This window comes from Lathyrus oleraceus, chromosome 3 (genome assembly GCF_024323335.1).
Source record: "Lathyrus oleraceus cultivar Zhongwan6 chromosome 3, CAAS_Psat_ZW6_1.0, whole genome shotgun sequence".
Classification (NCBI taxonomy): Eukaryota; Viridiplantae; Streptophyta; class Magnoliopsida; order Fabales; family Fabaceae; genus Lathyrus; species Lathyrus oleraceus.
The window spans coordinates 509,260,218-509,322,868 of record NC_066581.1 but is presented as its reverse complement, the minus strand read 5'-3'; the positions used below and the strand labels follow the sequence as shown (position 1 = coordinate 509,322,868).

General features: G+C 34.4%; 4 protein-coding genes across 4 annotated transcripts; 1 reads left to right on the top strand and 3 right to left on the bottom strand.

Annotated features, from left to right (window-relative positions):
* The first annotated feature begins 3,579 nt into the window (after positions 1-3,579).
* LOC127128469 (protein NRT1/ PTR FAMILY 7.1) lies at positions 3,580-6,289 on the top strand. Its single transcript, XM_051057814.1, has 5 exons — positions 3,580-3,846; positions 3,939-4,086; positions 4,178-4,395; positions 4,669-5,228; positions 5,329-6,289. The coding sequence occupies exons 2-5, from the start codon at positions 3,939-3,941 to the stop codon at positions 6,176-6,178; spliced, it is 1,776 nt and encodes a 591-aa protein (XP_050913771.1). The 5' UTR covers positions 3,580-3,846; the 3' UTR covers positions 6,179-6,289.
* LOC127128468 (putative E3 ubiquitin-protein ligase LIN) lies at positions 6,161-11,450 on the bottom strand. The gene is made up of 8 exons (XM_051057813.1): positions 11,330-11,450; positions 9,266-10,544; positions 8,846-9,173; positions 8,135-8,750; positions 7,703-7,847; positions 7,304-7,567; positions 6,571-6,880; positions 6,161-6,462 (listed from the first exon to the last, which is right to left on the bottom strand). The coding sequence occupies exons 2-8, from the start codon at positions 10,499-10,501 to the stop codon at positions 6,356-6,358; spliced, it is 3,006 nt and encodes a 1,001-aa protein (XP_050913770.1). The 5' UTR covers positions 10,502-10,544; positions 11,330-11,450; the 3' UTR covers positions 6,161-6,355.
* A 4,420-nt stretch (positions 11,451-15,870) lies between these two features.
* On the bottom strand, positions 15,871-40,140 carry LOC127128467 (callose synthase 3). Its single transcript, XM_051057812.1, has 43 exons — positions 39,957-40,140; positions 39,650-39,865; positions 39,423-39,523; positions 38,634-38,758; positions 38,458-38,551; positions 38,193-38,303; positions 37,988-38,104; positions 37,750-37,842; positions 36,353-36,444; positions 35,384-35,510; positions 33,855-33,992; positions 33,670-33,746; positions 33,495-33,591; positions 32,517-32,639; positions 32,292-32,409; positions 28,668-29,002; positions 28,495-28,547; positions 28,341-28,401; positions 27,994-28,075; positions 27,861-27,910; positions 27,697-27,783; positions 27,041-27,178; positions 26,864-26,958; positions 26,678-26,762; positions 26,431-26,591; positions 26,051-26,174; positions 25,852-25,958; positions 25,636-25,774; positions 25,406-25,557; positions 24,729-24,838; positions 24,496-24,627; positions 24,236-24,304; positions 23,910-24,096; positions 23,650-23,800; positions 19,289-19,408; positions 19,087-19,205; positions 18,926-19,009; positions 18,427-18,539; positions 18,117-18,346; positions 17,069-17,869; positions 16,928-16,978; positions 16,492-16,677; positions 15,871-16,377 (listed from the first exon to the last, which is right to left on the bottom strand). Exons 2-43 carry the CDS (start codon positions 39,840-39,842, stop codon positions 16,129-16,131), a joined length of 5,877 nt encoding a protein of 1,958 aa, XP_050913769.1. The 5' UTR covers positions 39,843-39,865; positions 39,957-40,140; the 3' UTR covers positions 15,871-16,128.
* Positions 40,141-51,471: 11,331 nt separating this feature from the next.
* Positions 51,472-54,025, bottom strand: LOC127128466 (transcription initiation factor TFIID subunit 10). The gene is made up of 7 exons (XM_051057811.1): positions 53,859-54,025; positions 53,595-53,714; positions 53,437-53,501; positions 53,266-53,328; positions 52,695-52,752; positions 52,554-52,604; positions 51,472-51,851 (listed from the first exon to the last, which is right to left on the bottom strand). The coding sequence occupies exons 2-7, from the start codon at positions 53,694-53,696 to the stop codon at positions 51,771-51,773; spliced, it is 420 nt and encodes a 139-aa protein (XP_050913768.1). The 5' UTR covers positions 53,697-53,714; positions 53,859-54,025; the 3' UTR covers positions 51,472-51,770.
* Positions 54,026-62,651: the final 8,626 nt, after the last annotated feature.

The window sequence follows — 62,651 nt, the reverse complement described above, 5'->3', positions numbered from 1 at the left end:
TACTTAAAATCCCTTGTTCGAGTCTTTGAACCGGTGGAGGAGTTAGAAACTCCAAAAAATCATCCAAAATGATCTTTACTCGATCCTACCAAAGATTTTCTTTGGAGAAGAAAATTACTCTTTTTCTTTGTTGGAAATTAATCTCCAGAATTCATAGAACACGATCTGATTCTTCAGTCTGAAATCACAACACAATCTTTAGGAAGAAAACATTAGAATCCTCAATGTACCTTACACTACCAACTCACATTCACACTTTGACTTGATTAACCACAAAAATGAACTTTTTTGGTTGAAGGTTAAAGATAAAGGTTATACAGATGAATCACACACAAAACTTACTTAGAACTCACGAAATCAAGATTTAAGAAGTTTTTCTTCAAGTTTAAATTGAGAGAGAAGTCTTTTGGATTGAAAGAACACTATTTGTTTTTCAAGGATCGTGACAAATTGAACAATCACTCATGAGTTACAATGAGTTACAATGAGTTACTTCTTGAGAGATAAAGAAAAGTAATTTATATATGTCCTGGAGATTAGGCGCAAAATAGGTGAATAACAAACAAATCGATTTGAGTCAAAACCAAACCAATGAGTTGAATCAAATGAGAGAATGACTCGGATAAAAATGATAAAAATTGGGATTTAGGCAATGTTTGATTTGAGCCATGATTTGGATCATGTGATTCAAGTCACATAATAAAAATTGAATTCCAATTCTACGTGGTCATTCATGATATAAATTAGGAAATATTATGATTTGAATTAACAAGGTCACTGCACCCAATTTCTTGGTGTACAACTCAATAATTTACACAATAATTCCCTAATTACTTAGGCTAATTCAGAGTTAAACTATGTGTTTTAAGTGCAATAATTCAAAAGCCACAACTTTTAATTACATATTCCTATTTAATTTCAAAGTTGAATGCCCTAGATCAGATCAGTAAACTTACGATCAATAATTCCTACTCATCTGATATCGATTTATGATTCGTCAATACATAAAAAACAATAAATCAAGAAATATTAAATAATAACAATAACATAAAATAATTTATTTAATCTCAAACAACCCTATGATCCAACGAGGTACAAACATGTGTGTCTCAAAAGACCTAATTTAAGTAATCTAACTACTCATAGTACATCTAACCATTACCATGAGTACATGAAATTCAAGGAAGATAAATTTATTCAATGGCTTCAAAAATCCTCAAAGTCCTTGTTTTAGAACTCCAAGCCATCACTTTCTCTATCAAAATCCGAAACTCCTTAAAAAATAGTCAAAAAGTTCTATTTATAGCAATTCTGCGTGTCAGAGTAACGCGCAATTGCGTTCGCGTTAGTGTATATCGTTATCACGATGTGACATCATCGTTCTCACGATGTCAGCATCATGACCGCGTGAAAAACAAAGGTTAATTAACTTTCTTTTCTTCTTTTTTTTCAAAGTTTCACTAAGTCCACTTTCTTCACACCTATTCTTCCATATTTTTTATTGGATTTTATTCGTTATCCCTCCCAATCCATCGAAATTACTCACGAATTTTACGTAATTACAGAGTGTCATCAAGACTCAACTATCTAAGTCTCGCCTGAGAGACTCGACTATCTATTTCATGCATATAAATAAATTATCTTCTGCTTGGATTGAATCGTTTGCCCTTTCCAAGGTCTTATGCTTGAGGGATTATATACTAGGATAATTTTATCGGACCATGAAAGATAGCCCACGGTAAAAATGATCTAAGTGCAGTAATGCTGAACTTGGTCGACTGATTGAGTTTGAATGCCTGATTAGGTTTGATAGTCTGAACTTGGGCCTAAACGCCTAATTGGATATACACGGTCCATTTTTCTTATAAAACACGGACCGTTAGGTGTTCAAGTAAGATGAGTCAAAGGAAGATATTTTTCCCACAATTTGAGGAAGAATGAGTCTTTCACTACTCAATGTTTCTAATAATAGAATGAAGGAAACCTCAATCGAAAATGGATCTTCAATTTCTCCTAAAAGTACACATACAAAGAGTTTTTCACCACTTAATATGCACTAACTCTAATCGTTCTCAAATTATATATATATATATATATATATATATATATATATATATATATATATATATATATATATATATATATATATATATATATATATATATATATATATATATATATATATATATATATGAGATTAATTACTATACACTGTCAGTGTAAAAAGTTTTACACCGTCGATTCATCACCATCATCCGTTTGTATTACTTTATAGATTTTTGAAATAAAAGTCAAACTTCTTTTAATATCCGACGGTTATGATTAATTGATGGTGTAAAATCTCTTTACACTGTCAGTGTATTTCAATTAAACTCTTTATATATATATATATATATATATATATATATATATATATATATATATATATATATATATATATATATATATATATATATATATATATATATATATATATATATATATATATATATATATTTATATATATATATATATATATATATATATATATATATATATATATATATATATATATATATATATATATATATATATATATATATATATATATATATATATATATATATATATGAGATTAAAGGTAGTGCACTGTCAGTGTAAACTATTTTTACACCATCATCCAATAAAATTATAACGTTCTGTCATGTCATATCAGTATTTTAAAGTTAAACGTGTGACTTGGCGGGATACAAGTCTCTCATTGGCTGGCGGTGTAAAAATATTTTACTCTCTCTCTCTCTCTCTCTCTCTCTCTCTCTCTCTCTCTCTCTCTCTCTCTCTCTCTCTCTCTCTCTCTCCTCTCTCTCTCTCTCTCTCTCTCTCTCTCTTCTCTCTTCTCTCTCTCTCTCTCTCTCTCTCTTCTCTCTCTCTCTCTCTCTCTCTCTCTCTCTCTCTCTCTCTCTCTCTCTCTCTCTCTCTCTCTCTCTCTCTCTCTCTCTATATATATATATATATAATATATATATATATATATATATATATATATATATATATATATATATATATATATATATATATATATATATATATATATATATATATATATATTATATATATATATTCAACTCAATTTTAAATAAAATTAACTTTTATCACCGTTTAAGAATACTTTACCAAAAAATACAATACATTGTATTAGATAGAAAAAACAACTAAATGAGTTTCCTTACTAAAAGCCAAGAAAAGAGAGTTATTGACATTCAAATAGGTTTACTAAAATTAGTAAAAGGAAGAATAGAGACATTATCATAACTTGTTGAACATAAATACCTATACATCACCATGACTCATAGATAAGCACTAGCCACCACATCATAAATCATAAATATTAATAACAAATTAACCAAAAATTTGAATTACTATATAGATTAAGTAAAAAATTCAAAATAAAATACTTGGCCATGACCAATTCAATAGTCACATGATCACTAAAAATTCGATAATTAGTTACACTTAGTGGTTAACTAAGTTACTTAAGATCCAAATTAATAGCTAAGACACTAGTATTTAACTTAACTTGTGTTACAAGTTTGTTACTCAAATCAGAGTTGTAACAAATATATATATATATAACAAGATAACATAAGCAGCAACAATCTCTTATGTTGTTTCAAGAACAAGAATAAAAAGTGGTGTTGTTTAGATTGAAACTCGTGTGATCAAATAGTTTGAACCATAAATGACAAAAAGTTTATGTTGTTTTTCTGAAATTATATTGCCTTTTCTAATTGTTGATTCTCCTACACCAGAACAATCTGGCACTATTTCTCAACAATTCACTTTATCTGTCACTAAATTTCGCAAAAGGTTCGTTTTTCTTCGATTATGATTATATTTTACATTGACAGTGTATATGAATTAAACCGACGGTGTAACTTACCGTATGTATGTGTATGTAGATGGAGCCCGCAGGATTCGTCGCCCCAAACGCTGTCAATTCGGCTGATATTGAAGTAGTCGAGGCGACGAGAGAAAATGATAACCACGGAGAAGTTGCAGATGTGAAGAAGATTAAAGGAGGATGGAAAACTGCATATATCTTGCTAGGTATTCTCTAAACTAATCATTATTATAGTTTTTTTGAAAACTCGGTATCTGGCTCTAGGACGGACTAATTGAATTGAGTGAACGAATGCAGCGAATCAAGCATTGGCGACATTAGCATTCTTTGGAGTCGGAGTGAACTTGGTTCTGTTCTTAACGAGAGTTCTTCGTCAAGACAGCGCCGATGCTGCGAATGCGGTTAGCTTGTGGACCGGAACTGTTTACATGTTTTCACTCTTGGGAGCATTTTTGAGTGATTCCTATTGGGGCAGATACTTAACTTGCACTATTTTTCAGCTCTTCTTTGTTCTGGTATGCTTCTATAATTCGGTTCGGTTCAATTTTAGATGTTTCTAATAGTGCTATATTTATATTTATATGAATCATGGACACACGACAGTGACACATTGAACACATCAATACCATCAAACACATCGATACCAGGAATAATTGAAAGTAATCACATGTGTTAGGCTTTCGACAAGAAGTGTTGGTGTTTCAAATGTTAGGATTCTTAGTTGTTTCTTGTTCTTCAAGAAACAAGATACATCTGTGGAAATTGAAGATATATGTGAATTGATGCAGGGTTTGGGGCTATTATCGTTGACATCTTGGCTGTTCTTGATAAAACCGGAAGGTTGTGGCGGCGAACATACGACATGCATGGAACCGACTTCGTGGGGAGTACGCCTATTCTATTTGTCGATATATATGGTTGCGTTTGGGTATGGAGGACATCAACCTACCTTAGCGACGTTCGGAGCGGATCAATTTGATGATAAGACTATTAAAAACAATAACTCTAGAGAAGCTTTCTTTAGTTACTTTTACTTTGCACTCAATGTTGGATCACTCTTTTCCAACACTGTTTTGGTTTATTATGAGGATTCAGGTATGTGGACGATGGGATTCGGCGTCTCGTTAGCGTCTGCTGTTATTGCCTTGATTTCGTTCTTAGCGGGATATCGAAGATATAGGTATGTTCAAGCTTGTGGGAATCCGATCGTAAGGGTGATCCAGGTGTTCGTCGCTACCGCAAGGAAGTGGAAGGTTCAACCGGCCAAGGGCGGCCAACTTTACGAGGTTGATGGCGTTGAATCCGCCATCAAAGGAAGCCGAAAGATCAAGTACACCAACGAGTTCAGGTACTTAAGTTATTGCAATTGAAAACTAGTGAGATATATATTGTCAGTGTATGATCATTAAACTCTTATACGATATGTGATTGTGTGTTGAATTGAGCAGATTCATGGACAAGGCGGCGACGCTTACGAAAGAAGGGAATGAATCCGAGAGTCAATGGCGGCTTTGCACGGTGACTCAAGTCGAAGAAGCCAAATGCGTGTTGAGAATGATGCCAGTTTGGCTCTGCACAATTATTTACTCGGTTGTATTCACACAGATGGCGTCTCTTTTCGTCGAACAAGGCGATGTGATGAACAACGAGATAGGAAAGTTTCATTTGCCAGCAGCTACAATGTCGGTGTTTGATATATTCAGTGTCCTTTTAAGCACCGGGCTTTACCGCAACGTCCTTGTTCCCTTGGCCGGAAAGTTAAGCGGCAATCCGAAGGGATTATCCGAGCTTCAAAGAATGGGAGTTGGCCTAATCATCGGAATGTTAGCAATGTTTGCAGCAGGTGTAACGGAGTTTGAACGGCTTAGACGAGTTACGCCCGGAGAGAAATCCAGTTCCTTGAGTATCTTCTGTCAAATTCCACAGTATGTTCTTGTTGGTGCTTCTGAAGTTTTCATGTATGTTGGTCAATTGGAGTTTTTCAACGGACAAGCTCCCGACGGTATAAAAAGCTTCGGGAGTTCGCTTTGCATGGCTTCGATTTCTTTTGGAAACTATTTTAGTAGCATAATGGTGAAGTTGGTGATGGTAATCACCGCAAGACACGGAGAACCGGGATGGATACCGAATAACTTAAACGTAGGACACATGGACAGGTTTTTCTTCCTCATCGCAGCGCTAACTGCTCTTGACATTTTCCTCTATGTGTTCTGTGCTCGGTGGTACAAGGGCTTCGCGGTGGACGAAACTGAGAATATCGAAAGCCAAGAGAACAACGAGACGATTAATCGAGTTTGATTGACTGAGGGAAGCTTAAGATGTTGAAACACTTAAGGTCGTCGATGAGATCAATTTACATTTCTTTATTTTTCTTTCTAAATTCGAATAAGAATGTACAATGTTGAAACATTTATCTTATCCAACATTCTATATTTCATCGAAATCGAAACTTCTAAATGAAGACTCAATGATATATTACATCAAAATCGCATGTAGTTTCTTCGCGGTCCATATTACATCAACTAGTCCATGAAGAATCGGAGCCATATCTTGCGCCATAATCTTCAAAAGTGTTCGGCATTCTACAAACAATTTGCAAGATATTAAACAACATAATATAACTTTTGTTCAATCGTTCAAAATCGTGTTTTGTATTACAAATCAAAAAATAAATGATGACGGTGTCGAACCTGATATTTTACTGAAGTTAAACAATGACATAGATGCGAGAGTTTTGAGCTCGAGTTCGCTGTTTAGAAGGATTTCTTTCAGTTGAGAGATGACGGCTAAGAATGCGGGAAGATGCAATCCGGCGTTATATTGTTTAGAAAGTGAGGAACTCAACCATGTGACAGTTATAAGACAAGTCCTCACCAAATCTAAATGTCTAGATTCTAAACATCTAGATATGGTTTTCAAAAACGGACTTTCTCCGTCGCCGATCAACGATTCTAACAAGTTTATCATGAACTCTTCATTCCTTTCTTCTTCCTCATCTTCCTGCGATTTTAATTAAAACATTATTAGCTTAGTTACATAAAGTGAGTGGCTCATGCAAAAAGCAACAATTTCATGATATGTCAACAATCTCTATGAATCGTTGACACAGATACCGAACACGACACTGACACATCGACACCAGTAATAAGTTCATAAAATGAATTAATTAAAAGTAATCACATGTGTCATGCTTTTGATCAGAAGTGTCGGAAATGTCAGGATTCCTAGCTGTTTCTTGTTTTCAAGAAACAAGATAATCCATACTAATTGAAGTTTTACTTGGACTAATAAATTAGTCGATGGTAATCATGTTTCACGCTTTCGATCAGAAGTGTTTGTGCTTCATATGTCTGGATTCTTAGTTGTTTCTTGTTCTCCAAGAAACAAGATAATTCGTACTAACTATTAATAAAGAAAACTTACCGATGAAATGGTTACATCTAACTGTTGATCCTCTTCATCATAGCTAGGAGATTTCAATTCCGAGCTACCATTTTTATAACCAGCTTGCTTTAAGACGGTGGTATCGGTTATTATCTTTCCGGTGGTAGAAAAATGGCCACACAAGATTAAAAGAGCTTTGCAACACTTCTTTTGGATCTTCTCATCATCTAAGCCTGCATCAAGAGCATCTGCAATGGCATTCACAGCCGTCTCGATGTATATGCCTAACTTTTGAGGCTCAACCTGCGTCGCAAACATGTTAGAGATTGAATTTCATTCACTTTTTAATTTGTTTCGATTGAAAAATGACCTAAGATACGGAAAACGAAAACATTGAATAAACATATCTGATAATGAAGTTCGGTCAATTGTGCCTACCAGTAAATCGAAGTGCAATAAGAGAACCGCAACGAGAGGCTTTTCAATTGGAAAACAATTCTTGAGATACATAAGCACAATATGCATTGTACTGTATACATCTTCACCCACCAAGCCACTTAGGAAAAAAGTAACATCTTTTCTCCTACAAATTTATAATATACAAAATCGTGTTATCAAGCGTGATTGCTGAAAGTAGTAGCATGTTCAAATTTCGCTACGTTGTGGTTCGAATGCAAATATACATTGTCATTGATGAATAATAGTTTTACACTGTCATCTAATCTAATGAAAACTCGTGTTACTACATCATAAGTCCATTTTGAAACCACTATTAAAAAGTAACCGTGAAATGATGCATTCTTAGTAGACGTAGTTTACACTGACGGTGCATGTTCCGTAAGGAAAAAAACCGAATTTGATAAACCTCACCTCTTCATCGACAAAAGTTCCGTAAGGAAAACTATTGCATTTGTTGTTGGAGTAACCATCTTGTTATGAAGAAGCTCATGAAGAATTTTTCTGTCGACGCTTCTTGCGATCTTATATATGCAACTAGAATCTGCTTGAATACAATTTAACAAAATCTCCAGCACATGCGATTTTTCTTCGACGTTTCCAAGTTCAAACCTCTTAAAAAGAAATGAAAAAACTCCTAAAGAGATTATATGCTTAGCATAAGTTGACTTTTCTTCTTCTTTCAAGGAAGCGAAAAGACTTTGTAACTTGAAAACAATAGTCTCGTCGCGCTTTTTCAACTCAAGTTCTTTTGAGTTTTGGACTGCTTGAGAGGCGAAATCAAGAAGACGCTCGAAATCTTCTGTCTTCCAGTTATCGATCAAACGCTTCAAAATAAGGTTCGTAAACGGCATGAACACGCATTCTAAAGTATTTCCTGTTACCGGACAAGTTCTGTTTCCCTTTTGAAACCATGCCTTGATAGCTTTCCGTTCGAAGGTTTGGCCTGACTCTAACGTGACGGGTTCCTCAAAGATCTTTCGTGTCAAAGAACAGATAAATTCCTGCGGAATGCTTGGAGAATACGATCCTACACCAAAATATTCATGTAAAACTCATTATCTATCGTCTAGAAAATCGATACATTATCTAAAGAAAACGACATAATCTAGCATATTTTCTTACCTTCAAGATTAGAGCTGATCTTATTCGGCTGCATCTTTCTGAATTCGTGAATTTGAACACTTGGAGTAAAATCTTCACTACTTTGATCCATAAACTTAACAGTTTCGGATTCGTATATCAACGTTTTTTTAACGACGGTTGAGCCATAAGAGCCTTTCTCGCAATTTTCAAAACTATCTTCATCCTTCTCGTCTTCTTCAACTTCATAAACTTCAGGTTTCCTATATCCGCCAAAGAACGAATCATATAGTTTCTTGCTTACCATCGCCTGTGGCGAGAATGGTTCGTTGGAGCTACCAGACTCAAAAGAATGACCGAACGAACTTGCCTGTCATTACAGATAAATTCGGTTAATAGTTAGTTAAGTTAGTTATCTTGTTATAGATCAAGTTATCAATAAATGAGATATTTTAGTAATACCTGTCTACTCGTAACGGATAATGACGGAATTCCAATAGAAGGAATAGTTGGAGTTTCAACTCCTTCACCGAGCCAATCTTTGTAATATAAAGCGAAAACTCGAGTTCCTGAATCCAAATTTTCATTATAAACTTTTTGAAGAATCTTTAGCTTTCGTGCTTTGGTTTGTGTATCTGCAACAATTTCACTTTCTTTGCTATTATACCATTTCTTCAAATGAGAAAGATGCGGCGAAAATAGATGCTCCCAAAGATCAGGCAACAATATCGTCCTCGCCTGAAAAGGCGAATCGCAAAAGACTTGCAAAAGATGTTTCGCGGAGATTTTCTTTTTTCTTTGCATCAAATAGACCACACTGAGGTAAAGATGAGCACAGGCTGATAACTTGAAATTCGGAATCCCGCACGTAAAATCGTATTTGAGATCATTCAAACTCAAACCTGTGATAATACTAAGCTGCATTGTTGCTCTTTTCAAATGTATTGCAGATATGGATTCGTCTTTCGCAGCCGTTTTCTCCACGCACTCAATTGCTTGCTCGAGACTCGTAATCACTTTGGTCTCGGAGTTGTTTTCTTCTTTCTCGAGATGAATGAAGTTCAAGGAGGAGAAACAATTGTGGCGTAACGCGGACCGAAAATCTTCGTCTTTTAGAAAATTTTCTATGTATCCATTCAGAATTGAAACTAGTGCTTTCACAGCAATTTCATCTATAGCAAGACTAGAAGGATCTTGCGAATTCGTAGCTTTATTGTTATTTTCATAGCTCTTTCTATTTCCACTCAATTGTGTCAACAAATATGAATTCTTCAACGGCTTTTCCACGATTTTTTCCTTCTTGTCTTTGCCTCTTCTCGCATTTGACACTTGATTTGGATAAACATCTTCAAATCCACTATCACTTTCTGATGAATCGTAAGACTCGTTCTTCTTAGTTTCATCGTTCTTCAACCGTTCGTGACTTATCTTGTTTCCTATAAAGACATTGTTATTACTATCCCTTGATCTTGTGTTCTTACTATCATTTGTACTGCTGATTTGATACCTTGAGGCTGTTTTAGACTTTGCTTTCTGTGTTTTGATTCGTTCGCTCGATGATACGCAGAGTCTCTCTTCCAAGGAATGAAGCGGATCGCTTGAAGCACCATGGTGGAAAGAAGATCTTGACTTTAGCACTCTTTTGCTGCTTCCTTTGAATCCTTCCTTTGCAAGAAGCTCCTGCAAAGATGAAGCCATTTATACTGATGTCCCGGGTAATCAATCCGAATTGCAAGTCCTCCTGCAAGCAAAGATCCGACAATATGATACACAGATACCAGATACAATACTGATACGAAGAACAAACGTCTGACAATATGATACACAGATACCAGACACAATACTGCTACGAAGAACAAACATCCGACAATATGATACACAGACACCTGACACAATACTGATACGAAGAACAAACATCCGACAATATGATACACAGACACCAGACACAATACTGATACGAAGAACAAACATCTGACAATATGATACACAGACACCAGACACAATACTGATATGAATAACAAACATCCGATAATATGATACACAAACACCAGACACAATACTGATACGAAGAACAAACATCCGACAATATGATACCCAAATACCAGACACAATACTGATACGAACGAACAAACATCCGACAATATGATACCCAAATACCAGACACAATACTTATAGGAAGAAGAAACATCCAACAATATGATACATAGACACCAAACACAGTACTTGATACGAAGACACCGGTAATAATTTTAAGAAAATAAAGATCGAAGGTGTGTTAGGTGTCTAATAGTAAAACTCACTTTCAATATCAGTACTACATAGTCTCATTTTGTTAGAACAACAACAAAAGAAAAGAGATATGAAAAGTACAACAAAGAACACACGATATTTGACTACGCAGTTCGACCAATTGTGCCTAGAACAATAACTAATAACCAAAGAGAAATTGAAACATTAATCACAAACAACAAATACAATATTTATTTGAGTATATATAAATCAAAAAGAGAGGAAATGATAATTTACCTTAAGCTTTGGTTTCAACTGAACATGTCCAAAGTGAATATGGAACTAATAACAGCACAAGACAGAAAGAAAAAAGGGAAGTTTTTGGTTTGGTTTTGAAAGAAATGAAGAATGATGGAGGTGATGATTGGTGAAAGAACATGATATATATATAATATAATAAAAGGGTTGGTTGGTTAGTTGGTTAATGATTATGATGAAACATAAAATAGAGTGAAGAAAAAAACAACAACTGGCAACAAAGGAATGAAGATGATTTGATTTGACAAATGAGTGAAAGAAAATTGACACATGAATGTTTCAAAGACGGTTGACATTGTTTTTTTTTTTGGTTTTTTTGTATTTGCAGGCCATTATGATTTCAAATATACTAATATACTTTGTACATGTTAGTTAATCATAATAATTATATTATAGTATATGCTAAAATAGTATAGTGCTAACTATGTTCAACTGTCACATTTCTGTTTGTGGTCCCACCAAGCTAGTTTTATAACCAGTGGCAGTGGATTTATTCTTTAACATGTTTCTAAATGCCATTGCCACATGGAAATATGAAAAGATAAAATAAAATCAAACTCTAAGAAAACCATGTTATAATAATGAGATAGTTAAATGTGTAAGTACATAGAGTAAAATACAAAAAGAAATGTTTGATGCATTCTCAATGTCTCACTTGTTGGATTATACTACAATGAACTATAAACTTAGATTTATTTTTGTTTTTTTAACAAAAACATTAAAACCCTCAAAAATAGAAATATCTATTTAGAAATTGAACTATAATGTAATAATTTCATTTATTTATAATTTTGATTTTTATACAAATAATATTGATAATTTTAGTTGTATCTACTCACGAAATTTATCTCTTTATTTAAATGTCATTTAATTTTGATCCTTTTTTATTTTTTTCTTAAAAAAATAGTGATGAAATGTTAAATTAAAATTTATAGATATTTATGTCGGTGATACAAATGTTTGGATCTTTTGCTCTTATTTTTTTTTTAAATATAAAATATAAGCTATTGAAATTTATAAAAATAGTATACATTATAGTTAGGAGGAAGATGTAACTACAAAAAAAGTAAATGGACATGTGAAAAGACAAAAAATATACAATTCTGATTTTAAGCTTTGGAACACTAACAAAGTTAGATCAAGAAATAAGGTGAGAACTATTGTAAACAAGAAGTTAAGGAAGGATATTATAAATGTGAAAACAGTAGGTGATTAGATCATAGTCTTAAAAATTGTAGTGCAACGAGACACTTTTAATGTTATTAGTTCTTAGGGAGCTCAAGTTGGGTTAGCATAACAATTTAAGGTAAAATTTTTGGGAGGAATTAGAAGACTTATTTCAGGATATCCCAATGAGAGAAGATTTTCTAGAAGGATATCTAAATGGATATGTTGGAAGCGTGGTAAAAGGTTTTTAAGGCATGCATGAGGATTATAGAGAGATAAATGTGGAAGATAAATCTAACATTAATTTTTTGTCATCTTTTGATCTTCCTATAGCTAATACATGTTTTAAAAAAAAAGTGAACATCTTATAACATACATATTATCGTGCCACGAAAATTACCTGAGTGCATCGCACACTCGAAGATACAACAAAATCGTCATTCAATTTTATTTATTCCCGAAGGAAGAGGAAAATATCGATAAAATCCAAGGGGAGGAGAAACGGATAATGAAGTCCGTTATGCAAGAAGAATGTATTAACACCCTTCACATCCATTGTACTCAACGAGAACTATTTTGATTGTTCTTTGCTCGAATGTGTGTTATTATCTAAAAATTACTTGCGATGATCTCCACAAAGGGAAAAAAAAGATTTATAATTAGTGTATCAATAACAACTTAGTTGTTGTCAACAATAACAATAATATTACACAAGATAAATGTTTCATAGGTTTTACCTTGAACAACCTTAGGCTTGATGAGAAAAGAAACACCTATGAAGTTATCATTGACCTTCCATTTAATCGATATGTCTTTCAGACGAACTCCACGAGATTTCGTAACTACAACATCTTTTTAATGCCTTTTCTTTGATGTCTTCTTTAGAATACCATAATTATTCATCCATTTCTTTGTTCCTATCATGTTTTCATATTGACTCCATAAACTTTGTAGAGGAAATTGTAGATTCAGAGATTAGTTTGAGGTGTGGAAGCGAAAACAAAAAAATATTGTATTTTTGAAAATTTTAGCATAGTAGCTTGTTGTCACAGTATAATGCCATGACATCTTGTGTCACAACTTTGAGCATCTGGTAACTCCACAACGGTCAAGCGCAACTACTTCTAACAACAATGTATTTTGTTTCTTGTTCATCTTTAGAGAGCTTGGCGGGAGGAATAATAGGTGCACATTTTTTCCTACCATTTTTACAATGTTTCTAACACACTTACTTTGGTAAACAAAGATGTCATCCTTCATTATCTTCACTTGAAAACCAAGAAAGTATGTAAGTTCTTCTACCACCCCATCTCGAATTCAGCTTGCCTTTCTTGAACAAGATGATTTAACAACTTACTTGACATCCTTCGTAACCTAATATCTTAAACATAAATATGCATTATCATAAGAGTTTCATTGTCTTTCATAATGACATCTTCCATGTTTTTGACATCATTACTAACATCCTAATTGGCTTTCACATCCAAGTTCCTATCGAGGAATGCATTTCGCACATCCATTTGGTAGAGTTTGAACTTAAGAGACAAAATAATCCTAGTAATAATATGATAACATCAAGACAGGTAATCTTAGAAGAAGATTCATCAAAGTCATACCCTTTGATTTTATCATAGTCTTAAGCTACAAGTCATACCTTCTTTCTAGTAATAACCTCATTATTTTTCTTATTCAGTGGCACCTTTATATCATTTAAGTTTTTGTTAATATCTTCCTCTGTATCTTCTACTGCAGAAGCCTTCTTTCTTTTTGGTGAAGTTTTTCTTTTAACCACAAACTTCTAAGCAATAACTTTTTTTACTTCAGCAAAGTCAAACACTTTTTTTACTTCAGTTGAATGTAAGTTATTCCATATCTTACTAGCAACAACGCAGCAATGGAGCATGATGGTGATGACGCACAGGTTATGTATCATAGAGCATGTGCGTTGAGATCATACCTCATATATCTGATTGAAACATCCATATTCGTGGACAAAGAGGCTTAGTACGTCAATGTGGTTAACCTTATAAACTTCATTGACTTCGATCAGATTCGTGAGTACAACTAGGGGGCGCTTGTTTAATTTACATGTACTTGAAGTTAGATAAATGTTGTCTTTGGACAGATGACAACAAGTTATATGTTGTTTACGGTAATATATTTTCACTTTTACTGTTATTGTATCATTTTCATAATACTTGTGTTGCGCCATTATCAATATTTCATTTATACCATTTTTAGGCATGGATCCTCCAACACTTTCCACACATCTCTAGTTGATCATATGTTGATGACTACTCTGAAAACATGCTTGTGCATTTATCCCAGCTCAGAGGAGGGAGTCAGTCGACCAAACACCTTTAGAGTGTTTCTTATACAGACTGTAGTTGATGATATATGATACACATCGTATAAAGATCATCGTCAGACGCGGCCTTTGAATGACATAGTCTTCTACTCTAAATGGTTGGCTTGTGGATCACGCATGATGTATCCACATCTGCCTGAGTGAATCATGCGCCAGTTTGGGTATCTATAGATTGTTCCAAGAGACCCCTTTGTGTCTAATCCTCCCACTATAATCTGCAGAGATGTAGGTGTAATGTATAATAATTTCTATAATCATCTGGTACCAGATGAAGTATGAATTGTGGCGACATCTCTTCACCAATGGAGTAGTGCATTCGACTACATCCAATAGTATTTTAGAGTGTCTCATCCTTACATGACACCTGATACTCCCAGAGATCCACCTAGATCGGCTTATCAAAATATATTAAAGGATGAGCAAACTAGGTCATATCATGTAATTGATGTGTTACCTGCATGTTGTTCTATATTGCGCAAACTGAAAGGCACTTCTACGAGGAATGAGAAGGAACATGGGATCAAATGTACCCATTAGTATTCGAGATCATTTGTATTAGGGATTATGGATAATAATATGATTTCTAATTTGTCATTTTGATAGTATTATTATGGATTAATTCTAATATATGATATTTAATCTTATTTGATTAATATATGATTTAATTGATAATAAATTTATAAATAGTCTTTTACATCAATGTATTTTTTAAAATATGTCATATTTTATTGACTAAAGAATAATTACGGAAGGTCAAATTTTAGATTATCAAGAACCACTTTAATAATAGTAGTCCTTACTAAATGTCACATGCAATCCAAGTCAACAACCAGAAAGAATGACTGAAACGTGAGAGATAAAACATAGTGTGTGGTTTGTACATTAGTTGGATTTTCCCAATACAAATAGATTTATTGTATCGTGGTTTTAGCTATATTCCATATAACACATCGTGGTTAGATAAGAATCAATTTTGGACTCCACATTGCACAATTGAACAAAATGCTTAATAATTTTGATACACTTTGTACTACAACAACAACCAAGTTTTATCCCACTAAATAAAATCAGCTACATGATCATTAAAAAATAAAAACAATGTAAAGGCTGACGGAAAAAAGAATTAAGCCTAATTTTAAATCTAAGCAACGTTCACTAATCATCAATTGCTCATAATTACAGCTACTTACAGACTACAAGAAAGGATGTCAGCCTCTTAATAACGAAGCCTTTTGTAGAAAAACTATTCTTTGTTGCGAGAAGCGCGCTCCTTCCTTTGACCTCCAAGAATACGAGAAATTTGCAAACCTCTGCTGAACGCTTGGTTGAACAGCATTCGGGTTTGAAATTCTGAAACAAAAGGAAACCAAGCCAGAAAAGCAACTGGAGTGAACAAAAGCAACCCCATGACTATCTCATAACCGCGGGCAAGAGTTTTAACTGATCCCCAAAACCCAGCACGGCGTACTATAGGTTTTAGTGCTTGCGCAATCTGGGAAAAAAAGTAACAACAATGACAAAGGAAACCAAAAACAACTAACAAATCAAAGACAATAAAGATAATATGTTCATGGACTATGTAGAAAAAACTGGAAAGAGAACTTACCTGTAACATTCCCCAACCAGTTGGCATGAAGGCTAGAATGCAAACAACAATGTCTTGCAATGTCATATGAGGAAGGGCGATTAAAATGACAAGAATCGCAACAAAAGTTACGAATATCATTCCCTTGATTAATCGGAAGACAAGCTGAAAATTTGCACTGAATTTACGCCTCCCAACAGATACGGTCTGACACAACCAAGAAAAAATGAAATTTGTTAAACTAAAAGAAACTAAGTAGTATTTACATTTCAAAGGCTAGAGTAAGAGATGAACAAGGCTGGCTGTATTTTACTAAATTTTAAATAAAAAAAGGCTACCCAAACAAAAGATAAATGAGCAAATGGCTCCAGAGAGAATATAATGTGCACAATGTGGAAGCATACATGTATAAATTATAGCATAATCCTAACAGTTAGGGAGGCAGCTAGCTACTAACCTTCATCACGAATAGTATTACAAAGATCACCAACCACGAAATGCCATAGACCTGTTAGCCAAGGAAAGCTTTCCATTATTCCATTCAACCAACAAAATTATGGGTAAAAACTAAAAGGAAGGCAATAGTATGAAGACTTGCCAGAAAACTTTTTGAGCCCTTCTTTGTAATATTCAAGTGATATACAAGACCGTACTGGTAGATAAAAAATCGAAGCGATAGCACTATCTCCATTAGGATTCCCCGGATTCCTGAATACTGGAGATGATCTTGTTCCTCTTCCCACCAAGATTCCCAACTTTTGTCTGGTGGTACACCTATACCTCCTCGGTTACTAATCCATTTATTCCAATCAGTCCAATCATCAACAATTTTTTGCCATTCAAACCCAGAGGGATTAAACAAAAAGGGAGCAAACAGCCAGGTTCCCACCATAAACCACATTGATACGGTAATCAATATATATGCAACAGAACTTCTGTAAGAATGACTAAAAATTTCGTATATGACAAGTAATATCATGAGCTCAATACCCTTGACAAAGTGGCTTCGCGAATAAAGTCTATAATTGTCAGCAAACTTAGCATGGAAAACCACAAACCCTCTACCAGTGGATCTATATTTTGCACCTCCGTGGAGCAATGTCCTTCCAAAATAGTGAGTCTTGGTCCCTAGAGAAAAGGTGAAAAATACTGGAGCAAGCTGCAACTGCATCAATATAAACTCGCTAAGTGCAGTTCGAAAGCCCCTTTCCAAGCCAATTTCCATAAGCATGGGCAAGGCCATTAAAAACCCAATTTGAACAAATGACTGAGAAGCAAGAGCCACTTGAAGAGGCTTATTGTCCCGAATGGCTTTTTGTGCACTCAAACCTTCTTCAAGCCCACTGAGAACAAGATAGAGGCGACCATAGAGAAATACGTATACAGTGAGAACAGTTATCTGCATAAAATTGATGTAGAAGAAAGAGATTCAGAAGCAGATGATATTAATACTAGCAAAATATGACCAGAGTCTATAGATCACATGGTAGTACCAAGATCAGGGGAGAGCAGTTAGCTAGGGGGTACAACTACCCACCTGCCATTTCACATTCCCTCATAAACCCAACTGGCGATATTTATGGTTAAAAATAAGAAAACAAAACAAAAACACAATGCAAGTAAAAGTTAACTCTGGGGATACATACAAGAGTACTGAAATAAAACCCAATTGTAGTAAAATAACAGGACAACATTCTGAAGAAGTCAAAACGATGCCCAAGCCGGTACACGTCTCGACTTAGTGTCTGCTCTCCATTTCCATTGGCTATCTTTGCTTCAAACATCGAAATTTGGTTGAGACCCACATCTCTTCCCTTCCCAACTTGTATGTACTCATGATGAGTAACACTTCCTTCACGGAGTGTAGAGTTGAAGCCTGAAAACAACAACAAAAAAATCCAATAAATATACAATCACATACAATTAAAATAAAGAGGAATTGGACTTATACTGTACCAGCAAAAATATCTTCACTTAAATTGATAACCTTAGAGGCTTTACTGACGCCCCCTCTTGTCAGGTGAAAAATCCTATCAAAGACATCAGGATGACCATAGTGGAAACGAACCCTGCATAAGAAAAACATGGTAAGATTATACTTTAAATTATTTTTAGGTACTCGGGCTTCCCATGAGGATGATCACATCCTGAAGAAATTTTGTATCGACTATTATAAGAAGAAAAGCCAGTCAAAAGAACTGATTCAAATTAAAACTGTAAAGATTAAATTGATTGCAATTGAGATGAAAAATTACAAAAGACAGAATCTGAAATTATTTATATCAAGATCAATCAACCAATTTCTAACAAATTTAATATTCATTCGCAGTATATTTTGAAGAACTCGCTCCACAACTAAGTATTTCTGTGACATTTGAAAGCCATAGGTTTATGACAAATCTAAATTTGTGTCCATATTATCCTTTACATGAAAAGAAGAACCAATAGAACTTACCTCAGGGGATTAGCCAACAATCTCTGACCAATTGTCACAAAACTTGTCTCTTGATTTGACATAAACCATGCAAGAGAAGAGACACTAAAATCAAAGCAAGACAATAGTAAGAAACATAGAAAATATGACTTGTAATCCAAAATATATTGATATGAACCTACCTTCCGGTAAATATATGCTCCCTAAGTCCAAGAATACTTGGAAACCTCACACCATCATGCTTCTTAAGAAATTCTTGCAACAAATTTCTCATTTTCAAAGCTTCTTCCATGTAGTTATCCTATAAAAGATTTAACTTAGTTGCATGACATGATAAGACTTTACAAAGATCAGCTCCACTCATATCACCTATCACCATCATACCTGGTTCATATCTATTGTTTGCAAGCCTTCACCACGTGTGAAAATTATGGCATGATTTTGATTTTCAGGCTTACCCTCTCCTAAAATCGCTGGTCCAGGAAGCTTTATTTTATATATGACCTGATTGAGAAAATGAGAAAGTATATTACAAAGAAAAAATTGGCATCTTGGGTAACAATTCATATCAAGAATTGTATTTAGTTCTATAGAAATGGCATAAATCACTTTTCCTTATCTTCAATTAAATAAAATTGTTTCTTTTTCTGTATTCCATTTTATTAAAATAAAACCTACAAAGCAGATCAAAGTTGTATGAGTTAACTAAGAGACATTGTTTCTCAATAGAAAAATTTATATATGTTTTAATCAAGTTTCCTCCAAAAAAAAACATTAAGAGAAGTTTATCAACTCTCAAGTAAGAAGTTAATTCACTCATAATCGCTTGAGGTGTCCCATTGTTAACTCTTGTGATAACATAAAGGCTTAATAACTTTTCAGTTCCTATAACACAAACCTTTTCCAGTTCAATACCAGTAAAAAATCCTTGCCAACCTTTTCCAGTTTTAATCCCAAACCCATTCCAGTTTGAATAGCAATAATTTTTTGTGTCTCCTTGCTGTTAGGGAACTTTCCTTAATTCACGTAGACCATGACAAGTGTCAATTTAACCCAGGGACAAGCCACCCCCATCTCTTACCGTAACCCTCTTTCCCTCGCCCTCTGTCCCTTACCCTGCAGCCCATTATTACTCCATTGTCTTTCCCTTTATTGTCTTCTACTCTTCAATCACCCTCTCCCATTTTATAATAGCCCTGCATACCAAGACCCGAAAACAAACTCTGGAGATATGGAAAAAACAACACAACGCAATCAGCAGTGGCATGTAGACCTACACATGCCAATGATGAATGCCATGTGTGGTGCTGCATGGGAGCTCTTAAAATTTCGGTTGTTCTAACTCATTCTTACAGAACCAACCGGTAAGGTTAGAACTTCCCCCACTTATAAACACACTTTCAGACCTAATCTCGTCCAATGTGAAACCCTTACCTGAATGGACATTAGGAGCATGACCCGAGTCGCCAGATAGCAACAACATGATAACAAGTGGGCTTTGTTACCATCTTAGAATTTGGGTTTGACTTCACTCATCCTAATGCAACCGGCTTGTAAGGTAAGAACTACCCCCACTTTTAAACACTTTTTTAGGCCTTACCTCATTGAATGTGAGACTCTTAACATGAGTACAATATAATTTCCATTGAAGCCTTATGCATTCAGGCAAAGGAACAGGTTCTTCTGTTGAGGTCTTCGATCTAAAAAATGGTAGTAAAAAGCAACTCAAAATTCTGCAATTGGTAGGTTATATGTAAGTTCCATTGTAAATCTTCAATGAGGTTGGTGGTTCTCTCATTTTCGGAGCATTGCTCTGGGAGTATATAGAGAAACTCTACTACTATTACCAATCAAGTTTGCAATTGTTTTTGCCATTTCTTTTCCTCTAATATCTCTTATTTCAGTTACAGTTCCATTGGTTTGTATCAATTACGACTACTAAGTATACACATTTCTGGAATACATAGATTTTCCAAAACACCACTATAAAGAGACTATAGAGAAGTAGATTGGACTTTGGAGCCACTAATGAAGTCCTATACAAATTTGTCGTAGATAACAGTTCCTTAGTGATTTAGTGACAGAAAAAAAAATTCCTAGATTTTGTTAATTTATATTTATGGAACCGCACACTTAGACTAATAGGCACTACTTGCAGAGTCATTAATGGATGCATAAGGATGTCTGTGCCTTCATCTTTTCTATATTTCGTCAAACCTTCGACCATCACACTTAGACTAATAGGCACTACTTGCAGAGTCATTAATGGATGCATTAGGATGTCTGTGCCTTCATCTTTTCTATATTTCGTCAAACCTTCGACCATCATTGGGGTAAGAACATTGATCAGCTCCAGCTGACCATAATTCAACCCTACAAAACCGGTTGGTAGGGTGAGGATTGCCCCCACTTATAAACACATGTTCAGGCCATATATTATCCGATGTGGGACTCTTGACAAGATTCTTCGTCAAACCTTAGACCATCCTTTTTGTTCACATATTCTTCGTCAAACCTTAGACCATCGTCGGGGTAAGAACATTGATCAGCTCTGGCAATATAATCTTATCGAGCTTTGGAACCATAATATCCGCTAACTGATTTGTTAGATTGACCGCAAACAAATGTGTTAGGATGCCTCCCTCAACTACCATTCCCGGATCAATAGCCTCTACCCCTCCACCTCCACTAACAATCCCTTCACCACCATCCAAATTAGTTTCTTCACTATCATAAATGTTTTGTGCTTCACTACTATTTTTCACATCCAAATGCTCATTTGGATGTCTGAAAACATGAGTTGATTCCCAATTTTGGCTAAAAATCACAGACAACTTATCTTTTACGCTTTCAACCTTTTTGTTCAGATTCTTCGTCAAACCTTCGACCATCATGGGGTAAGATTGATCAGCTCTGGCAACATAATTTTAGCCAACTTTGGTATCCGTCAAATGATTTGTTGGATTGGCCACAAATAACTGTGTAAGGGTGTCAACCATTTTTTGATAGGTGTAAAGTTGTTGCGAGATACAACACAGTTATTCGCAGTCAATCTAACAAATAAGTTGGCAGATATCATGATATGATACAGAAGCTGACTAAAATTATGTTGCCAGAGCTGATCAATGTTCTTATCCGGTGATAATTAAGGTTGGACAATCTGAACAAAAAGTTGAAGAAACCATGAAAGATAAGTTGTCTGAGATTTTTAAATCACAATATCTAGCCAAATTTGGGAGTCGACATGATCTTATGGTGAGCATTTGAATGTGAAAGATTGTAGTGAAGCACAAAACATTGATGGACGTGAAGAAGAAAATAATTTGGATCGTGGTGAAGAAATTGTTGTTGGAGATGGAGGTGTAGATGTTGTTGTTGGAGATAGAGGTGTATTGTTGGAGATGGAAGAGTGGAGGTTATTGATCTGGGAATGGGTATTGAGGGAGACACCATAACGCAGTTGTTTGCCATCAATCTAATAAAGTAGTTGGGGGATATTATGGTACCAAGGCAGAATAAAATCATGTTTGCCAGAGCTGATCAATGTTGTTACCCTGGTGATGGTCAAACTTTTATTCTGCTTAAACAAACTAATAGGAAATCTCGAATTTTGCTTAAAAAAACTAATAGGAAACCTTGAATTTGCATTACAAAGTATTAGCAAAAAGCCCAAAGAAAAGGTAGGGCTAGCTAAATATGGGTGAGATACATATGTGAAGCTTTTCTCCGAGTAGATGAGGCTATATAACCTATTGAACTAATATTTAAAATTGTATAGTGTCTATATAGGTTGTAACATGGTCTTGGGGACTTGAGTCTCTTTCCTTAAAACCAAATTGATTCTCGGTGACTTGAGTCTCTTTCCTTAATCTCCGTTTAATCACTTTTTCCCATAATTTCATGGTATGACTCATAATTTTAAAACAATAATTTGCACAATTTTGTATATCCCCCTTGTTCTTATAGACTCTTATAGACTGGACCTAAAGTGTTTCTTCTCTATTAAAGAGTTTGGTGAGCCACTCAATGTCTCTAATGTCGAGTCTACTAGAGTCCGATGAGATATCATACCCTTCATTAAATAGGTTGTAGAAATACGTCTTCCACATATCCTTTATATTTTTTTCCTGAACCAAGACTTTGCCCTCTTCATCTTTAACACACTTCACTTGATCCAAATCTCTAGTCTTTCTTTCTCTTCCCTTAGCAAGCTTATATACAGATTTTTCTCCCTCCTTGATTACTAGAGATTGGTATAATTTGTCAAAAGTTTGGGTTCTTTCTTCACTTTCCGCCTTCTTGATCTCATTCTCAGCTTTCTTATACTTTTCCCAAGTTTCGGTCACGGTTCCATTGATTTGTATCAATTTTGCCCAACCTGCCAGTGTGATGGGATCAGGGCTCATGGAGAGGAGTTCCATTGATGCCGTGTGATGGGATCAAGGCTCATGGAGAGGGAAAACAACACAATTATGTAGGAGACATGACGGCCCCGATCAAATTGAGGGTTTTGCTCAAGGCTAGTTGAATGGAGTTGTATCTTTGCTGTAAAGAGACTGGTCAACTGTTAAGGTGCCATTTGATACATATATATCCTCGCTCCTCACTCGGGAGGATTTCCTACTGCCCATCTAGTCAAAAGTCGCCTATTTTCTTCTAAGAAATTTTATTCTTCAATCAAAACAACATTACCAATAGGAAAAGAAAGTACAATACACATGCCTCAATAGTCAAAATCCAAATACCTGATCCAGATTCTGCTCGGGCTCTGAAGAACTACTAGATTTCGGCATAGCCTTCACCAAGCAAGAGTAGTAAACCTTGTTGATCTTTTTCTTACTGTTCTTGATAGGTTCCTCTACCTCATCAATATAAGCAACTCTAAGTGAAGGATATCTGCCAAATGAAAATATACAAGGTAATTCTAATAGGCATAATTCAGATATTTTAAAATATAAAAAACAGGTAGAGAAAGATCGAAGTTTAAAACTAGTCCAATGTTTACCTTGTCATAAGCCTTAATATGTCCTGTGCGCGGAGAGAACCAGATCGCTTGTCAATGCCATATTGTTGGCATGATACTACATAAGTGAATTTCATATCAGCTACCGCTTGGCACTGTGTCCACAATGACCTCTCCCCTCGTGAATTATCATCTGAGTTTTCCATGGCTTTGTAGCCTTCCATCAAATCTAGCCAATCATAACAGTTAAGCAAAAGAAACCCAAAAAAAGCTTCAAGCTGTATGTTACATTAGATAGTACATTGGTAACCAAGGTAATGAAGCTAAAGAAATTTCATTCAATCATTCCTAAGAGATGGAACAGTCACCTTCGTCTTTGGCCATATCAAGAAAAGCCTGAAGCTCCAAAGCTTTTCTATAATACATCATACCCCTAACTGCATCAATAGTTAATAATGCAATGATAAGCTAAATTATAATTTTGAGGCTAGAATACAACTCTATATTAAGTAAAAATTGAACTTATAATCATTTTACAAGCGTGCCCAGGTGTGTGTGTGTGTGTGTGTGAGCGTGCACGTGGTGGGGGAGGGAGAGGGAGACATAGAGAGAGAGAGAGAGGGAAAACCAGTTCTTGTCAAAGTTTGTCCTCTATATGATGCCCATAGACGAAGCTCTTCTTCCAACTCATCAGATTCATTCCCTTTAAGTTCCTCCTCACTACGACACTTCACTCGCTCTAGAAAGTTGTTCCACTCATCTGCGAATCAATAATCCAAATGGAAATAATAAATGCCTCCATTTCTCATCTCACGAAGTTTTGCATTTATGCAGAAAAAAGGTTTGGGGTTAATGGTGAACCTGGAAATATTTTTTGCAAATAAAACAGTATTGAAACACCGTCTTCATTTGGTGAATCCAAATCATGCAATGAAAAGAGAACCTCTTCTGTGTAGTATGGTGTTAAAACCCTACAAACAAAATCCACAATAACTAAAATATTAACAAAGATGTAAATGAACTTATAACAAGGTAAAATAACCAAGAGCAACTCTCCGTGCATCTATATATCAAATTAATATTTTTGATGGGTTACCAGCACCATTTCAAGCTGAAATACTACAAAATAGAAGACTGCAGTTTTTAGTGAGACACTTCCATAGGTAACAGCTATTTTTCTTCATTGACAATCATCCAAGAAAATATCCTTGAGAACATTTAGAAAACTAAATAAAACATTCAAATCTAGCTTCATTGGCCTTTAACATTGGTAAAATAGACCATTAAATTTACTAACTACAACATTTTGCCACAAAAATCTCAACAGAACTCCTTTAAATGCACCAAACTGAAGAGTTAATAATGCATGTTGTGAAAGATTGACAAATTTAACACATGTTTTTAGGGAAAGGAACTTGAAAATTGCATGTTTTTTAAGGATAGGAACTTGTAAATTGCATGTTTTTTAGTCAATAACAGATTCGTAAATTTCAATAGGAAAAACAAGGTATGCTATTAGGGACTGAAAGATAGCTTACGAAAATGAAAGCATGTTGCGAACTTTTGGTGCCAGAGGCATGTCCATAAACAGTGAATTTGAGAAGAAAGAAATACGTCTTCTTGCTTCTAAGTTAGAAGGTACGTCCATGGCAGATTCTTTTGTTGTCAGCAGCAAGTGGAGTCGTTTAATCTTCCCAAAACAAATTGAAAACAAGTCATTAAAAATTCTTCACAAACCAAACTTTAAGTAGAATAGTTCATTAGTAACCTTCTCTGTCCAAGCTGCTGTAACTGGTTCAATTGGAAACCTAATAGCGCCTTCAGATGCAAATAGCTGGTGATGTGGCTCAGGCTCAAGGGGAAACATCCCCTCGTGTCCAACACCACCGTGTGTTGAATCTATCAAACTATTTAAAAAATATGATAATGATCAGGGGATGGAGGAAGAATGTAAAATTGATGATGTAGAGACATAAAGCTTTACATAGATATTTGGTCCTGATCCTCCATCATTATATCTCTTGTCACGACTTCCAGCATGTCCTGGAATAGAATTACAACTTGATCCCTATCTTTCTGATTATTGTCCAACTGTATAAATTCCAATAATTGGGTAAGACTTTAAACCCCTCGGAAGCGAAGAAACCAAATGCACTCTCAATTGCACAAGAGTTCAATATTACCAAATATTTGATTAGCTGAACAAACTGTTCGTAGAGGCTAGGAAGAGCACTCATTTTGAATTCCTTTATTAGCGTACCTGCCGCTATATGAGTGTCTACCTCACCAAACATGTACTCTATGAATCTGAAATAAAATATACAGACAAAATTTAAAATGAATTAGGTAAAGAAGAATCTTTCAGAAGTCAGTTTGAACTTGAAAATAAATATCATTGAATTCGAAAAAGCTAGCTTGTTCCCTATAGTATCTCATCGAGAGCTCCAAAATCCCTTAACCTTTGGAGCTATATAGGTAGGAATACTACACTAGACTGACACTCATAAAGTATATATAAACAACTTATAATATCTTCTATAACGAACTACATCAAACCACTTACGGTTTCTCTCGTGCCCCTCGAACCAAGTACATAATAATGCTCTTAAATGAAGCATAGCACTCACGGACAGCACAGGACATGTAGTTGTCAGCATCAATTCTTTTTGTCAGCTCTCGATCCTTTCCATTACTGTCTTTCGCCATATCCAATGCAATTGGGATCTAAAGTTTGTATAGCCACAAACAGAATTACAAAATGACTCAACAGAAACCGTGATAGTAGTCTCATAAAGAAGTATAAAACAAACCTTGCTAGCAAGTAGAAAGGGGGGCCATTGTATAAGGTCCAACTGAGTATCAGCCCAATAAGGTACAAGCAAAAGGTCCATTTCCCTGAAAAGTATAACCACCTCAGCATACTACCAAACAAAAGAACACAGTTCCATTGAGGGAAAAAGCAGATCATAAACCAGAAACATTATCTCTCACATCACCTATCACTGATAAGATCTTCCTCCCTAAAACTAGTAATTATTTGGTTCCACAATTGTGCAAACCTTGCCGCTTCTTTCCCTTTGTTAGATGGGACCTGCAACAATCCGTCTAAGTAATGTAATCCAGAGTAAAGATGCTTAACTAACTCAAGTAATGATAAAAGTGAAACAGTTAACCTCAGTAAATCTGCGAGATAAAGTAGCTTTCAATCCCTTTTTCCTCGGCATATCTGTTGTTTCCTCGGGAATCAGACTGGCATTGAAGGCACCAGGCAATGATTGAAAGCGAGACCTAAGCATTCCTAGTGTCCGTATCTGCAACCATGACAACCAGTGAAATGCACTACCATCAAATGTGAATTATAATAGAATACTGTAAATGGTCTACCATAAAATATGAATTATGATAGAATGTTGTTAAGAGAAAGGGATATTTTACTCATAGTCATAGATGCATTAAAGTCTAGAACTATTCAAGAGTTAGAGATTCAAAAGCTATTGTATGCTAAAGACATGTAATTGTCAGGGAATGTCTCTACTAATGCTTATTCACACTTCTTCTACAACCCCTTCTAGAATATGTCTAGATGTCTAGGTATCCTATCAAAAACTAAACCACTTCAAAGTCATCTATACAGAGTAGGATGTGAATCAGATACATCATAAACCCAAGGAATAACAGTTTATACAGAGTCATATATTACAGCAACACCTTCAAAGTATATCCAATGAATTGAAAAATAAAGAATAAATAAGATCACTAATAAAAAAACTAAAGATCCAAAAGATATCACTATATAAGTTTATCATAGCAGTGGACGAGATTTACATACCTCCCCCAGGCGACGGAATGCCCCATAAATCCCACCAAATAAGGTTGAGAATATTGCATACCAAATTTGAGTATCCATAAAGTATACCTACAATAGAGGAGTTATATGATTATGCCGCAGATACTAAAAGTAGGATGTGAATCAGATACATCATAAACCCATACCAGAATAATTGGAGCCCAAAGAGCAACTACAACACCAATATTGTTCCTAGCTGCAGAGCAGACAACCAATATTAAAATATTTTTTTGAGAAAATGGAGTGATGTGAGAATCATAACATTCAAGCTTTTACTACCATGGGGAAAGAATTCATGCCATTGAAAAGTTGATATTTTTACTCTCATTATAGCTTTTGAAGGTCCAACCAGAGGTTTTATCTATAGAAAGAATAAGAAAATGTTAAAAACAAGTGGAAAAAAATTGATAGAGAGAAGATTAGAGACAATGGAGAGCATGAGATCCTCCAGAGCATGCATGCACAGAAACACATAAGATTGTTCTGTTTCTGATTATGAGGTATGAGCTTTTGTTGAAGCCAGATGTTCATTGATGCAAACAAAGAACAAGAACAACTCCATTCATTACTACAGAGCACATGACTAAGCTGAGTTTCAGAAAGAACGAAAAGTGAGAGTGCATCACCTCTATATAATAACTGAAAGCCAACTTTGTAAATAAAAGAAGGACCCAAAACATTGTGTACCTAACATAATAAACAAAGACAAATTAATATCAGAGACCTTGGAATATTGTATCATCTACATAAAAAAAATCTTTTCATCCTTTATGTTCTTACTTGAAAAGGGAAAATGTACTCTCATGCATTCCCCTACCAACATAGAGGCGAGGCTGGCATTTATAAGGCACCATAAACACCAAGTTAGAATCTAAATATCTCAGTTGTTACCATACGAAACGGTTGTAAGTGTATGAAAATAATGAGAAAAAAAAGGTTGAATTACTGTGTACCTGTGACCACCACATCATAAGCATCACAATTCTATAGTTCGACCTCTCGAGATAACGCCGAATGAATGGGAACATAAAGAATATCGCAGCAAGCATATTCGGTGACAGGTAAATAACAACAGCCAATATAAACAATGAAGGTGCACTTGAATTGCTGCCAAACCAACTTTTTATGGTTTGTGCAAACCCAGGAGGATTGTCCCAAGTATATGCATAAGTAACTGACAGAACAACCACCCATGCTGCAGCTGAAACAACTTTCAGAATATATCTTAATTTAACATACAGCGACATACTCCGTCGTGCTTTCCAACTTACGATCACGCCAAGAACAGCTGCTCAATGAGAGGGAAAAGATCAACATGAGTATTGTCCACAGTATGAACTAACAGAGCATTTTATAAATTGCAAGTTTCGGGGGAAAGGGGGAAAGGGGGAACACGCCAAGAACAGCTGCTCAATGAGAGGGAAAAGATCAACATGAGTATTCCCCACAGAATGAACTAACAGAGCATTTTATAAATTGTAAGTTTCGGGGGAAAGGGGGAAATACATACATAATGACAAACTCATAATTTCCATATTTAAATCAAACCATTTAGGGGTACATATTAAACAAATGCTAGTGCTAACTATTCAGTAAAGGAAACAAAGCATGCTTCAGTTTTCTATAATAGCTTTCCATAGATTTTAATCTGACACCTTGAACACAGCACCTTCAATTTACATGAACAACCAAGTTGTTAGATAAACTGAACATTCCACTTATAATCAGGAAGTCATATAGAGGAACAGGATACAGCTGACAGTTCACTTCGGTCAATAACACTTACTGTAGAAGTGGTTCAAGCTCAACTGTCTCAATTTTACTGGCAAGCTAGTATACCAGATATGAGATAGAAAGGTGCACAGAATACCATAATGGAACAATGTTACACTGATAAACAGAAAGCACCAAAAAAGGCTCTCCCTTCGGTAAATGTGTTGTCTCCTTTGAAACTTTTATAAAAGGACTTTCAAACACAACAACCAAAGTTCATTCCACAAATTGAAGTCAGCAACATGGATAAAATGACACCATAATGATCTAGCACGTATCAAATTTTAATCCAAACCATTGACTTCCAGGTCTCTTGATAATTTCTCCTATAGTTTTTCTTGGTCTTCCAATGTCTCTTAACAATTAGATTACACTCCATCTGATATACTGTCCTTACTATTGAACATATAGGCCTCCTCTACCATGCCTAAACTAAACCACCAAAATCTAGAGTCGAACAACTTTCTAACAATAAGTGTTACCCCAACTCTCTACAATACTATCATTCCTAATCCCATCTCATCTAGTGTTCCATACATCCGGCGTAGCACTAAGTTTGCTCTCATGTTTGACATTTTACCTTCCAAAATTGTCTCATACAACATCATTGGTCTTTCATTTCTACAATAAAATTTTCCTTTTAGCTTTAAATGGTACATTGTTATCACATAAAATCTTCCGGTCTCTCTTCCATTTCATCCAACCAACTTGAATGTAATGGTTTTCATCTCTCGATTTCTCCATCAATTTGTACAATCAGTGGCAGAGCTAGTACGTTTTTCTTAAGGGGGCCATATCAAATATTTTAGAATATATAATAAATGTTTCATAAAAATTCATCATTATTGCTATGGTGTAGTGGAAATTGAAGTGTGATATTTTGTTCATTGGACCCGATGGTCGCGGGTTCAAATCCTAGCTCTAATTTTTTTGAAATAAAGCACTAAACATGAAAATTGGTAATGATGAGAGCCAAACCCTCTACATCACAGTTCAAAAATAATTATCGTGCCGCTACGCAACTTAACTGTAATTACATTTTTCTTGCAACAAATGATACTTATACAAAAACAATAATTGTAATATATTTCATCTACATAGTAAAATGAAAATTTTGAGATGTTTGTGTTAGATTAATTATTTAATTAATCAAATATGGATTGAGATAATCAATTAATAATTAATTATATTATAGTCACTTGATATTAAACACTAATTATTGATTATTTGATTGGTTTTGTGCCTGAAAGAATCATATAATGAGTTGAACCATCCAGTTAAGCCCAATGCCCAAATCCCAATGAGGTCTCTGCCCGAGAATTCTTCCTACCACCCCTCCCAATTAAACCTGGCACCCCCGATAGTTTCATAATTCCAAAACAGCTCCTGAAAAAACTTGAAACAAACTTTCGTACGAAATTTCCAGTAGAAATTTATGTGGGAAATTCTAAATGTTCCATTTTATACCGGAAATTTCAACTAAAATGAAATTTCTGGTAGTTTATATTCAATTTTAAAATAAAAAAATTAACACTACCGGAAATTTCTGGTACTGTACCTGAATTTTTAAAATTTCCGGTAGTGTAAAAAAAAAATTTAATTTTAGAGTTCTTTTTGAAAATTCTGGTATTCTTCATATTTTTTACCGGAAATTTCGGAGTCTCCGGTAAAAAAATGAAAATTCGAAAATTTCCGGTACATATTGCAAATTTCTGGTAAAAATAGGTAAATTTCAAAAAAATCTCGTTTTTACAAAGGAGTATAATGGTAAAAGTGCTCTAAATAGGGGGTGCCAGATTTAATTGGGGGTGTCAAGTTATCCACCCTCGTCTATTTAGTTATTTAAGCGTTGTACCATTAGACGATTAACATACTATGAAAATCCTAAATGACAATGAGGGTAGTAATCTTTTCATATTCACTCTTCCTATAACTGTCTCTCCAATCCTACAAACTACATCCTTTTCATATTCACTCTTCCTATAAGTGTCTCTCCAATCCTACAAACTACACCGTTCTTATTATTCGTGAGTATTCTATAATATAATAGTATGCTATAATTTATATCTATTGATTAAAATTAAAATTCATCTGTTTGGGGTGGCCTGTTCCTATGTAGCTCCGCCACTGTGTACAATGGACCCAAGATATTTAAATTGTGAGTCGGGTGGTTATATGGCATGTTGTTACGGATTATAAAATATAAAATAAAATAAATAAAAAAAGTGATTTTGATACTCAATAATTTAGAGATTCTAAAATAAAATAAAAACATAAGTTGTTTTACGTTTGTTTACCAAAACGAAAAAATTACTTTATTTTAAAATTAATAAATGATAGAAAATAGAGTTTAAAGAAGCTATTCTAAACAGCTTCCCATTTGAAGAAGATTTTAGATTATTTTCAAATTCTCAATTTTTTAAGAATATGTAACAAACGGATGAAAACTTCCAAGAGTGATAATAATTTTACAAATAAGTTGTAACAATGGGGCTCATATAGTACGGTTTTCGACTTTTTACCTGTAACCTAGTAAAAGTCGTCTTCTAGCTGTCAACCGAAAGAACAGTCGAATAGTTAACAGGAAAGAAGTTACTGATTTAGTCATCTTCCAGTGGTTACAACTTAAGCTAATGCAAAGAGTGTGAAAGTGGGTCAAAATAGCATATTAGGTTAGAATTTTACAGATGAACACATTTGACTGAATGAATAAAGAACATTGTATGATCTCAATGTAACTAGGTAAGCTGCAATCTCATGATATATCAAAAATATATGTGCAAATAAAGTTGGATATCGCCTACCTTGCCCAAGCTTCAATATAGCTGCTGTAATGAACACACTCAACACCTTCTTGAAGACATGCCCTTGAAAGATCACAGTTGGATCCCCAGATCCATTCCAAGCAATAATAATCATAGCCTAAAAACATATACACAATTCTCATATAGATTTTATTTTGCAAAGTATTAAAAGGAAGAAATGTCCACATAGAAGAAGGGCAACAAAAGGCAGAAAAGATTTGATACCTGTAAACACAGAATGAAAAAACTCCACATGCGATCAAAACTTCTGAAAAGATGCCAAAATGACCTAATCTCAACGAAATTCACTTTCCCAACCCATCCGTCTCTGTTAGGCGGCTTGTCATCCTATGCATATAAGTTACAACAAGGCTTTCAGACTGAGTGGAATACACATTCTTATAAATACTTAATATTACTCGTAACTAAGGACAGAAGATTTCCTCCCTGATTTCAGCCAAAGTCGAAAGCATAGAGCTTAAGTATCTAGATTTTGTTTTTCAGAAAGAAAAAAGGACACAACTGAACAATAAATAACCAATATACCATTGCAAGAATCACTTCCTGTTTGAACAACAACATACAACGAGTATCTTTCCCATCACTATTATATTGTATATGTTCAATTGTACATCAAAGTCTGTGTGTATACATTTTTCTCATTTTTATGCCTGAATATACAAATGCAAAAAGAAAAACAATCTTGCAAGCGAGGATAGAGGCAAAAAGTGCATTTAAAACCCAGGAAAGATTTTAACACAACAATATGGTCATTAAAATATAAATTTCAACTATATGCTACATTAACCTCTAATGTTATCAATGAAAGATTTTAACACAACAGCAAAACAAAAGAGAGATAAGTTGATTTTTTATGCATTCAAGCATTAAGCATCCCGTTGATAAAAATTTGAGAAACCAAATCAGGCAAATATGAATCGCTCAAGGACAATGGCGGTTTTACAGAAATCAATGAATGTTAAAAGTAGGGCTTCATCCCAAAAGCTCTAGTCCTTTAAAAATCTATAGTCTTGTACGCCTACCAATTAATTGAACACCATAAAAAGATATGGCACCCAATTCAGTACAATTTACTAAAACATGAAAAACTCGTTTAGGTAGAAACGAAAATTCTGAGAGATGACCCCCAAAAAAGACATGTAATTTCTCATTTTAATACTTTAGAAGAAAAAGAATTCTTACATTTGATTTGTCAAAAACCGTCCGCTCAGGCTGCAGCAGGCAAAAGAAATCAGCATCAGCACGCATTGGCCAACCTAAGCGAAAACAATCAGCAGACCTGCAAATATGTTATTCGCATCAACTTCTAGATGACATTGATAACGAACAGGAGACGAATTAAAAGCATAAATTGTACCAGAAATATTCATTTAAATCATCATAGTTCCTCCATTGTGAATGCTTTGACCTTCCCCTTTTGCTTTTTTTAGCTTCCTTTTGGGCAAAAAATCAAAAATTTATTTTCATATTCAATTCAATAAGAAAGAATTAACTTTGTATGGAGAAATAAAGAAAAAAACTATGAAAAAGTGGGAGAAAAACCTCTGCGATCACAATATAGATTGGAGTGACAACTTTCCTTAGGAAAGCCTCGTCTTCACCACCATATGCTGGCTTGATATTCTCACCAGTCATTGGACTGACATTACCAGCAAGCATACCGTACAATTCAAAAGCCATCTATTATCATGATGAAAAATTTCAATGGGTGTCAGTACCCAGCAAAAGTAATTAGTCACTATCAAAATATTCAGTTGACGCATATAGTTGTTTATAAATGGAAAGGGGGAGACAAGAGCAACTATCAAAATCCATAATGAGAAAACGCGCAGAGACGCATTGCCAACCCAACTTTAATGCGCACAATTATGAAATGAAAATTGTGAAACATAGACATGAGAAATTCATATTCCAACACAAAGAGCCATGAGCAGAAAACTACACAATATGACATAACAAAGATACAAAACAACAATTGAAAGAAACATTGTATCATTTTAAGTTCCTATACATCAATAATATTATTTTATTTTAAAACTCAGTATCCCCGCTCTAGAACCGACTAATCCGAGGAACCAATCCCACCATCCACTTGCAGGGGGACAATTGAAGCCTATAGACTGACCCAACACAGGCATTGCCAACCCAACTTTAATGCACACAATTATGGAATGAAAATTGTGAAACATAGACATGAGAAATTCATATTCAAACAGAAAGAGCCATGAGCAGAAAAGTACACAATATGACATAACAAAGATACAAAACAACAATTGAAAGAAACATTGTATCATTTTAAGTTCCTATACATCAATAATATAATTTTATTTTAAAACTCGGTATCCCCACCCTAGAACCGACTAATCCGAGGAACCAATCCCACCATCCACTTGCAGGGGGACAATTGAAGCCTATAGACTGACCCAACACAGGGATTGTTAGCACCTAGCGGGATTCGAAACTGAGACCTTGAGAGGAGCACACTCTCAGGCCCCAATCCTTCATCAACAAGTCAACCTCAGGGTAACATCAATAATATAATGATAGTGATGCTCCTGATATTGAACCAGCTCAGGTTTAAACATCAAGAAGGTAAAAAAAAACAAGCTCTAGTTTCTATGAAGCATGGGCAATATTCAGATTAAGCATGTCCCAGCATGGACAAGGGTCAACACCCATACAAGACTTCACAATAGACAACAAAGAGTTACCAACAAAAGGTCAAACTCCCAGGCTATGGCTCACTATTGATAACTATATATAAGAAGGGGAATACGAGGATCGAGGGAAAGAGGAGTAAAGAGAACCAAAGGATTACGTAGGCAAAAAGGGCAAAGAAATGATACCAGAATAAGTGTTGGTTTTGTTCGTAAGTGAAAACAGTCAGTAAACAAACTAATGCATGTGCAAACATACAAATATGCAAGGAACAATTCATTTAACCGGGTATTTACACTGAGTATGCACAGAAAACAATTATAAAAATCCAAGTATATGAGCAAACAAAGTTGAAGCGAGTATTTCTGAGAAAGTATATAAACAGCATAGATTGTTTATGTGTTGAAGCATACATGATGATATATATAACAAAGGCATTCTGGCATGAATCTTAGATTGGCGGCTTCACCCCATATTAAAAGATATAGACCCATATATAGTAGTTTGCGCTGCTGCACTTCTTGCTGTATGGTAGGTAACCTGCAATGTGCACCCACTAGACATGTTAGATGGAAAACTCATACACATTTCTTGACAGAGCCCAAATACGGAAGTCAAAAAATGCTACAAACAAGGATCCAGTCTTTGAATTAAAAATCTAAACTCAATTCAAAGACCCATATAAAGATTTAACACTATGTTGTCAAATGCTTGCTATAGCGGAATAGTGTGGCGGTGGTAGGGTTTGGCGCGATGACTTTGGCTGAGTCACCATTAGCAACAGTGGTTGTTGCAGCTGCTAAATGCTGTGAATTGCAGCCCCAAACCACTATCGTGTCTGCTATTAGGGTTTCGGAGATAAATTCCTCAAATCCTTTTTTATAAATTGTTGCCTTTTCTTTAAGGGTGTAAATTTCAATCCAAACCATTTAAGGGTAATAATAGGTTCTTCATTAAATTATGTTTATGGTCACAAACAATTGTTATGTTCTTCTTACTATTAGGGTAGTTCTGTTATGTTCTTCTTAGCTTAAGTTTTATTGCTCTATATTTTAAGTTCTTCAACTATTAAGTATGATGGTCTCTTCAATTGTGTTTTTTTCTATTTTTGAGTATTTATGTTTACTTTGTACACTGACTTTTAGTCTTTGCAATAGCGGTTATCCCGCTATCCACCTGTAAATTTTAGGGGGCTGGTGCTGCGCAACGGTATCTGAGATTAACAACATAGGTTTAACAATAATACTGGTCAAACTTTACTGTTAAAAAAGAGAGCAGTTCCAAAATAAGTCTTGTTGTCATGTAGACTTGAAGAAACAGCTCTTAGTCAGCAAGACAGAAATTATAGTATCTTTGAGCATTGAGAAAACAGAAAAGCTCACCAGAGGCTACTTTTCCTATCCAGATATTTGCACCATTTTTTGTAGTTCTTGAACAGTTTCTTCATCACTTCTGTCAGAGCACACTCGTCCAACTGATCAAACAAATATACTAGTCACAGGCAGATCTAATTCAAATTGCTGCATGTATATTTGAGTTAATGAAAACTGAAAAAAAAAATCACTAGACGGTGTTTGGTTTATTTTCTGTATTCACTTCGCACAATATGTTTTCACTAATAATTACATAAATGCCACTTTGCTTTCACTGTGTTTCTTCTTTTCAAGAACTTGCATAAGAATTGGTAAAAACAAAATTTAGTTCTTACCATTTCCTTCACAATAACACAGAAAAAGTAAACAGCAATTATAAACAAAAACATACTGTTGGAACATTAATTTCGGGTTTCAACACGAGGGAGCAGTTTACATTGCGACCTTTTTTATGAGCAACACACCTTGTGAGAGACACCACCTACTCACCCAATACCTTAAAGTGATAGGTGTGGGCTCTGATACCATGTTAAAAACTAAGCTAGATGAAGATTCAATTTCGGTTTTCATTCTATAACAGAATTCTGTTATTCTCAAGAAGTTAGTTACAAAGAGTGTTGACACCTTGTTACTTATAGAGTAACAAGGTGACTTGCTATAGCAGGTGACTTAATTTCGGGTTTCAACACGAGGGAGCATTTTACATTGCGACCTTTTTTATGAGCAACACACTTTGTGAGAGACACCACATACTCACCCAATACCTTAAAGTGATAGGTGTGGGCTCTGATACCATGTTAAAAACTAAGCTAGATGAAGATTCAATTTCTGTTTTCATTCGATAACAGAATTCTGTTATTCTCAAGAAGTTAGTTACAAAGAGTGTTGACACCTTGTTACTTATAGAGTAACAAGGTGACTTGCTATAGCAGGTGACTTATACATCTAGGACTGACAGATGTCATTACAACTACTCTAATAAGCTTCATTCTATATTTACTCTAATAATGCTCAAGTCTCCATTTTCCTAATCAATGTGGGACTTCCCCACACTTTGTTTCTCAAAGTTTCCAACTCATGCTTGTTATTCTCAACACATACCAGTAGAAAATGAAAAAAAAATTAAAAAAATTAAATGCCGCCTAGGTTCTTAGTAAATGGTTCCCAGATGAAGATATATTGTCCTCAAAGATTCAGAATGGGATGGAGTGAATAAATAAGGTGCTGCAGAACTTTTGAGCTAATTAAAGTTTAAACCAGCAAAAATTAAATAGAAAAGTTACATTTATTTTTTTCCGTTTGTTTTACATTTTCTTCATAGAAAAATTAAGTGAATTGAAACAGCATTCTACATAAGTTAAAATTGAAAATATGTACTGTACCAATGCTTGAAATCAAAAACTGACCTTGGGCTGCTGATCAGGCTTTGGAAATTGTCTTATGTGAACATTAGCAAGCAATAAGATCAAATGCTCTCTCTGATTTGCAACATTGTGCTTCTGAATTACATATTAAAAAAAATATTAAAACCAAGAGGATAAACAAATCCAGTTCAATTAATTAGTGATGAAGTAGTTTTGAAAAAAAAAATATTGAAGATTATTCAAAGAAACAAGAAGCCAGGCAGTTCCAGAATTTGTTTACCTGAAATCCAAACATCGACCCAAGCCAGTCCAAAATGTCTTCATCTTTTTTTTTCTTGTAGTCGTTAGGCCAAGGAAGACCCCTAGTGTTACGAAGAGCATATACAGCAGCTTGGATCTATATAAAAGTTATGAATAAGTATTTTCATTAGAAGTCGGATGGGGCAGAAGTACACATGTATGAAAATAAAGATTAAAGATTGTGCCTCGGGAAATCTCATTATGGCTTGATTTGCACTATCAGGATCAAGAGGAAGAATATTGTAAGGGACTAAGATCTCCGTCTTTTCAGCAACTTTATCTTGTGTCTCCAAAATCTACTACAATGGCAACACAGATCAATCATATGAATAATACAACAGCCAGCATAAATCTAACAAGCTATTGAATACATATAGATAATTTAGGTTCATAAAAAAGGGAACACCAATAAAAAAGAGAAAAAAATTCTTAGAAGCCACAAAAAATAACCTCTCGATCAACTTCCATAGATTGGGTCATGTTAACAGCCTTTAAAACTTCAAAAAGAACATTAGCCGTCTGATATGCCTTGGTAAGCTGTGCGCTGAAAGAATAGAGAAACTATCATTATTCATCATACAATTTTCAGAGAACATATCAAACTGAAAATCATCTAGAGAACCTACCGGTCAGCTTTATCAGCAGCATTCTGTAAAGCTTGGATATATTTTTTGTAGTAATGCTGATAAAAACTCTGCATCTCACGCGCATCACTTTTCTTTACCCTTCCCTTCAAAGTTGGATCATTTTCCTAGCAATTATGGGGCAAAATAAATACAGAAACTTAGCATGAAACTACTTAAATCACCATAGAGGATCATGCCCATTAAATCAAATATTATTAGAGGTAACTATTCATTCTATATAGCATCGCATCTTACTAGAGGCAACTATCTATATTACATATACCAACAAGGTGCATGCACTATATGTTCAAGAGTAGAAAGAACACTGCCCTTTCAATAGGGAACGAGTGAACAAACTAGCTACGTTTCAATGGTCTCTGATCCAACCCAAACTAGAAAATTGCACAGAAAACAATTGATGTTCAGTTTCAACTTTCAATTAGCACATTTCATTTTCACATACACTTGCAAGCTTTGTCAACGAGGACATGCAAAAGGACAACACTCACAAGTATCAAACATAGTTTCCAAAAATGGAGAATGGAGCAATGCAGAACAAGTTACAAGTGGAAAACAGTGTTGTCAATCAAGGATCAAAGAAAACAGCCGTTTGTTCAAATTCCGCTAAACAAAGATGCTATACCTCAGCTATTAGACAACATTTTGTACCAAACAAACATCATACCATAAAAATACAGTGATTTGTTTAAATTCTGCTTCCCAACAGCACCACCATAGCTACTATTCAACAACATTGTAGGAAAACAAGAAGCAGAAAAAATATGTTACTCTTTCGAGGCGTTGAAGAAGCGCGGTTTTGAATTGGCGAACACCACGACCACTTGAAGTAGGATCCAACCTATGAGCTTTCTCAAAAGCATAAAACCGACCTAAAACACAAGAAAATCAAAATCAAATCAAAATCACCAAACACAGCAATGACAGCATAGCATAACATAGCAATATAGCTCAACATAACAATGAAGAATGAAAAAAGTTGAAGAAAAAACGCTTACATAAATAAGCAACTCTAGGATGTGTTTTCTCAACTTCATTAGCAACACGAAGAATCGGTGCGATTTCAACTAGAGAAGAAGGAACAACCTCACTATCAAATATCGACTCTCCGAGATTCCCAGCCGTCTGCGTCCGTATGAGGCGCCGTGGAGGTGGCTCCGACGGCCCCGGTCCCCGTGAAGTGGACGACATTCGGAGATTGAAGTCTCCTTATCCTACATTTCAACAATGCAAACAAAAATCAATGACAGTAAAAAAGAGTAGAAACGGAAATTGAGAATGCAGAGAAGAGAAAAAGTAGCTTACCGAGAGCGATTGAAATTGAGAATGCAGAGAAGAAGAGAGAAAGTGAAAATGTTAGGGTTTGTTAAAGGGAAGAAGAAACCCTAGGAGAAGGAGAGTGAGAAAAGTAGAAAGCTACTAATTCAGCAGTACTTCGAAGCTAAGGAAAAGAGAGTGTGCTGACTCAGTGAGTGAGTTACTATTGTCGGTTTCGGACACCAGTCACAATTCAAAAACTTTTCTTTCCTTTTCTTTTCTTTTCTTTTCTTTTTCATTTTCTTTTACTCGCAACGACTAAAACAAACAGTTACTAATTGAGAATTACTTAATATAATTAGTAATATTAATTAATAAGAAAATGATTTAATTAAAATACACTCAAAAAAAATTTACATCAGGTAATCATAGATTTTGAATGTTTAAATAAGTTTGACTTTTATTTTAAAAATCTATAAAAGTATTTATATTAACCATGTATAATATTTACTCTCATAAAAAAACAGTTAAAGTTTATAGAAAAATATATACCTTTGAAAAAATACTAGCGAGTGTTTCTGAAATACTGATTAAAAAATTAAAATAATAAAAGATATAAAATTAATGCTTAAATTTTAGAGCTATGATTTTTATCTAACTACTTAAATTAATAGATCTAAGGAGTATAGGAAATAAAATTTACCTAAATTAATAGATTTTTTTTTCAAATGTATCTATTTGAGGTGTGTGATCCATTTAGAAGATAAGATTTTCTAAATAGATGTTTGTTTTTTGGTACAATAATTTATTAGATCTGTACTGTATGAATGTGAATTTCATTATTTCCTAATAAAATATAAATAATTTATTCTTATTAATTAAAAAAATATCTAAAAATATTGTTTTTTTATCCTCCTTGGCCCACATGTACACGCACTTGCTTTAAGGATGTTCGGTGGCGTCGAAAGGGACAACGTTTTCTTCCAATTAGAGTCCCGGTGCTTCACAGCTGTGCTTTTTCACTCTTCAGTTTTTTTAACAGCAATAATTTTTTCACTAAGATATTATATATAAGTTCAACAATGCAGAGATTCCTGTGCTATTTTTTTTTTCACTAAGATATTATATATTAGTACATAGATCATTTTGTTTTTTAATGCGGCGGAATTTATGTCTCTTTCTTGATTTATTATTATTTTTTTGATAAATTCCGATTTGTTTAATAAATTTTGTTTAGAAATTAAAGTATATTTTTTCTTTGTAAAAATGTATCTTTAATCGGTAGCAAAAAAGTTATAGTTATAAATTTTAACCCAATAATTATGACTCAATTAGTTAAGGAGTTTTGAGTTTGTGGGATGAGAATGTAGAATAACTTTAAATTATAAGTTCAACATTTCAAGGAAGATTAAAATTGGAATCAATCCAAAAGGGGATGTTATTATATAAACCGGCCGAATATCAAAGCTCTTTCGGTGATATTTTAAATGAAGTATTATTAATCAAATTAACTAATTTCTATTGAGTTTTAAAATTGGAGAAATTTAAATTAGTTTTTGTTTTGAATTATAATTTTTTTAAGAATTAAAATCATTTCTAAATATAAATATTTTCAATAGACATATGTTAATTCAAATGATTCATATTATCGAATTTGTAAAATGATTAAAATATTATAAATATATAATATATTTATTTAATAGTAATTTTAACAACACTGATTAAAAGTGGTGGTTGTCGGCAAAGACACGCGTGATCGATGATAGTTAGAATGGTGGTTGTAGTGATCATAGTGTAATTGGTGTTTTTTTAAACAATCGCTTAGTTTTAGATTTATTGTTTGAAGGATCAAACTAATAAGTTTTGTGGCAAGTTTGTGTTAATTTGAAAAGAAAATGGATGTTTAATGTTGTTGGATTGTTTGCGTCGAAAGTTGAATATTTCAAAAAGATAGTTAAACTTTGAAAGTAAATGCAACTGATTTCGACTGGGTCAAAATTAGTTACTTGAATAGAAAATTAAACAAGTAAAAGTAACTTAAATGGAAAAAGATTTATTTGCATAAATATAAAAATGGTAAGCAAGTACATTTAAAAAAAAAACTCATTTCTCGCTTGTGTATAGGTACTTTGAGTATATATTGAAGTTTACAATAATTTTTTGTCATCCTGAATCCTAACCCTAACGCTAGAATTTTTATTTATAATGTTATGAAACTAACAGTCTTCTAACGTTCAAATGTCTATCTGTCTAACACGTCATCTCTGCATGTTTGACTAGTCTTTGATTGTTCTCCATGTGTCCTTTGTATTTTTTATAAGACCCAAAAACAGTTGTTTCAGTTTGAAATTCGAATATACTTTTAGTCAAACTCCTTTTATTTATCGAATTTGATTAGTGGTCAAATCTCTTGAAAATTTCACTAAGTACCATATCAGAATCTTCAATTTCGAATGTTGTTGTTTCTCTGGTCGAAAGGCTTTTTACCCTTACCTTGTGTTTGCAGAAATTACAGCTGGTTCCTTTATCAAATTTCCTCTTTTGGAATTTTTTGGCTAACCAATTGCCCCTAAAAATGTCACTTTATATTCATTTTTTAGAGACAAATGGCGTTTTTGAAGTTCCACCACTATTCATAGTTGTGTGTTGACGTCACCGTCATCATGGTTCTTCCCTATAACGTCTCTTCGAGACATGTAGGTTCAGAAGAGTCATCGTCGCTTAGAATTCCCATGAAGGATGTGGGTCATACATAAAATCCAACTTCCCACTTTCTCACTTTTAGTGGGACATTTGTCAAGAAGCTTGATTTTATTTTTTTATTTTTATGAATTTTATGTAATGACATTTGCCATTTTGGCCCCCTTTTTATGAATACCATGTTGGCTTGATTTATGCTAAATTAATTACTCTATATTTCGAATCTCTAGCAACATGGGTTTGTACCCTTTTAGATACTTCTCATTAATCCTCAGAGTTCGACGTTCTGGGTTAGTTTCTTTGATCTCATTGGCATTATTAGAAAATCATAAGTCATTCAAAAGGGACCTTCCCAGTTAGGTGACCATTTTCCTATGACTCTATCCTTTTTGTCCATAGGCGAAATGACTTTCTAAAGCAAGTCACAGACCAAAAAGGTTTTAGGTTTTACCTTCTTATTGTAGGCCTTGGTCACCCTTTCCTTTTGCCTTATGAGCATGTCCAATGCAGTCATCATCTTTGTCTAGGCCAACCAACTCATCTAATATCATATCCTAGAAATTATCATAAGGTATTTCATTTTGCCTTTGAATTCTTGTTGAATGCAAGTAAATTTCAGCAGGTAAAACTGCATTATGCCCAAATGTTAGTCTAAAAGGAGTTGCATTCGTCGCTTCTCTGGGAGAAGTCCGGCAAGCCCACAACACTTGGTCTAAAGTCTTATGTAAATTCTTAGATTTTTAGCTCATATGTTTTCTAATCAAACTGATTATTATTTTTTTGGCTGCTTCGACCTGCCCATTTGCTTGAGCATAGTAAGGCATGGACGTTAGAAGTTTGATCCCCACTTCTAAAATGAGATCAGAGCCTTAATATGTGATTAAGGTTTCAAGTAGTCCAAACCTGCAAATGATATAACTTTGTACGAAACTTATCATCGTGTCCTGATTGACTTTTGCCAACGGGGTTGCTTCGACCCATTTGGCAAAGTAGTCAATACCTACCAAAATATATTGTGAACTTTAGAAGATGATGGTCGAATTTCACCAACTAGGTCTAATGTCCATCATCTGAAATGCCAAGGCTTTACCACTTAATGTATTTCGTTGGCAGGGACATGTTGGATTCCAACATGTTTTTGACACTCTTGACATCCTTTGGCAAACTCTACGTAATTCTTCAACATGGTTGGCTAGTAGACACCTTGTCAAAATAAGAGTCATTTCATTTTGTGGCTTGCTTGGTGCGCGTCAAAAGATCCACTGTGGACGTCGAAGACTGCTATGTATGCTTCATTTTAACTAAGACATTTCAAAAGGAATCCTTCTGGGGTCTTTTTAAATAATTCGTTACCCATGATGTTATAACTTAGTGCCCTATATTTGACCTTTCAATTTGTTGTCCTTGTAAGATTTTCCAAATAATTGACAGTAGGTTTTCGCCAATTATTATTTGACATATTATCAATGGCAAGAACATCATACTCTTTGACATTCATGTACTTCTTTTCCCTCAGGCCTTCAACTTTCGCAGGTTTGAATGTTAGCATTTACGAAGAAGAAATGTTAGTTGGGACTAATTTAGCTCTAACTTCGATCAACTCTCTAATTTCTCCTCAGGGACTTTGTAGCCTGAAGCAATTTGAGCCAATATTTAGGTTGCCTATGAGGGCAACAAGGATCTTCTAATTGAAGTCTAGAATTTAGATTGCCTCTTAAGGTCGGCAAGTATCTTCTAATGGAAGTCCAATATTTAGATTTCCTCTTGAGGATGAAAAGGACCTTCCAATGGAAGTCTAACATTTAGATTGATTGGGGAATGGATTAACTTAATGTGTGTTAGACAAGGACAACGATCTATAGGGGGTGAATTGATTGCAATAAAATTTATTTGATTAAAAATATGTTTTTAAAATATTTTCTATGGCAAGCAGAAGCGATTCTGGATCGACACTCGTCTATCTCAAACCGTTATAGGAAGAATCAAATATGCGTATTAAATCGTAATGAAATGAAATTATTGTACCACAATGATGAGAAAACAAATCAATAAGTTTTTCAAAATAACGTTTGAACAATTTTACACTTTGATAATCAATTTCCAATGAAATTAAGAAACAATTTCCAGTCTGAAGCATTCCTCTTGAGTCGTTTCAAATGTGTCACGCCTACGTGACTTCTCCTGTTGGTGCTCTTGTTGCTCCACATGCATGTTCTCTAGCATGGTGTTAATCGTAAATTCGTCACCACTCGAGCCAATACCAGAGTCGTTCCCATATGTCATACCATGATAAGTCCAAGAATTTTGTTGTCATTGATTTAACCCTTGCGGGTCTTCATTTTGTCGATATATTTCATCATGTAGCCATGTGATCAGTGCATTTTGATGCACATTCTTCTATATTTATACTTATGCATTTTCATGTTTTAGTTTGGTTATTTTTCCCTTTTAATGTATTTTTATAATTTATCTTATTTTTACACTTATTTGTTTTTCGCAGTTTATTTTCAGCATTAGCAGTCTGCACGAATAAATTCATAACTGGAGCTAAGAGTATAGGATCGAGGCGTGCTACCAGTCGTTGGAAAGCTAAGAGAAAGAGATACGACTTTCATGAAGAAGTAAGAAGCTAATTCGGACTGTAGCATGGTTGAAAAATCCGTTGAAGCCTTCAGCACTAGATTTATATTTTGTGTTGGGTTATTTAGTTTGAGTCTGGGTTATGTTTTGACCAAATTAGGTTTATTCTACTTTTCCTATAACCTAAGCAGCCGAAAACAGTACACGGTATCACTGTTCACGAAAACTTGAAAGCTCGTACGAATTCCATGGAGAACTAATCCCTTTGATTCGATCTGTCGTAATTCAGGTTCCAAAACTTGAAATTATTATAATGTTAATTTTAGTTTAATTCCTTTCAATGATATTTTGTGTTCTTGTATGCTTAATTCGATTGCATGAAATATATTGATTCAATTTGGTTGATTGTATGATCCTAACATAGACACGTCACGTTTGCTTAATTCGTTTTTGTGTCTGATCAATCATGTTTGCTTAATCCATGAAAACTTATCTCGTTTGCTTAATTCGGACAATAGGATCATACATCTCACAAACTTCACCGCGCTTGTCATTGAGTTTGTATCCAAATAGGAATAGACAATCCGCTTAGGATATTAAAATTATATTAATCGATGATAGTAGGAACCGAATTGGTAGATTGAATTATTTCATAATCACTTATTTCATAACAGCTTATTTTAAGAATTGCTTTTAATAATCATGTTTTCTTAATCAAACACCAAACCAAACAACCCCCCCCCCCTTAATTCTATTTACCTTTGGATAATAATAATCAAGAATCCTTGTGAGAACGATATCCGAGTTAAAATTATCGTCGTACTACGTTTTTGAAAAACACTCGTTTTGACCCGCGCGCGACAGCGAATCAAATTGGCGCCGTTGCCGGGGATTCTTGATTATATTAATCATTTTTAGAGTCATAGGTTTAGTGTCTACGCGTCTAGCTCCTAGTTTCCTCACGGTTCTGCCCAACTCGCGCTTTAGAGTCCAAAAAGTGAAAAAAAAAACGGTATTTGGGAAAATTGCGTCCGATTGAAAATCTGTTCCGACAATCTTGTGTAAAAAAATTCTCTGATCATTTCTCCCTTACTATAAAGTAGTTAATGGACTTTGCTTTCAATTTTCCAAATTCCTTTTTTTTCTACTTTTTATGAATTTTTTGCTGTTTTCATAGAGTCGGAAAAAATCGAAAAAATTCTCAAAATTATATTTTTAAGTCATTAGATTAAATTCGGTGTCACTTTATTTTTCTGAATTTATTTTGATCAATTCCCTTCTTGGTGTTTATTTTTTACTTTTAGGGACATTGTCGGCATTTTGAATATTATTGCTGCATTGTTGTGCGTTAGTCCTGGCTACTAGGTCTCGCTGTTCTGACTTGTTGCTTTTGATCCTGAAGTAGAGAGAACTTTGCGCACACAACGTAGAGGAGTCCAGGCTAGTTCATCACCCACAATTGAGTCTGATTCTGAGTCTGACTATTTGCATAACTTGTTTGCTTTTGATTCTGAACTTGTTTTTGAAATGGCTGACAATAGAACCTTAAGGCAATTGGCTGCACCTGATGTGAATTATAACGGCTTGTGTATTGAATATGATGATGTTGTTGTTCCTTTTGAATTAAAATCGGGTTTAATACACTTGTTGCCCAAGTTTAGTGGTCTTGCAGGTTTGGAATACCACGAGCTATCATAAGTGACCAAGGCACTCATTTCTTTAATCGCATCATGGAAGCTTTGTTCCAGAAGTATGGAGTTGTGCACAGAGTCTCTACTGCATATCACCCACAAACTAATGGGCAAGCTGAGATCTCAAACAGGGAGATCAAACAGGTTTTAGAGAAAATGGTGCAGCCAAACAGGAAGGATTGGAGTCGTCGTCTAGAAGACGCACTTTGGGCCCAAAGAACAACTTTCAAGACACACATTGGGATGTCTCCTTATCGACTTATTTTTGGTAAGGCATGTCATCTTCCTGTTGAGATAGAACACTGTGCTTATTGGGCGGTGAAAAGTTGTAATTTGGAGATGTAACAAGCAGGTATTGAAAGAAAACTCCAATTACAACAGCTGGAAGAGCTTAGACTAGAGGCTTATGAAAGCTCCAGGATTTATAAAGAGAAAACTAAGCACTTCCATGATAAAATTATTTTTAGAAAGGAATTTTCTGTGGGCCAACAGGTTTTACTATTTAACTCCCGTCTTAAGCTTATGGTTGGGAAACTTCAATCCAAATGGATTTGTCCTTTTGTTATTACTAATGTTTTCCCTTATGGTGCAGTAGAAATAAAAAGTGCAGGTACTAACAAGACTTTCAAAGTCAATGGGCAGCGCTTGAAGCTATTCCATAAAAGTTCAATGACTGAAGATGTCAGCATAGAGGAGCTTTTTGTGGAAACACCTAACTACCCTGCAACTTGAATAGGGAGTCTTTCTTTCCTTCTCTCTACTTTATTAGTAATGTCTTTTCATTGAGGGCAATGTTTATTTTAAATGTGGGGGAGGAAAATCATTTGTTTCGTTTGTTTTCCTTGTTTTTATTAGTGTTTTGTTTGTTTTCAGTCATAAAAAAAAAATAAAAAAATGCATCTTCTTGAAAGTTTTAGGCTATAGACTAACTAATTTGAGATTAGTTTGCGGAGACTTAGGAAAAATTCACAAGATCGGTATCGTCTTAAAACCGTAAGTTTCCTGCATATGGAAATTGATTCGAATTCTTATTATGTTTTAGCCTTAAATTCTCATTCTTTGACAGCTCTTGAGTAGTTTATTTCAGCAGTCAACATGATCTCACACACACTCTACGCAGGGAAGCCGATGAATATAAGTGAGTATTCCGAAAAAGAAAAAAAAGAGAATGCACCTTCTAAATTTGGTGACCCTCACCCGGTCACTTAACCAAATGGATGTAGAACCTTCAAAAAAAATTGAAAATAAGACTCGTTGTTAGTTGGTTCAGCGGTTTCTGGTGCTGAACTTGGTAGAGCGGATTACGGTCCGATCCCCCGCAACTACAACTGAGTAAGCAAATGGTTATGCCACGTAAGTACTAGAAACCCGTGCAAAAAGGATCAGAGTCACTAACCGGCCGCCTTGCTATGGGTGTGTGGAGATAACGGGCTTAATGTGATTGCGCCTGAATGAAAAAGAGCAAAAAGAAGGATGACTAAGTTAGGCTTTAACATAATAACATGATTCAAGTTGATTTGTGTATTCAGGAGGTTTATGACTGCACAATTGTGGATTAGTGTTCCTACAATATCCTTAGTGTGCAAGATTAGTACCTATCGATGCAAACTTAACCGAAGAAGACTTGTAGCCTAAGATGAGTAACTAATGATGTGTTTGTGTTTTCTTTGTTTTATTTTAAATTTTGTTCGGAGTGCAAAAGTTCAAGTGTGGGGGAATTTGATCAGTGCATTTTGATGCACATTCTTCTATATTTATACTTATGTGTTTCCATGTTTTAGTTTGGTTATTTTTCCCTTTTAATGTGTTTTTATAATTTATCTTATTTTTACACTTATTTGTTTTTCGCAGTTTATTTTCAGCATTAGCAGTCTGCACGAATAAATTCATAACTGGAGCTAGGAGTATCGGATCGAGGCGTGCTACCAGTCGTTGGAAAGCTAAGAGAAAGAGCTACGACTTTCATGAATAAGTCAGAAGCTAATTCGGACTGTAGCATGGTTGAAAAAACCGTTGAAGCCTTCAACACTAGATTTATATTTTGTGTTGGGTTATTTAGTTTGGGTCTGGGTTATGTTTTGACCAAATTAGGTTTATTCTACTTTTCCTATAACCTAAGAAGCCGAAAACAGTACACGGTATCACTATTCACGAAAATTTGAAAGCTCGTACGAATTCCATAGAGAACTAATCCCTCTGATTCGATCTGTCGTAATTCAGGTTCCAAAACTTGAAGAAATTATAATGTTAATTTTAGTTTAATTCCTTTCAATGATATTTTGTGTTCTTGTATGCTTAATTCGATTGCATGAAATATATTGATTCAATTTGGTTGATTGTATGATCCTAACATAGACGCGTCACGTTTGCTTAATTCGTTTTTGTGTCTGATCAATCATGTTTGCTTAATCCATGAAAACTTATCCCGTTTGCTTAATTCGGACACTAGGATCATACATCTCACAAACTTCACCGCGTTTGTCATTGAGTTTGTATCCAAATAGGAATAGACAATCCGTTTAGGGTATTAAAATTATATTAATCGATGATAGTAGGAACTGAATCGGTAGATTGAATTATTTCATAATCACTTATTTCATAACAGCTTATTTCAAGAATTGCTTTTAATAATCATTTTTTCTTAATCGAACACCAAACCAAACAACCCCCCCTTAATTCGATTTACCTTTGGATAATAATAATCAAGAATCCTTGTGAGAACGATATCCGAGTTAAAATTGTCGTCGTACTACGTTTTTGAAAAACACTCGTTTTGACCCGCGCGCGACAGCGGATCACCATGCCTCATCTTCCGCATGGATAATATCAACCATCTCTGCATCCATATGGTGATCTTGATCGTCAACCAGTTTCTCTTCAACATTAATTGTAACAAATTCATTCGAATCATCATAATTGTAAATGATCTTACCGAACCCCTTCATTTGATAGAAGTAAACCTTGTTGACATTATCCCAATGATAACTCATATTTGTTATAATGCTTTTGTTGAATTCTTGAGTCTGACTGTGTGAGATATATCGTAGATTAGACACACCAATACGAAAATGCTTTAGGATTTTTGCAATCATGGAAATGTAACACAAAGAGAATCATTTGTTACGATTCTTAATAACAAACATTCGCGACATAATATAGTGTGGCAAATTGGTCTTAAATTTATTTTGGAGAATATATATAAGATGTACCTCACCATGGCCTATCCGTGAATGACCACTTTTCTTTGGACGTAATACATGAGTGATAATCCAATGAAGAATGTGAGGATCCCTTTTCAAGTAGCCCGTTGACACCTTGTCCAAGTTGTCATCCGTCCTTGGTGCCTTTAGAATTTAATTCAAATGAATCTTCCAATCAAAGTCCTTATGAAGGTCATGATCAATCAAGGTTGCTCGATGAGAAAGTACGATATTATCAAATAATTCCTCCACAAGTCCTCCATAAAGTGATATGTACTTTTTCCCATCTTGAATTGAAATGTAGACCCATCCATTGATTCCAACACATAATAGAATACCCTTACCAAATCTTCATTATACTGGTGGAGACTTTCAAAAAAGAGTTAATTTGTTGATGCTGCATAAGACTTACAATTTTTGGGATGTTTAACCGAGCAACAACGTTAAGATCATACACATGTTGTTTCATGACAATCCTACTTCTATAATTCTTTTCAAATTCTTCAATAGGATGTACGAGTGAAAGGGCACTTACCGATACGGAAGAGGATGCATCTGCAACATTTTTATCCTTTTTTATCCTTGTTTATCTTAGGAGCCATGTGAAATCCGTACACAAAGTGTATGCTAAATAGGTGTTTGATGAAATGTGTAAAAGAGAAGGAGTTAGAGTGATATTTGAGATACCCATTAGCCCATACTATAATATTTTATTGCTTAACCCACAAGTGTATGCATAATATGTGTTTGATGACTTGTGGATTTGATGCAACGACAAGTCGACGACAACCCTTTCGCCTCCCCATTTATTTGTGTAGGTGTTGGCTACTAAAAGCTAATAGCAACACAACAAAAACCATTCTAAAAAAGTTCAGTACATGAGAGTCAGTACACATGTTTCATATGAAGACAATAACATCCCAAGAAAGCTCTTCTCCTTCAAGGAACTCTTGCATTACATTATAAATTCAAACTAACTTCAACCAAAAAAAACACCTTCCGCACTAATTTAACATTGAAACCTCTCCAACGATTACAATTTCCTCACCATTTCAGAACTTAATCAAGTAAAAATAAAATGCCTAGTATTCACACAAGCAGAATCTCATCAATGATTGTATAGCTTAATTAAGGGTTTCCTATCACACTATTTGATGCATGAAACACTCCCCCAAGTGCAAAACAGTAAGGGTGATTGCAGCATTTAAGCACGGGCAGTGTCTAGTTTTTGCCACTTCTTCTGAGTACTCATAGGTATGAACACTATTAAGAGGTACTTACACCTTTCTATAAAAACACAATCCACATAACAGCACACAATATATAATGTATAGCTTAACGGTGCACAAACAAGACTTAAAGTGTTATTCTAATTAAAAGGGGAACAGTGGGTAGATGAACATACCAGTATCGCAATCTCATCAACATCAACAACAAAATTTTGTTATAAGCATACATTATCACAAATTAACATTCATGAACAAAACCAACCAATGATAAATTGGACCTAGATGAACAAAAACTAAAGAACCCAATTCTTAAGCAAACATGAAGTAGAAGTTTCAAAACAATCTAAAAGTGAAAGAAACATTGTTATAGTGTGTACAATTGCAGTACTTAGGAAGCTTCGAGAAGACGCTGCTACAGTTGGTGCATCGTTGAAATAGTTCATAAAAGCTTCAAGAAAGTGCTCATTCTTCTCGAGTGGCAGGGTCCATTCCAGTAGTAGGGCTGTCGGCGAAATATTCTTGGTGCCGAATATTCACCCCATACTGTTTGTAAAAATAACAAGAGAATTAAATATAAAGAAACATTAACATATCAATACAATCGATGAAAAATTAACGGTATCTTCTTAGCTAATCCGGCATAAGTTTGATGCAATAAAATTGATCCCAGACAATTTCAAACAATAATATAAAAGTAATAAATGTAAAATGATTTATGTTTGAACCAACAAATTTCAATAAAAAGTGAGTTGAACAACAAATTGATGCAAAAGTCATGTTTGGAATCAAAAGCTAGAAATTGTAGCTTCATGAAATGGCTAATGACCTAATTAAAGGCAATAACATGAAATGGACCTTAAAATACACTAGCAGGCCATACTAGACTTTAAAAAATGTTATACCTATGAAACACCTATGACAAGTAACAACTAAGACTTGGGTCTTGAAAGGTTTAGGGTTCAGCATTTAGACGTAAGTAACCAAATAGTATCAACAAATGATTGCAAATTTTATGACATATGAAGCACTGATACCCCGAATACGATTCCGACACTGACACGACAACACCGGTAATAATTTGAAAAAATGAATAGGTTAGACGTGATCACAAGTGTCGGTGCAGGTGTCTGATACCGACACTTACACAGACATGTCTTTTTTCAAAGGTGTCGGTGCTACATAACTTATGACACTCGTAATTACGAGTTGATTTCACCCCTTTTAAATCTAAACAACTTTTCTTACCTCACGAAGTGCCTTCGATAGATCTTCCATTGTCATAACTAGGCGCCTATCCTGTCATAATGAAGTGTCACGACTAGACACACAAACACAAAATGAACGTGAATAGATAAAACCAGATTTAAATACGTCAAAATACTAAACCTTCTGTTGCCTGTCCCTTTTGTCTTTTGGAATTTGTGCTTGCCTTGCTTTGCAGTGCCTACAGATAACCCCAGGAGAAATCACAACACTGGCATATAGACATGTAAAAGAAAGACAGAGCAACTAAATGCCAATTAATAATGTACTTCAGTACTTATAACTAAGATCAAACAGATTTTTATGCACTTGCAAAAGAAGGAGATAAAAACCCAAAAACTACATTCTTGAGTGTGCATTGACTAGTGAACCTTTACAATAGAAGTGAACAGAAGCACAAAAATTAAAACCAATTATTCAAATAAATTAGATTGAGTATCCTATAAAGTCCCGTAGACAGACATTCATAAAATTAACAAAAGTTTACACCATCCATTCATCAACTTCATCCACATGCATCAACCCAAAAGTAAAATACTTGTTTCAAGAAACTAGAAATAGATTTCTATGGAAGATTATTCCCAGGTTTACAACCCACATAAATAATTGGGCGCAACGAAGTTATTCAAGGTAAAACACGTTTAAATAAAACAAGATTAAGATTTGTCTACAAGAAAGAGCGAGAAGAATATACTGGAGAGCATCGCCTGCAACTTCTGCAACAAATTTCTGAGTGGCAACAGCTACTAATCTAGTCCTGAAATATTGGTATTTGGACAAGAAATACAATAGCTAAGAATCAAACTTTGCGGATACTGGTGGAGAAAAAAAAAGTTGAATATAAAATAAGAAAAGAGGCACTAACAATCTAACATCAGGACATTGAAAGCCAGTCTTGGCCAAGTAATGCTCTACCAACTCATCAGGTATCTAAAACAAAAACAAAAACAAAAAAAAGTAATTAATTAGTTAATATGAATGGATTAAAATGAAATTGAATTGAAGAATTAAGTAAAAACTGACGGTGGGAGTATAATCGATTAAGGAAGATAAGAATTCGGAGAGTGAAGAATCATCATCTTCCCTTCCTTCGGTTGAACTTGATTGCGGTACATTCTGATTCATCTTCCAACCACCGATTCACTGTTTCCATCAACAATCAAAACTATTGATCAAATCGAAATCCATAATATGAATAGCAATAACGGTATCAAATCAATGATAATCGAGGAATTCCGAACACAGTAAGAATAACGAGTGGGACTGAGGTGTTGGTTATAGGTTTACCTAGAGACGTCGTTGACGGAGAAAATGGTTGCGTCGCCGGAGATGGAGTCGCGGAACTGAGTCTACATAGTCCCTACTTAGATGACCATCAGATCTTGATAATAAGGCCTAAAATGTTAAAATCATAAGGTTGGATCGTGGCCATCTGATCTCCATCAAGTGCTCCAGATCATCTAAGCTTTATTTTTGTGTGTATTTTTTATTAGGTCTAAATGATTGGGCTTGGTACTGCTTACTCTTTGCACTCTCCATTGAAACATTTTTATTTTTTTTATTTAATTGAAATTTGTTCTTTTATATATTATTTAATGTTGCTAAAATAAATATCAAAATAAATACACCATTTTATTTTCAATAAAACCAATTGATTTCACAATTTAATCAAATCAAGTCTATTTTCACAATTAGTTCGGATTAAAAAAGAAAAATTTGGTGCACACCATTTTATCCTCGAATGATTGAAAATAAGATGTGCATCTTATTCAAATCAAATATTTGCATTTCGCTAAAACTTTTTTTAATAAAAAATCTTATTAATTTTGTGAGTCAAGCCTATTGAAGTAAATTTGTGATACGTGTAGTTAGATAGTCAAGGCTAATGTAGTTAGTTTTGTTTATATTTTTTCTTGTGTTTTTTTTTACTATCTTGTTTAATTTATGTCCTTTTATATATTTATCATATATATTCATCATGTAACGGTTTTGGGAAACTTTGTTGAAGTGAAGCTTTATACCCAAAATTTGAGGGGGAAAAAACATAAGTTTAAGTTTGGAGATTATGTAGTGTTAGCTCCCAAGATGTACACCTTGTATGGTTAGCATGAAGACTCCGTCTAGAATAGACATTTTTCGCGAATCTCGTCATAAAATGGCTAGCCCGTTGCATGGAGAAGTTTCGGCTAAAGTTTGTGACTCTAGGAACCTTTTAGAACCATTTTGAGAATGAAAGTTGTGTAGTGTTGGCTTCCGAGGTGTACACCTCGTATGGTTGACATGAAGATTCCGCCTAGAAGAGATCTTTTTCGCGAAACTTGTAAAACCCCTATTTTTTTTTAATTATTAGTCGGAAACCTTTAGTTTTCATCCTTTAGTTAATTATCGAACGATCTATTTCATTGATTTATTTTAGTGATTATAATATGGTGAGTTTTTAATTGGTTGTTCTTAATTATTAATTTATGAGATATTTGAATTATTAGTTATTATTTTATTAATTTAATTATTTGATGTAAAGTAGTATATAATGTTGATAATTAAATTAAAATTTATAATAATTTAAAAAATTATTTAAATAGATTATGTATATTAAAAATGAATAATAATAAAAAGACAAATATGACGTGTGTAGTGTGCAATATGGAATTAGGATTGTGAGTATTAATAATGATAATAATAATATTAATAATAAACTTAATTTAATTATTTTTTCAACTGATTCCATATTATCCTCTCATAATCCCTACTTTCTCTCAACTTTCATCTCTAAAAAATCGTAGATGTAAGATAATGGAAATCGTGTCCTTCTCATTGATCTGAATAGAATATATATACATCAATGTGTAACATTTGATCAACTATCTAATTATGATACAACATAATTATAGGAAACTAATTATGACTAATTATAACAAAATATTATATTCTATCACACCCCCGTAGTCGAAGCGGGAGGTTCACAGACGCTTAGACTGGTCCAAAAATCATCAAAGAGAATGCGAGGAAGTCCTTTGGTGAAGATGTTTGTGATCTGATGTCTTGAGGGAACATGAAGGACGCGAGCCTGGCCACGAGTTACCTTTTCCCGAACAAAATGAATGTCCATCTAAATATTCTTAGTATGTTGATGCTGCACATGATTACCAGATAGATAGATGACACTAACATTATCATAATACACCAAAGTGGCCTGAGGAATAGGAAAATGGAGTCCAGTAGAAGATTGTGAATCCAACACGATTCAGAGACAACATTGGCAACCCCCCTATATTCGGCTTCAGCACTGGAATGGGAGAGAGTTGGTTGCCTTTTGGAAGACCAAAAAATAAGGTTGTCACCTAGAAAAATACAGTAACCAGATGTAGAACATCTGGTGTCAAGACATCCACCCCAATCAGCATCAGTATAGAAGATAAGTTTCGTAATGGGAGATGGGGATAAGTTTCGTAATGCGAGGGGCATGCATGTGAAGACAAACTTGTTGAACAACATATGATATATCAGGTCGAGTGAATGTGAGATACTATAGGGCTCCTGCAAGACTCCGATACAAGGAGGGATCCTCATAAGAAGTGTCGGAGGAGGTGCTGAGTTTCTGCTTGGTGTCAACATGAGTGGCTGATGGTTTACAGGACATCATGCCAACACGTTCAATGATCTCTGAAGCATAAGTGTTTTGACTGAGAAATATGCCATCAGGATGACGAGATACTGCAATACCCAGAAAGTAACTCAGAGGGTCCAAATCCTTCATTGCAAACTCAGATGTTAAGAGTGACATAATTGATTGGCGGATGACCTGAGTGGAGGTGATGAGGATGATGTCGTCTACATACAGCAGAATGTAGGTCATGTCTAAACCTTGTCGATATATGAAGAAGGAGTGGTCTGATGTGTTATGGCGAAAGCCAATGGTGGCGACATAGTCAGCAAAATGTTAGTACCATGCCCTAGACGTTTGCTTGAGACCATACAATGACTTCTTCAATCGACATACATAATCTGGATGACGAAGGTCGCGAAAACCCAATGGTTGATGCATGTAAACAGTCTCATGAAGATCACGATGTAAAAAGGCATTCTGGACATCCAGTTGATTAATGGGCCAGGATTTGGAAAGAGCAATGGTAAGCACTGCTCGAATGGTAGCGGGTTTCACCACGGGGCTAAAAATCTCATCACAATCCACACCTGGAACCTGTGACCTGCCATCACCTACAAGACGAGCCTTATAACTCTCAAAGGAGCCATCCGAATTTTTCTTATGCCTAAAAATCCACATACATCGAATAAGATTAGCATCACAAGGACGAGGAACTAAATCGCACGTCTTATTTCGAATAAGAGCATCAAATTCAGATTGCATTGCGGATTTCCAATTCGGGTCTGATAAGGCTAGTTTGGGGTTTTTAGGTATGAGAGAGATGGTGTGGTCAGAGTGAGAGATTGATAAGTTAAATATCGTGCGGGGTTTGACAATGCCTTTCATGCTTCAGGTGGTGATGGTTCGTGTAGGTGGAGGTGGATGCGGTTAAATATAATAATGAGATAAAATAGAATATCTTTTTTTAGAGAAAGGGATCGGTTAGCTCTGATACCATGTAAGATAATGGAAATCGTGTTCTTCTCATTGATCTGAATAGAATATATATACATCAATGTTTAATATTTTATCAACTATCTAATTATGATACAACATAATTAGAAAAAACTAATTATGACTAATTATAACAAAATATTCTATTCTATCAGTAGATTCACTTACAAACCTTTCATAGAAGCAAAAACTTTCATAGAAAATATTTATATTCACAGACAATTTTGTGATATCAATAATCCTCGTATTTCATTCCGATATCGTTCTTGAAAGTATTCTTGGAATTGTCGTTCATGTAGTCAGATTAAAGAGTCTTTTTCGATTCAAAGCTAAACATGTTAAAGTAAGAGATTTTCCTCGTGGAACTCTAAACTAGACTTGATTTAAAAGTTTGTTAAATATTATATATTTATTTAATATTTTAAAGATTTAAATAATTGAAAACCTAAAATTTAAGACTTGTGTGACTGTTTTTTTTTCATTGGAATAAAAATAACTAAATGTGTCGTAATGAACATATTGATAGTTATCCAAAATTTGAATGATACTTGTAGTAGCATTCTGTCATCGTTGGTTTGTGTGTGTCAATTTGGGAATCTTATTTATATGATGTTATATTTTTGTTCGCTTATATATGGATATTCATGTGGATGAGGTGTAGCTATATATATTCATGTGGATGAGATATATATTTATGTGCATGAGGTTTAACTTACTAGTAGTGTGAGCTTAGTCAATGGGTATATATATAAGTTACCGGAAATTAAAGTCGAAAAGAATGGATACTTAGAGGATTATTAATTTAGGAGTCATGAAGAGTTAAGAAAAAAAATCTATCTCACATATTGGATGACTACATGACATTACTCCATAAATTGTTTTTATATCTTACATTTTTGTGTGTGTCAAATTAGACTATATAATTTATTTATTTTCTAGCCTTATGTTATCAATTTGTATAGGACTATATATTAAATTATTTAGCTGAAAGTTGAAAAGAAAATAGTAAGTGTATTCTTAAAGTAATTTAATAAATGGTGATTTTAATTTTAGGTGACCAGTAATAAATATTTATTTTATTTTATAGTTGTTTATACCGCGGATTGTCTTAGTGGCGTGTTTTTATTTAATCATCATGGTATTACATAACATATTCATTTTTATATGGTGCCCTAGTGTCTGATTATTTTTCTCATTGATATGAGATAAATCATGTGTGGTGTCTTACTGACGGACTGAAATATTCAGATCATATAGTTTAAGAGCATGTATATTCTACATATGAATGACATAAGATTAATTGTTGGTAATTGTGATCAACTCTTACGTGTATTTCATTTTAAGCTTACGGTTCCGATGTTAATAATTTTGGTGAGTACTTTGATTTAATTCTCTTGGACATGATATGTATATTTTATATTTGGCTGATTTTTAACTCTCGTTTAGTTTAGTTTGCATGGATTGTGGTTAATGGAAACTGACGCCTTACAACAACATTTTAGGTACAAATGTGGAGTTTCAAAGTGATTGATGTATGTTTGATGCGTGATTGTGGGGAAGACGGGGTTTTCAAAATAAAAATATTTCAGTAGTTTATAAATGCATTATATTTTAAGCTATTTACTTATGTCTCTTCGAAAGAATTATAAATGTGGTGATTTTGCGCTTATGAACTTGAATTGTCACCGAGTTTGATTAAGTTAAATACCTTTTATTTTTGTTTTAAACAAGTATCTTTAATAATTTTTTAGTCATGTCTTGGATGAAAATCCAAGACGTTACAAATCTCGTCATAAAATGGCTAGCCCGTTGCATGATGAAGTTCTGACTAAGGTCTGTGACTCTAGGAACCTTTTATGAAAAACCATAGAGATAACCTTTGTGAGTGGTTTGGGTAGAAAGAACTCAGAACCAACCTGTCATGAGAGGTCTTCCTATATAGGTTGTTATATCACAACTATCCATACCATCCCAAATCCATATTTTTTTGAGGCCACACATGACATAACATTTCATTTTCATAAAAGTCTTTTGGCATATAAAAAATATATTAAAAAAATCATGCATCCGTATTCATCAGTATGCATGCACATTTTTCCACAAAAAAACTCATCCCATTTTTTGTCCATAACCAGCAAGCTAATTCCCCGAAACTCGTATCAAATGCATAATAACTCTCGAAGGATCATTGAAGAACATGAACAAAGACAAGTGGAACTGAAAGGTGATGTTGATCAACTGAAAGGAAAAGTGGACCAAATCTTGGAAGCCTTGCTAGTTATGGCAAGAAAAGATGATGATCATCAAGTAGCTGCAGTTACTGAGAACGTCTTTCCACCACCTGGCTCCATTATAAGTCCCCAACTAGAACAAACAACAACCATGTAGTTCCAATCACATGGTCTCCCTGCTGGGTACATTCCACCACAAGTTGACAGTTCTTCTCGTCCTCATCCTATGCAAACCAAGGTATTGAATGAGGTCTTTGTCCTCTCAGAAAATCCCACTGTCCAGGTTGGACATATCTCACCTCATGTTATTATTAAGGATCATGGATTTGCATCTATCTGCCAAATCCTTAAGATTCACACCCAGTGACAAACATTGAGGGCCCTCGGGGGTACTGAATCTACAGAGAAGTATCGTGTTCTATAAGAAATACTAAGAGTTGTTGGCGGGCATGATGCATATGGCCTCAAGGCTATTGACATGTGTGGAGGTTCAAGAAATACAAGAAAATAAGGTTTGAATTGGGGTTCTAGATTTAAAACTTTTGCAGTCTAATAACACAAATAACAACAATAATGATAAAGATAAACAACACAAGTATTTTTATCATGGTTTGTTGTTAACGAAGCTACGCTCAGTCCACCCGCCTGAGTGATTTCGCATTCTTAATAAGGACTTAATCCAATAATTAAACTGATTATAAAAACTCAATGACCAACCATCTAAGACTTCTTGATAATTCTGATTATAACTTAGTCTCCCAAGGAAATACAACTCAAAGACTAAATGTCAATGACTTCTTGATAATTCTAACTAAACATAGTCTCTCAAGGAAATTAACCAAGAATTAAGATAAACAAAAATTTGTGTTTACAAGATGCTTCAAAAAATAAATACACAAGTTTAAAACAAATGATACACTTAAGAAAAAATTCAAGAAAGTATTCTAACGTTTATGAACATGATAGTTTTCTTAAAGTGAAAATGCTTTTCTAATTCTTTTACGTAAGAGCGTTTTGCAACCTTATGTAGTGTTGAATATTTTTCTTGTATATGTATCTCTTATTATTCCAAGCTTCCAATACCTTTTTATATAGGGAGAAATAGTTTCGTTGGAGGGTGGAGTTGGAATATCCTCAATCTAACAATTGTATAAAGGTCACTTCATTTTACAACATTTGAGTGGCGCTTGCAGCAGAGAGTTGGTGATGATGATGGGATGTGATAAACTTTGTAGGTATATAGTTCAATACTTTTCATGGAAAGTAGATTTATCTCTTGTGCTTATGTCACTTCAACCAGTTGTTGACTTTTGGATATAAACTTCTAGTCAGAGGCTTCATATATAAGTTGACAAAGCTTGAGTAGAGTTCAAACCCTGTCTTCAAAACTTAGTGGGAATGAGACTTCAGAGTCTACGGAGTTCAGAGTTCTAAGACATCAGATGCTTGTAGTCATAGTCTTTACCAGAGGTTTATGGATAATTTCTTTTCAGAAACACTGACTTGACAATTCAGATGCTCGACTTCCTTGTAAACACGTTTTTTATTGATCCTTTGGTTTAGAGACTGGACGTCTTCAGAGTCAGAATATGTTTTATATTATCTACACACTTAGAAAAATAGTTAGGGTACAAAATTGTTATCTACACTTTGTTATCATCAAAACTTAAGGATATTTATAGAACCAAACTTGTTCAAATAATCTCCCCTTTTTTTATGATGACAAATCCATGTATTTAAAAAACACCTTTTACTTGGATAATCAGATCTATAAAACATCATAGATAGGTTTGTAAGTCCCCCTGAGTTTTATACTTATCAAAAAAATTCTCAGTTTCTTTAGAGTGAGGTTTGCAAGCTCCCTCTGAGTTGTGACCAGAAAAAGTTTGAAGTTTAGAAAAATATTCATCATGATTTTAGCTTTTTGGGGATTTATTAGGGTTTCAAGATATATCAAAATCGTATTCATTTCCCTCCTCTTGTCATTAGTAAAAAAGATTAAGATAAATGATATATCTTAAAAACAAAGTGAATGTAATCAGAGTAAAAGATAACCAAGAGAAAATAATAATAACTTCATTAATAATATAAAAAAACAAAGGAATAAAAACAAAAACAAAATATAACAAAAGAAAAAGTAAAGTAGAATCTAGGGGACAAAGGTGTCTTCAGCTACTTCGAGCTTCAAACTCCATTGGGTCTCTAGAGCCTCACTTAACCCAACTTCCCACACTTTCTTCATTATTCCTTCTTGATGGAAAATTTTAGAAATAACTCATCCAAAAGGAATAAGAAAAGACACTCCCTTGTGTGAGGAAATTATATTTTTCTTCAAAAAGTTAAAGATAATGAGGGGAGTGTTAACTTTGATCTTAGACAAGATGAAGAAGATAAAATACTTGTCATCAAAAGTGAGTGTGTCAGGAGCTTCTTCATGAGCCTAAATGTTTGACACTATAAGTTGATTCCAAATTTTCGCCTTGGGAAGGAGGGAGAAGACACTTACAATATTAGTAGAGGTGGCAAGGATCTTCTTAGGAATGTCTTTAATGAAGCGAATTTTCCTTTTGTACATGTCCGTATGGGCACCAATCTCCTTGCACTATATTGTTTTAGTAATTGAAGCAGGAGTGATAGTGATGGGAATACCGAAGACATTAGACTGAATGCAAGAAGCATCTTGTCCAAAATGCTTGAGGGACACATTTGTCCAAAATTCTCTTACGAGAGTTGGATAGATGGGTCCGTTGAGCATGTCAAAGTATTTTTCCCATTTCTAGGAATGGACAACACTAAAAAGATCAAGACCTTGACTTCTAAATTCCACAAAGTCAATAAACTTTTCAAAGGAGATGGATAGAGGGCATGCTACACCACAAATGGAAGAAATTTTGTTTAAGAAAGATGTGGAGGAAGATAAAACTTTTTAGAAGTGGTTTTAGCAAATTGAAAAATGTGACGATGATTAAAAAGCTGAGGAGTTTAAATAGGGAGGGAAACGAAGTTAAAACGATTAGAAAGGAGTAGGTAGAGAGATAAACATAGAGATACTCAATAATTACCAATGAAGCCTGCAATAATAACGTTTATAACAAGACATGCAACAAGGAACACTTGTCATAAGACATTATTACATAACATTAAAAAGACCAACAGAAAAACACTTGAACAAACACGAAATAAAAATCATTTTGAAAAAGAAAAGAAAATTTTCAAAACTCACGCAATCTGACAAGGGAGGCGAATGAA

Bases quoted from the DNA above. Each gene is read 5' to 3' on its own strand.
- LOC127128469 (XM_051057814.1), top strand. From the start codon at position 3,939: ATGGAGCCCGCAGGATTCGTCGCCCCAAACGCTGTCAATTCGGCTGAT. The intron at 4,087-4,177 runs GTATTCTCTAAA...GAACGAATGCAG, and splicing joins AACTGCATATATCTTGCTAG to CGAATCAAGCATTGGCGACA. The intron at 5,229-5,328 runs GTACTTAAGTTA...TGAATTGAGCAG, and splicing joins AAGTACACCAACGAGTTCAG to ATTCATGGACAAGGCGGCGA.
- LOC127128468 (XM_051057813.1), bottom strand. From the start codon at position 10,501: ATGGCTTCATCTTTGCAGGAGCTTCTTGCAAAGGAAGGATTCAAAGGA. The intron at 9,174-9,265 runs GTATTACTAAAA...CTGTAATGACAG, and splicing joins TATCCGTTACGAGTAGACAG to GCAAGTTCGTTCGGTCATTC. The intron at 7,568-7,702 runs GTAGGCACAATT...TTTGCGACGCAG, and splicing joins TATTGCACTTCGATTTACTG to GTTGAGCCTCAAAAGTTAGG.
- LOC127128467 (XM_051057812.1), bottom strand. From the start codon at position 39,842: ATGTCGTCCACTTCACGGGGACCGGGGCCGTCGGAGCCACCTCCACGG. The intron at 24,839-25,405 runs GTAAGCTATCTT...TTTTGTTTGTAG, and splicing joins CGCAACATGCTTTCATTTTC to GGTTTTAACACCATACTACA. The intron at 24,097-24,235 runs GTGACTGTTCCA...ATGATTGGCTAG, and splicing joins TGATATGGCCAAAGACGAAG to ATTTGATGGAAGGCTACAAA.
- LOC127128466 (XM_051057811.1), bottom strand. From the start codon at position 53,696: ATGAATCAGAATGTACCGCAATCAAGTTCAACCGAAGGAAGGGAAGAT. The intron at 52,605-52,694 runs GTTTAGTATTTT...TCATTATGACAG, and splicing joins AAAGGGACAGGCAACAGAAG to GATAGGCGCCTAGTTATGAC. The intron at 51,852-52,553 runs GTAAGAAAAGTT...TTTTACAAACAG, and splicing joins TATCGAAGGCACTTCGTGAG to TATGGGGTGAATATTCGGCA.